This window comes from Pinus tabuliformis, chromosome 6 (genome assembly GCF_031772625.1).
Source record: "Pinus tabuliformis cultivar Carrire ecotype Pingquan chromosome 6, CPIR1, whole genome shotgun sequence".
NCBI lineage: Eukaryota > Viridiplantae > Streptophyta > Pinopsida > Pinales > Pinaceae > Pinus > Pinus tabuliformis.
Genome location: NC_142292.1, coordinates 605,595,621 through 605,667,709, shown reverse-complemented (window position 1 = coordinate 605,667,709; position 72,089 = coordinate 605,595,621). Strand labels below are relative to the sequence as shown.

At 35.0% G+C, this 72,089-nt stretch overlaps 2 protein-coding genes and 1 pseudogene across 3 annotated transcripts; 1 reads left to right on the top strand and 2 right to left on the bottom strand.

Moving 5' to 3' along the window:
• Window positions 1–22,724: 22,724 nt before the first annotated feature.
• On the bottom strand, window positions 22,725–29,621 carry LOC149260021 (purple acid phosphatase 22-like; annotated as a pseudogene).
• A 12,792-nt stretch (window positions 29,622–42,413) lies between these two features.
• Window positions 42,414–45,852, bottom strand: LOC149260020 (LEAF RUST 10 DISEASE-RESISTANCE LOCUS RECEPTOR-LIKE PROTEIN KINASE-like 1.4). 2 transcript variants are annotated; one of them, XM_089378454.1, is made up of 3 exons: window positions 44,948–45,851; window positions 44,080–44,109; window positions 42,414–43,921 (listed from the first exon to the last, which is right to left on the bottom strand). In XM_089378454.1, exons 1-3 carry the CDS (start codon window positions 45,726–45,728, stop codon window positions 42,723–42,725), a joined length of 2,010 nt encoding a protein of 669 aa, XP_089234580.1. In that variant the 5' UTR covers window positions 45,729–45,851; the 3' UTR covers window positions 42,414–42,722. The 2 variants fall into 2 exon arrangements, with proteins under 2 accessions (XP_089234580.1, XP_089234587.1); XM_089378461.1 differs by lacking the exon at window positions 44,080–44,109 and having other exon boundaries at window positions 44,948–45,852.
• Window positions 45,853–56,709: 10,857 nt separating this feature from the next.
• Window positions 56,710–63,090, top strand: LOC149260019 (uncharacterized). The gene is made up of 5 exons (XM_089419595.1): window positions 56,710–56,953; window positions 57,085–57,149; window positions 60,174–60,290; window positions 60,653–60,745; window positions 62,174–63,090. Exons 1-5 carry the CDS (start codon window positions 56,842–56,844, stop codon window positions 62,330–62,332), a joined length of 546 nt encoding a protein of 181 aa, XP_089275721.1. The 5' UTR covers window positions 56,710–56,841; the 3' UTR covers window positions 62,333–63,090.
• Window positions 63,091–72,089: the final 8,999 nt, after the last annotated feature.

Below are 72,089 nucleotides of genomic sequence, written 5' to 3'. Positions count from 1 at the left end.
TTTAGAATTGATTTGCTTTGAATCTCCTTACAATTCAATTCTCGATTTGAATATTTTATTAGATAGATTCTTTTAAAAAAAACATGTGCATATGCTTACCAAAATCTCATAAATAGAATCTAATTTAATTTTGATGTTTTCAATTCAGTTTAGTTATGCATAAATATTGAAAGCTAATCTACCACATACGGTGTAGTGTACTCCACAAGCTCACATACCTGGATTGACATATAAATGCAAGTAATTTAATAGTGAATTAAATTACCCAACATTTTGGCATCGTTGACGGAGAAGGTATACATTGGTGTTAGCTTTTAATTTCATCTCATTTTTAGTTTCATCCATTTAGTTGCATAAGACTAATTTCATTTTAGTACATCCTAGAAGTAGATTTATTAAAAAAAAAGAGAGAAAGACTTCAATCACCTACCACCCCAACTATATCACGTGGTGCAGTAAGAGCCACACATACACATCATGAATTCCTAGTCTTGCAGATAGAAGAAATTGTTGGAGATGATGATAATGAGGAAGATCCTTTTTGTAACAGCCCTAATGAAAATTCCAGGTAATAAAAGTTAAAAACAATAACCACGGTTGCATATGGGACACTTATTCCAAGCTGAATGTTGGGAAAGACATCCTAAGGGGTGTTCATTTGGTTGTTTATGGCTAAGGAAATTGGAAAAGGCAAAGGCTAAGGCTTTGGAAAGGAAAAATGAAAATTTTGACACATTTATTTATGCAACTAATTGAAATTAGGAGAAAAGTAAGGTGAAAGGTAACATGTTGCATGTGAGGAGGAAAATGAAGGAAAATAATGGAAAATGAAGAAAATATAGGCCTCATTCTTAAGAAGGCTTATGAGGATCAGTTGGTAACGTTTTTTCAGTTGAATTTTTTAGCTCTCTCATTATTCTCTCTCTCCCTCATAATCTTGGACACTGAGTTTTCTTGGAGCAATTTTGGCATTGGAGCAAGAAAGGCAAACAAGGCAAGAGGAAGCAAAGATCAAGCAAGGAAAGGTAGGATCAATTAGCTACAACAAGCTTCAATGCAGGTACCGACTTGCATGTGTATTTTACTTACTAGATTTGGCATGCATGGCATTACATGTGGTTATTTTCTATCATGGCATGTGTTTTTCCAGGTGTAATAGTGTTTTCGTCCTATCCTTTCCATTTCCGAATAGCCATGGTGTGATGGGGTTCTCATGTTTTAGTTGAGATGGATTTCTGCATGGATTCAAAGCTAAGTGGAGTGGATCTCTAAATGATAGAGCACATGGCCTAGTGGTCACTAAACCAGAATGTGGATCACGGTAAAACCACTGGCTTAGTGACCTCTGAGCCAGATTGTGGGCTACGGTAAGGTCATGATTGCGTCGCCTCAGTCTTAGGTCCCTATAATACTAGTGATTCCCCCATTACAATTGTCATTATAGCCCCTTATTGTTATTGTTGTGCCCCAGTTGTCCCCATATTAATAGACTCTATGAATGGGGATGACATCTCTAAAGACTTCCATTGCATGATAGCAAGAAGCTAAGGAAGAAAAGATTACATTGAATCTTGGTTCAAGGCAGTCATAGGATCCCAGTACTCCATTCTTCATTATCTTCTGACATCATCTCAATCAAGGAAGTTGGTCTCTCATATATGGGTACATATCAAAGCATATATGAGTTTATTGTCTTGTTACACACATGGTTCCATTGGAAGTATTCATATACTTGAATGAAATTTATTTTTCAAGTATAGGAGGACATCAAAAATAAAAAATAAAAATAAAGTAAAGATAAAATTAAGTCCTATTGTGAAAACCATTTTGTTGGTGCAATTGGACATGAGACTTGCTTGAAAACTAGGCAACTAGCGAGAAAAGTTCACAATAAGTTCTGCAATTTTATGATGGTTTCAATCTTTTATTATGGTTCTTGAAATCACTTTTAGTTATACGCTCGAGTTGGTTGATGTGGGATTCCTTAAGTCCCACCTTCCAACAGATCTTGTCCCATCAACCTCAACACCTTATTTGGGATCAATATCAGAGATTATGTGGAGTTCCTTGGAACTTGCATACATCAATGGAAAGCCTCCTCATTGACAACAATTGGAATACAACAATATCTCTTGATTGCTAGATCTTGCAGGTGACTCGACTTAAACACATTCATTTGTCCCTGTCAAGATGCACCCAAGTACCTTGAAACTCATTTACATTATCGGTGAGTTGTCTCACATTGGATAACGATTTTCATCATTGTTCGGTAATCCAGTGATTTCTTTCCATGCTCGACTTCGACAAATTCATTTGATGGTAAGAATTGTACAATGAATTTTGGTTTTGATGAAGACTATATGGTTTTATGTAATCAAAAGCAGATTGCAACAATATATCTTATTGGTTTCTTGTAGCAACATGTTCATCTTTTTGTCATTCAACAACAGCATGATGACACCACTACCACTCTTTTTCATTCTTTCATTTTCAAGAAAAGCAATAAAATTGGGTCTATTTTAGTCATTATGCATTATATTTCATATTTTCTACTTCATCATGCAGTACACAATCCAAATCAACAGTTCAAACTCAGAGAAAACAACTTTCTGCAAAAATTGACATTTTCTACAACAACTTTGGAAAGTTGTAGTTTCTACAACTATTGTTGTAACAACCTATTTTGTTTGTCATAGCAGCCTGTTCCAGAGGCAGTTTTGGCACAAATATTGCAAGAGATTGTAGCAAAAATAAAAAAAAATTATGAGCTACTGGGTTTTCTCAAAATATGGTAAATTGAGTAAGGCACGAGCAGAACTCCAAAAAAGTGTAATTTTCCAAGACTTTTTAGTGGGTTTTTAAGGCGGATTTTCATTTTTCACCAATGTGCACATAATGGGCCACATTTCGGTATTTTTTCACAACAACATCTTTTATTCATCAAAATGGGATTATGAAGGCATGTGGCAGTAAAAAAGGTAAAAATACACCATTTCCCTTTTGAAGCACTCAATTTGGCCTTAAAACGAGTTCGTGGCATATGTTTTTGTTGCAACATTGGGTAGCGTGAAAGGTGAAACAGGGTAGAAATTGACTTGACCATATCTTACAAACCGTGCATCCATTGGTCCTAAATTTTTTATGGTAAATGAATTGAGGTAGGCTAAATAAATACACAAAATTTCAAGAAATTCTAGAGTGTATTTTTCAAGAAATTGGTCACTTTCATCTACAACCTTTTCTCAATTTTATCAAGATCCATGCACCCCTTGGTTGAGATCTTTTGTGGGAAGATGCATATAACTAATGGTAACAACCTCAGAAAAAATTAAGGAGAATCTGATTTTTAATTTGAGATATATTTGAAAAAAATATATTCTATAGGAAGGGGATAAAATCTATGGAACAAGGTCAAAGTGATGGTCAATGCATCATGCAACAATAGAGTATCTGAGCCAAATCAACACCTACAGCCCCTACTTCAGCATTTCAAAATTCTCAAAAGGTAAACTTGAGGTAAAACTAGCATTAGACTTTTTAATCTGTTAAATTCTTTGGAAATTGTAATAAAAAAGCTATTGAAAACATGTGATCTTTGTATTTCACCCTATCATATTCACATTCTTCAAACCATTTTTTTTCAATCCTTCATCCTTATTCTACTATTTTCAGCCCTCATACCTTATTGGATGATCTACCAATGTTATTATGACTGATCCCCATATTATGGTTGCATAATCTTTTCATGAGATCTTATGTTTACCTTTTTCTCTTATTTTTTCCACATAAATTAATTCATGCTTCTTCTATAAACAATCTGACCTTTTGGCCTTCATTCATGCTTTCCTTAACAGTCCATAAATATCAAATTCTTTAGAAAAAGAATTATGTTACAGATATAGCAAGCTTGAATTCATGGTACATGTTTGTAACACATGATCAAAAGGTGGTGGTCTACTTACATACAACATTCATCATGCACATGGATAACATTCATTATTTCGGTTGGAAAGCACATGGATGTAGTAAGAGTCTTATTGATGCCTTCCTCATAATATGGCATGTTGGATATTCTACCAAGGATTAAACCATTTGTGCACAATCGAGTAAGTGCAAAAACTTCATAAATTGTTCCTAGGATTGAATTCGCAAAGGCTTTAACAACAATGACAAGAACTTGGATATGATACTTTATGGACACCCTTGTATTTCACACAAGTTGTACATGATAATGTGTAGGGGATTAATAAGTAATGAAGATATGTTTTTTTTATTAAATAAGAACAAATCAGCAGGCATCATATCATTCATGAGTAGCATACTATGGAAAAAATTTCAACAAGAGGGTGGATAGCTCTTCTTTTTTATTTTGCAACTATCAAGAAACAAGTGTGGAAACAAAGAGTTGTGATACCAGATGTGTAATTTTGGAGAATGAATTCATTGGTTCACTAAACAATAGAGGAAAACAAACCTTACCAAGATAGATTGTCTATATGATTCCCTTACAGCGTTGGTCAAGGATTCCGTTGAAATGACAAAACAAACGATTACCGAGAACTAGTTGAATTGTGAAATTTTGCAAACCTTTGTTTGCATGAGGACATGAAAAAGCTTAGGTGTGGGGGAATGTTGGGTCTCCAATTTGTCACGATTTTTCTAATCAAACCATCCGTTTTTGCACCATTCCACTCACCCATTGTCATCATCCTTAACCATATCTCTTCATAAACGCACCAATTTTCTAGCATACATGTTTACATGGTTTATTATTATTATTTCCATTATTTTAATGAGTTAAGAAGAAGTTTTCTTGGTTTTACTAATGATATTTTTTCCAGTGCAATTTTCTACACCTTAGTCAAGTTTCTGTAGCTATATCCATGCTTGAGGCAGTAGCACCACTCTAGAAGGAACTACGACACATGGAAATTGTTTATAAAGGTTCCAATATGGATTTTATTGGTTAAATTGCACCCAACTCACACGTGTTGACCTCCAACATCAAATCAAAGGAAATATGCAACAGTTTTGACCAGCCAACTTCAACCACATTTTTTAAGAAAATGAAAGCAAAATTTGGAAAACGAAAACATGGGTTTTGTTCAGAACAGGCCCAATTAGGCTCCTTATGAGAATGTTTCTCAAATTCATTACCATTTGAGATATTTTTGAGGTTATTTGGAGCCTTATTTTGCATATTACATGGATAAACAATTTTTTAATATATCATTTAATGCACAATCAACAAAGAAGCCAGAATGAGTTGTTCTTTAGCAAATTCGTGCCAAGAAGATCATTATGACCATATCTGGGCTCATATTTTATCCTAAAATCCTTCAAAACATATTTGATTTTATTCTCAAATCGATTTGTTGAGATCTCATGGCCATAATTCATGCAATGAAATTCTGAGTTTGTAGTTACATAAAAAATCTACAAAACATTGTAGTCTATTTGATAAAGGAGGAGATTTTCAATGTACTAAGCTCAAGTCTGAAGTTGTAATTATTTTTGAAATTTATAATTGTGAAAACTCTATTTACAGGCTGTAAATAATACAAATTTTGTACATGGCGTTCATGTAATTATTAATTGGCAATTCTCTTCTCTTGATCTGAATATTCAACACCTCATAGTCCTTAGGAGGCCCCCCTAGAGATATGTGAGAATAGTGTAGATGTTTTCCATTTATTTTATTTAATTTATTTATGCTCTACGCTTAAATAAAAACTCTATTCCATTTTAATTCTTGTTGCTTTAGATTGAATTCATTTCATTATGTTTACTTGTTTTCCTTTGTTTTTCCCACATGAAAAACACTTGTTAAAAGACAAAAAACAAACAAAAAGACTTCGACTTTCGTTTTCTATCTTAGTCTCAGATTTATGTTTAATAGATTATGATTTTCTCTAGTTCAAGTTTATTCATCATAACATCCGTTATTCATGCTTTCTAGATCTATTTCCATAATAATGATAATCTAGGTTTATATTCAAGTCTCGTAGATTAGTGTTGCCTTTAATTCATAGACTAAAATTTCTTTTTGAATTTGTTAATTTAGCGTTCCCTTTGAATTTAAAAGATTAGTTTCTATTTCAAGCATAATAAACTAGATTTGATTTTAGTTAAAATAAACTAGCATTTTCTTTTATGATTGATAACATAGAATTTCAAGAGCTTTCATAGTTTAGAATCAATTTTCTTTGAATCTCCTTACAATTCAATTCTCAATTTGAATTTTTTATTAGATAAAGTCTTTGAAAAAAAGACGTGTGCATGTGCTTACCAATATCTCATAAATAGAATATAATTTCTTTTTGAAGTTTCAAATTCATTTCAGTTATGCATTAATATTGAAAGCTAATCTCCAACATATACGTTGTAGTGTACTTTGCAAGTTCATGTACCTGGATTGACATATAAAAGCAAGTAATTTAATAGTCAATTAAATTACCCAACAATCCTCATCTATTGTCAGTTTACCTAATGGTCCTCGCTCATTGTCATTTTCTCCCTTGATGGGAAGTGTTCATGAATATAACTTGGTCTTCTATTAAATGTACCAATAACACATCGTTCTCCAACCTAAAACCTCCATCCCCAACTTCAAAATCCTTATGGAAGTGATGCAAAAGGGATCTAAGAAGGCCAAATTCAAAGTCATTAGATTCAAGCAAAACTAGTGCCATTGCCTAGAGCTCAAAAAAATGAATCCAATGGAATTGGAACAGGAAAAATATGACTATGTGTGGATAAGTTATTCAAGGTCAAAGCTCTAGTAAAAAATGGTCAAAAAGTCAAAGTCAAACTGGCAAAAAAATTGATGCTCAAGGTTCCAACAAGCAAGGTTCTGGATCAAGGTTTCATTGTCATGGTTCCAGTGCCATATGGACCAATGAAATCATGACAAGTTACAGCTTGTGATTTGGGCATATAGTCCAGTGACAAAGTGACACGTGGCCCTATTAGACGGCAACACATGTCCTTGTATGATTGGTTAAAAAATTGTTAAAACACCATATATGAACGTGGAGAGATTTGATCCCAAGACATGCACTTTACAAACTCTATTGTTTACCAAATGGGCTACAAATAGGTCTCGTTATACAAAGACGTTGATTTATGTTTATGGTGATACGGTTTGGTTTTCGACCAAAAGAAACGGTAGAGCCCACCATGGATGGCGGCTCCGCCATACTTATCAACGTCAACAAACTCCCATAACTCTGACATATTCCATGCCAAATCATATACGCTAAATCATATGTTATATAAAATTCCACCAATGGTTACGGTAGGAATGGTGGCATATTAAGGTTGAAAATTAATAATGTGGCACATATTATATAATATGAGTGGGTGAATATTTAATATGGTTAGTTTTTAAAGGCCACATGTAACATATTTGATATGGTATATTTTAAACCCAATTATATGGTGAGATTTTAATTCCATGTATGACATGGCATTAGAATAATATGTGGGTTTGTTTAAATAAGTGAGATATGGTTTGTTTTGAAACCATATAATATGGTGGAATTTTTCATATGGTGGTATATTTTGAATTAGACCACAATTTATTAAGTGGTTATTTTTTTTGTTTAGCCCAGACATTATATATGTGTAATTCCAAGAGAGGAAATACATACGAGGCAAGTGAAAAATTAGTAGTGTGAGGCTTGGCATTTGAAGAATAGTCAGAGATTTGTAAGGAGAGTTTAGTCCATGATATTATGTTGGAGCAAAGTTATAATGGTTGTAAGGAGGGTTGAAGATCTTTTTTGGGTAAGCTCTCGGAGTAATTTTTTAAAGGATTTATTGGAATGTTGTTGCAAATATGACATGTTTATTTTTATGCTGTATAAAGTGCCTTTATGCAAAGAAGGATAGCAAGATAACAAAATTTTGAAGGTTTGTTGTGGGAGTTCTAGGAGGCCTTTTTTAGTGCAGTTAGTTATGTTGGATTTCTGAGGTCAAGTAGAACATAACAGGACTAGTGAGGTGTTGTTTTGATGTACATTGATGGGTTTAAAAGTTTAATAAAGAGGCATCCCCACTGAAGACTGTTGGAAATACTTAGAGGGGGATGAACCAACATTCCTTAGCAATTAGCACTTTTAAATATTTTTAGAGCATTAGTTAATCTTCAATTATTATTAATGTTTATGCAATAATAATAGTAAATAAAATAACACAATAGGCATAAGAATTTTAGGTGGAAGACCTCCTTCAAGTCAAAAAGCACTAAACCCTTTTCTAATAAATTCTTTAATCTCTAGCCCCAATTGAAATGAAAGCAACAAATTCCTAGAATTCTTGAAAACCATTATTCTCTAGCTCCCACTGGAAGGACACCCCAATGCCCTGGTTTCTTCACTAATCAACTAAATGGATGCCCCAGCACCCTAGTGAGCCACAATTTGCCCTAGCACCACCCTACCACCCTAAATTGTTCACATGCCCCAACCTGTAGGTGACTTCATACATCAGCCTAACACCTCCCTACTTCCTATAATGACTGAAATAAGACAAGATTGTGGATTCTTAAACCAGGGACAACAATCTACGATACAATAAGATGTATAATGATTTTCGTGTACTTGACCAAATACCCAATCACTCTATGACCTGCAACCCAACCATGACATCATCCCAATAGTGACTCCTATACCTCCCAACACTGCCTCTTTGACTCTAGGCATAATGACTCTTTCACAAATTACTCTTTTACAATATTTAGAATGATGACTCTTTTACAAATCATTACAATGATGACTCTTTTATAAATGACTCTTTTACAGCTTTACAATTATGACTCTTGGCCTTAACAATACTTCACGATATCTGGAAGTATCATGTCTTCAAGGATGTCCCGCTGCAATGCTTTCTTTGATTTGATACTTATGCTCTTGAATTTTTGCTTGACGTTCACTTTAATCTTCTTGTACCTGCATGCAAAATTTGCCCGATGAAACCAATCCCAAAACAAAATAAAATTCCCTTCAATTTACCTCTGCGTGCAAAACACATGTAGGTGCATAATAATGAGTACACACAAATTAAAATTAAAATGTGTACCTGAAGTGTGCTTTTCACTTTTTTGTTGACATTTTGTAGTAGTAGACAAAGACTCCCACTCTTGATATAGGCCTGGAATCAATGCAAGACTATATCCAAACTGACCTACAGATATATACAATAAAAATTGATGACAAACCCTAGACTTGTGATGGACCAAGTTCTAAGTACAACAACAGAGACCATTCTATCAACTATGACAAGACAAGTAACATGAACTTACAACATCATATAGATTTAGCAGAATTTGTGTAGCATCAAATGTGTAGTATCAAGAATAGGAGACCCAAAATGTGGTATCAAAACTAACTGTGACATATAGAGACATAAAGATATAACTAAGACCCTGTATATACTTATGTTGTCCCGCAAAAACATATGTCAGAGATGATACTCAAAATTAAAATGTAAACACTAATCATACATACCTCGATGTCAGAGACTTACCCTTGACTGTTGATGTGTGGTCCTTATTGCAGTGATCCTTGAATGCATGTTTTTCTTGCCTTCTAGGAGCGCGATATTGAATCTGTTGTATCTATGTAATTTTGGATCTCTAGAGTCTGAAATTTTGTCCTGTGGTATCCCTTTGAGTCCTCTTTCCAACCCCACAAGTCTGATCAAGATTGGATTCATCAAGAAAGAGTTATACCCAATCTCCCACGACAACTTGATTATAGACTCGTTCATTAGAGCGTATCTGTACGAGGTTCCACGTGTCACCGTTGTGACCTTCCGCCCTAAAAATGATAAATGACAATCTACAATCCATCCTCTTTATGTCACTATTTATGAAATTTGAATCCAATTCATATAGAGAAAGTTATGATGATTTTCCCAATGTTGCATGTTTGACATGGAATTCGGGAGCCTGCAAAAACCCTACCTTCCTCAAATCATATATTCGAAAATATAGTGAACCAAGATCTCAAATTCGGTTACGTGGTTCATCAAGATTTTAGATCAAATGGATTTTATTTTCAACATTTGAAGCTTCACAGAAAAAAACGTTATAGAGAAAATTCCACGATGACCTATTTGAACCCACAAAATCCTTACTATAGGAGGATATGAGGGTCACTATTTATATGAATGTCTTAAGTTGAGGGGGTCCTCAACAAGTCAACGTTGGAGGGATTTTAGGAGCAAGAAAAACATTATTAATTATTGACTATTCAATGACCACAACCAATTATGAGTGCCATGCCACAACCCCATAGGGTTTTAGCCCACTCACTGGGGTTACTAATTTCAAACATGAATATCTCTCAAACCGTGAAGAATTACATGGCGTCTCATATGTCAAATGAAACATCTCGACGAGTAGAATCCACTTAGAAGATCCTTGATTCAGAATAGAGTAATTTGTTAAGCCAAAATGTCCATGCAAGATCGGGGTAGCCCCTAGTGCTGGTTGGGTTGACATCAATGAAAACCACTAATCAACAAAGACCTGGCCTGGAGATGTCGGCTTTGAGATAACCGAACTTTGTTATTGATTTCTGGTGTCATTTTTCTTTGTTTTTTTTTATTGCTATTTATTTGCTGCAAATTTCTCTACAAGTTTCACATTTGATTAATTTTGATATTTTAAAGGTGATTTTAAAACATGCAAAAACATCTTTAAAATTTTGATAAACCAAGTATCAATTTAACTTTTGGGATTCAGATCAAGTGGTATCAAAGCGATTTTTGATAATCTTGGTTTAAGTATGCATCATCACCAGGTGAAGAAATATTTGTGAAATTAGATATGGCTAAAGGACTGAAACGAGGAAGGTTGCAGGAGTTGGAGGATGATAACTACAATATTAGATTGGAAAATGCAAAGCTCAAGAAATTGCTCAAAGCCTCAAATGATGAGAATCGAACATTGCGTTTCAAGTTGTAGAAGGCCAAGAAAGAGCATGTTGGAGAAAGTTATGTTATACCCAGTTATCCTGTAATCATAAATGATGATATGTGTGTACATTCAGAGGATACGTCATTTGTACCAGCTACTCAGGATGAAATTGGCGATACTTTTTATGTGCCAACCACTCAAGGAGATCGGTAGGAATCTTTGTTTAGGACTAAGGCATCCAAGATTTCCAGTGAAAGAATGAACACAAAATCTTCATGAGATGAATACGTCATGGAAAATATCCAAGGTAGAATAAAGTTAGTTGTTCCAACATTTCTTTTGATTTTAGGAATAATGGCGATGTGAACAATTTATGGCATAGAAAACCATGTACTTTTTGTGGGTTATATAACCATTTCATTGCCAAGTGATGGAAAAGAAGAGCTTTCTACAAGAAGATGATGGCCATTAGGAAGGAGGTGAAGTATGAAGAAATTATTCCAAGTTTTCATAGCAAGAAGAAAGATGTAAAATAATCTTTCTCACACTACAAGAAGAAAGGCCATAATGATGAACATTGTTGGAAGCTACACCCTCAATTGAAGTCTAAGAAATTCCAAGATTAGAAAAGAAAGTAGAAGTGAAGTAGGAAGTGAGCAGAATAACAACAAAATCATGGATCTGAGTCTAAACATGAGAGTAAAATCTTAGCAGTGTGAATGAGAAGTGAAATCTTCTTACTCATGTCTGCGAAAGTGAGCAAAGTGACTGATCTAAAAATATAAAGTGAAATGGTTGCAATAAGTAGATCCGAAAATGTTATGCGTCAAGAGACAACAACACCACGTCATGAGGTGTTGTCATGCAGACCTGTTAAGAAGGGTAAACATATTGGTTTGTTTACATTAGCATCATTGTTTTTATTATGGTTAATGATGGGTTGTGGAAAAATAAATGGAAACAAAAAGATATGGGAACATGTAGACAACTAACAATGTGCTTTTAGTTCTCATGGTTTTTATACAATTGATTACAAAAATACAGGCGCACAAAACAAATTGGCTCAATGACATTGGACAAGAAGATAGACACCAACATTATCTCCACGTTAGAATAGTGCAAACAACCTTTAGGCCGTTCAAAAGGTCTTAGTGGAGAGGAATGATAAAGAAAATTCTAAAAAGGCCAAAAATTCAAAGTCATTCGATTTGAACAGAACCATTTCCATCATGTAGAGCTTGAAAAAATAAATCCAACACAACTTGAACCAAAAAAATCTGGCTTCGTATGCAGTAGTTATTCAAGGTCAAAGTTCTGTTTAAAAATGGTCAAAAGTCAAAGTCAAACTGGTAAAAAAAATCAACACTCAAGTTTCTAATAAGAAAGGCCCCAAATTGAGGTTCCTTGGTCATGGTTCCAGCACCATATGGACCAATGAAATCATGCCATGTGGCAGCTTGTGAGTTAAGCACATGGTCCAATGACAAGGTGACATGTGCCCTAAAAGGGTGACATGTGGCGTTGTATGATTGGTTAAAAACTTGTGAAAGGAATGACTGAACTCGCAGGGATCCCAAGCACTGTGCTTTACAAACTCTATGACTTATCGAATGGGCTACGAATGGTCCTTTTTATTCATAGATGTTGTTTTATATTTATGGCGATATGGCTTGATTTTCGGCCAAAACAAATGGCGGAGCCCGCCATGGTTGGCATCTTTTCCATACTTATCAACGTCAATGAACTCCCATACCTCTGACATATTTTCATGCCAAATTGTATACACCAAAAAATATGTTATATAAAACTCCGCTAATGGTTACGGTAGGAATGTTGACATATTATGGTTTAAAATAATAATGTGGCACATATTATATAATATGAGCGGGTGAATATTTAATATGGTGCTTTTTTAAAGGCCACATATAGCATATTTGATATGGTTTGTTTTAAACAATATTATATGGTGAGATTTGAATGTCGTATGTAGTATGGCATAAGAATAAAATGTGGGTTTGTTTAAATAAATGAGATATGGTTTGTTTTGAAACCACATAATATGGTGGTATTTTTTATATGGTGGTCTAATTTGAATTAAACCAAAATATATTAAGTGGTTACTTCTTGTTTAGTCTAAACATTATATATGTGTAATGCCGAGCGAGGACATACAAGTGAAAAACTTGGCATTTTGAAGAATAGTCAAAGATTTGTAACGAGAGTTTAGTCCAAGAGTTTATGCCCTAGAAATGTTATAATTGTTGTAAAAAGGAAATGTTATAATTGTTGTAAAAAGGATGGTTGAAGACCTCTTGTCAACTTGTTTTGGGAGTTGTTATTTAAATGATTTCTTGGAATTTTATTGCAAATTTGACATGTTAATTTTTATGCAGTAAAAGGTGACTTTATGTAGAGAAGGGAAATAAGATAACAAAACTCTGAAAGCTTACTGTGGGAGTTCTAGGAAGGCTTTTTGAGTGCAGTCAATTGTGTTGGATTCATGAGGTCGAGCAGAACACATCAAGACCAATCAAGATTTATTTTGATGTAATTTGATGTAATTTGATGACTTTAAAGGTTTAATAAAGAGGTCTCCCCACTAAAGATTGGGCTTGGAGATGTAGGCTTTGACATAGCCGAACTTCATTATCAATTTTCGATGTCATTTTTCTTTGTATGTTTTGTTGTCGATATTTATTTGCTACAAATTTCTCTACAAGTTTCACATTTTATTAAATTTGTCCTATTTAATAGTGATTTTAAAACATGTAAAAACACATTTAAATGTTTGATAAACCAAGTATCAATTTGATGATTGGGATTTATATCAGGAAGTAATTTGTAGCCTCACAAAGTTATGCGTACAATAATATTGACAAATTTCCTATTCGATAAGCTCACTGACTCCACTTTCTTCCATGTTTTATTTCTTGTGTTTTCTGAAACCACCAGTAAAATCCATGATAAGGGTTTCTTTATTTTTCATATAAAACATCATGAATAGTAGAATTAGTGTTACTACCGTCAGAAGAGCCCCCGCAATGGAGAAACCTACAATCGAATGAAGAGATTGATAAAAATACCCAAAGAAAATATTAATGGAAACAAAATGAAAGTCCAAAATGATCGAAAGAAGAGATTGATAGTAATCCCCAAAGAGAATATTAATGAAAACAAAAGACAAATTCTGCTCTACTGAATTGGAAGAAATCATATATTTACCTATTATAATTGTTGTTTTGTTTAGACCTCATGCATCGAGGGTCCACATTTTTTTGTGTGATACTTGACAATGGAGATATCATGAAACACATATACACAACATAATTTAAAAATCGATTGACCCAAACCCTTCATCCCCAACTTCGGTATCCTCATCCAAGTAATTCATAGCTTGAAAAAGTTCTTCATAAGATAATATTGGCAAATTTCTTATCTTAACTGCATCCAACATATTGCTACTGCTAATGCGGCCAACATACCCCCTCCAATCAACCAACCTGCCATCCAATGAAGTGATGGATAACTATCCTTGAAGAAAATATTAATGAGAAAAAAATTGCAAATTCACCTTGACTAAATTGGAAGAAATCATATTCACCTAATATAATTGCAATTTTGTTTCGACCTCCTCCTCCTGTATTAAGGATCCACAATTTTTGGTAAGAGATTGCATAGTAAAAGAGTTAATCCACAATTTCCTTTTCTAAGAGAGTGAAAAAATTGCAAATTCACTTTGATTGAATTGGAGAAATCATATTTACGTGTTATAATTGTTGACTTGTTTGGACCTCCTATAATTGTTGATTTGTTTGGTATCAAGGGTCCACAATTTTTAGTAAGAGAATGCATACTTCACATATCATGAAAATCATAAAATAACATACTCTCAAAATATTATCTTAGCATTATTTTTGCACAAAGGGAAACACGTATATGTAACCTCATTAAGAATCATATTTAATCATCAACAAAAATGAAATGTGTTGTTCGGCGAATATTTCTATGTTTTAAATTGGTTACATGTAAGATAATAATAATAATATGGAATTAGAATATATATATATATATATATATATATATATATATATATATATATATATATCAAATATTTATGAAATTGTTTTGTTAGGAATTAAACACAAAAATATATTTGTTACATATTTATAATTACAAGTAAGAGAAATTTGCTACATTGAAATATATAATATTTATAAATGTCTATTTTTTAATAAGGCTTTTTAGACCATCCAACATACTCTCCTCTCATTTTTCATGATATGGGCCCCTTTTTTCAGTTTATTGTTTGTTTTTTGTTTTTATACGTTGCTTTGAACTAAAACAATGATTACGATTCAAAAGAAGAGATTTTATTCTAGATCTTGAAATGGTTTTCTCTTTATTAATATGGGGTTTAATGAGGCACAATTTAGATCCTATTGATAGTGTGAATGGTTGCTTTTGTTGTATTAATAATTATTCTTCATTTGCTTGAAGTTATAAACATATCATATCTTTTGGTCAACCTTGTAACACTATAGGTTTGTTCAATTGAACCTTTTAACACTATTTGACTATTATGTTTAATTGTATACTCATACATTCCTTTACCTTGATTGTTGGTTAAAGTTTCACTCAAGGTGTATATATTTTTATATAAGTTCATGGATCATGGGTGTTTTCGACTACTATCAAACCTTGTTATAACATATAACATTGTTGTTCATATTCCTAATGATTCATGCCCATTATGTGCACAATGTTATGATTTCGTGACCTTATAATATGGTTTGAAATGATTAAACTTTATGATCTATGTCATGGTGTTATAATGGTTCAACACATCAAAATTTAATACTATAGCTTATGATTTTGTACATAATCCAAATCTAGTAAGGAAGGATCTCGATGCATTGTGTGAGGAGTTAATTCCAGACATCAATGGGATTTGATACCAATAAATTATTCATTTTTATGATGAGTTGGATTAATCTATCATTAACACCCTCCTCCCACATTTACCCATGTTAACTGGTCTGCTGGGGTAAAAATGTGATGAGAGGATACTATGATGTGATTCAACTCCCCATGTATAATTAATGAAGTGGAACCGATAAAACCAAACCAACTTGACCTTTTACACATGCTACAAAACCTTCAGGAGCCAACCAACCCTTCTAGGTGACCAACCCCTGAGGAAACTTGACATTTCACTGATCTAGACTCCCAACCGCTCCCATGACAATTTATGCATGTGACTGAGGCCTTCTAGTCACTCCCACAATAAGGGCATGCCAACAACTATGGATTGTTTTAGCTAGTTCTAAGCTAGGGACCTCAGATTATGTGCCACTTTTTCGGGGCCGTGACTCAGGCCACTACCCTGAACTTCATGTAACTTTTAGAAATGATAAATAACATTGGAACAAAGGTACTAACGAAAATATTTGATCAATGAATTAACTGGACCCCTACTAGCCATGACATGCATTTCTTAAAACATGTCACAAATATGTATTCTACAGGTTATAACAATAGACCTGAGCATAACGGTCTCATACTTATCTTGGAATTTTAAAGAAGAATTGTTGCCATATCACAATATTTGCATTATCATCTATTAGGTCATATATTCATTGTAATTTCAATTACTAATCAAAACATGATGATATTCACACATCAAGTTTGTCATAATACATACTCATAACCAACATATAACCAATAGAAATAAAAAGGGATGTAACAACCATATAATCCACATACAAGCCAATGAATTTATAGATAAAATACTGGGGAGAAGAAACTGTTATTAATGAATCAAAAATCCAACTAGGTTTGGGACTTCCACAAACCAACCAACCATGGATTGACTAAACCAAGTCTTTCTTTTAGCCAATCACCCCCATGCAATATTCCAAGCATGAATGTGGGATTGAAAACCAAACAAAACTAGGTTCCTCAATATTTACGGCAATCTCCACTAGATCACTAGGCCCTAAACAAGCATGGAAGCCACCAAATTTCTAAACCTACACCATGAGGAATTTTCTTGTCTCCTAGTCTCTAGGATTTACCATAAATCTTGCCATACAATAGTCGAGGATTCTTAGAAGATTCCACCCTCCATGATTTACCATAGATCCCACCATTCATCAGTGAAGGATTCCCAGGCCTAGTTGTGGGCAAACACCTCTACAATCTACTATATATCCCGTCATTCACTGGTTAGGGATTCCTAGGTCCACTGAGGGAAAAAAAATTTGTCTTTACCGCAATCCCAATCTAGTCCAGGGATTCCTAGGCCTTGTGTTTTTTCTTTCATAGACGACCACACTCAGTTTCGAAAGCATCCGACAATCTAGCTCAACCAAATAGAAGAGAACCCATCACACCATGGCTATCTAGAAATGGTAAGGCAAAGCTGAAGAACATTGTCACACCTGGAAAAACCAATGCTAATTATATAAAGAGAACCAAATACACATATTCATGTACCATGCATGCAAAACTAGATGTTTCTCTTCCTTGCTTGATCTTTTCCTTCTTTGTCCTTCCTTTGTTTTCTTGATCCAATGCTAGAGTGCTCCAAGAAAACTCTAAGTGTCCAAGAGTGAGAGAGAGAGAATAGAGAGAGAGCTCCGAAATTGAATTGACAAAAGGTACCAACTGATCCTTGGAATAATTTATATTAATGAGACCTCTATTTTCTTCAATTTTTTATTATTTTCCTTCATTTTCTCTTCACATGAAACTTGTGACATTTCACCTCCCTTCTCTCCTAATTTCAATTATTTCCATAAATAAAATTCCAATTAATGCCTCATACCTTTCCAAACCCTTTTCCTTTTCCTTTTCCAATTTCCCTTAGCCATAACAAACCAAATGAACACTGACACTAGAATTTTGATCAGGGTTGTTACACCATCAAAACTAGCGAAGGTAATTATTAACACTTGGTTATAGCCTTCATTATTGTCAAGTCTAGAGATTTGAGACTACATGATTGTTCTAACTATTATCATTACTGCTAGGTACACTAGGTAATCCACACTAGTTATCCAATTCACAACCTAGGGTTTTTATTCTGGTATTCTTCCCATTCTTGTTTTGAGTCTTCACTTGTGGATGCTACTCTATAATGCTTAGGGTTTATCTACAAAAATTTCCCCAACTTGTTTGGGTAAAACCACCTCGTATTCCTCATATGTTCCATTGTAATGCTTAGAGTTTGGGACTCCCATATGCTTCAAATTACCTCACCTACAAACCATATCAGAGTTGAATCTTAATCGATGTGAAATGCCTCCAATTATTTGAACCAAGTTGGTTGGAGGTGATGTGATTGAGTTTATTGAAGAGTACCTGACTCTCTTTCAGGAGGTTGGTTGGTGGACTTTATACAATTTTTTTATGGTTTTAATGAAGCGGTGGTTAAGGCTTTCACCTCAAACTTCTGTTAGGTCCCTATAATACTATTGATTCACCATTACTATTGTCATTGTAGCCCTTATTGTTATTGTTGTGCCCCTATTGTCCCCATATTATTATTATTATGCCCCATGAAGCCCACTATTGTTATTGTTGTGCCTTTATATTATTATTGTCATGTCGTCTTTTATTATATTGTGACCCCTTAGACTCCTATATACAAAAAGGAGGTTTTGTCATTTGTATCATCCAATAATTTTTCATTTGTGTAATGTAAAGTAGGTTTCCCCCTTGAAGAGGTTGATTTTGAAGGAGTTGATCTATCTTTTCTTTCATTTTGTAAGTTGGTTGCATAGCATTTGGTATCAAAGCTTTGGATTCTAGGGTGTTGCTCCAAATAGGTCATCGTGGTTCGCTATAACTTTTTTTCTGTCACGTTTCAGAAGAGAAAAAAAAACCCCATTTGAGCCAAACTTTATCTGAACCTAGGGTCTGAATTTTAGATCTAGTCCCGCTATATTTTCAAAGATATGATCGAAGGAAGTTAGGATTTTTGCAGGATCCTGAATTATTTCTCAAACAAGTGACCTGGGGAAAATTGTTGTAACTTTTTTTTTGAACATGAGATTAAAATTTCGTAAGAAGATAGAAAGCGGACAGCCTATAGTTTTACGTGTATAAGTTTTAGGTGCTAAGGTAGAAACAACGACACATGGTACTTCGTATAACTTCGCTCTATTGAACGAGTCTATAATCAGGTCATTATGGGAGATTTGGCATAAATTTTCCTTGGAGAATCCAATATTGATCAGAATTGCGGGGTTGGAAAGAGGACTCAAAGGGCTACTGTAAGACACAATTTCAGACCTTGGAGATCCGAAATTACAGAGATACAAGAGATTCAATATCAAGCTCCTACAAAGTAAAAATCGGTATGTAGTTTTTTAAAATTTTGCATAAGTTTGGTTTGAAAAATTAGTTTGAAGGAATTCAAAGGGCATGGTGAAGCCTTATTATCATTAATTGATGCCTTGAAGAAAGAAAATGGAAAAAACTAGTAAGCAACCTAAAATATCTAGCATGACTCATGAAGAAGAGGAAGAAATTCAACATGATATATCAAAATTACGAGACCAAGTGCAACAAAATTCACTCTTACAAAAGGTAACAAAAGTTAAGATAGATAGTTTAAAGAAAGCATGGAAGCTAAGATGGATGGGGTGGAAGATAATATGGATGGTTTAAAGAAATGTGTGGAAACTAAGATGGATGGTATAGAAGAAAAACTTAAAGGCAACATGGAAGATTTAAAGATAGGCATGGAAGCTAATATGGATGGAATAGAAGAAAAACTTAAAGGCAACATGGAAGATTTAAAAATTTTGCTACAAGAAATGTTTATTAACGGTGAAAGGGTAGTAAAGGAAACTCATGAGGAGAACAAAAGAAATGTTAATCATGATTTCTTTGACTCTAATGGTGGATTGAAGACCCACCATGTTTCAAAGATCGATATGAGAAAGTTTGATGGCAAGGATCCTGTAACATGGATACTACAGATGGAACAATATTTTGATCTCCAGAAGGTGAAAAACACACAAAAGGTATGCATTGCAACTTTATATTTGGAACCAAATCAGTTTGTATGGTATCGATAGCTTTTCTCTCATAAAAAAATTGTTACTTGGGCAATTTTTATGGAAGAAATGACAACACATTATGAGGATACAAAAAGAAACACTTTTTTAATCCAATTGATAAATATAAAACAAAAGTGTTCAATGATGAAGCATATTGAGGACTTCAAAAATTGAAGATAAGGGTAAAAGATATTCTAGAGGAGCATAGGATTGATGTGTTCATAGGGACTCTAAAGGATAACATCCAACATGAGGTTCAAATTTGGGAACCTCATTCATTAGAGAAGGAATTCAAGTTGGCAAGAAAAATGGAAAGAAAAATTATGGCCACAAGGAATCCTACCACTCACAACTATAAATATGGAATTGTTGCTTCCCCTAGCCTTCCACAACCTATAAGGTTGACACCACAACAATTGGAAGAAGAAAGAGAAAATGGGCTTTGTTATAGTTGTGATAGAAAATACACTAAATGTCATAACTATGCTGAGAAGAAATTGTTTTCCATAGATTGTGAATTGGGGGGGGAAGGTATATATATATATATATATATATATATAGATAGATAGATAGATAAATGAGTTTTTATCATTTGTATCATCCAAGAATTGTTTATTTGTGTAATGTAAAGGAGGTTTCCCCCTCGAAGAGGATAATTTTGGAGGCATTGATCTATCTTTTCTTCCATTTGTGAGCTGGTTGCGTAACAACTTCAATGGAAGGGCTTATACATAACTTTTTTAAGAATCCTATTTAAGCATCAACAGAAATGAAATGTGTTGTACAATTTAGTGGGATTTGAATGTGTAATTTCTGGATTTCAAAATAGTTATATATATATATATATATATATATATAATTTTATGCGATTGTTGTAATAGAAATGAGTTCTAGAAATTTTATATAATATTGAATTTAATTTTTCAATATTTTTGTGAGATTGTTGTAATAGAAATGAAATCTGAAAATTTTATTACTATATAGTTATAGATTACTACTAGTAAGAAAAATAAAAATAAATTAATTTAGTTATATAAATTTAATAGTTGATTAATATAAATAAGCTCAATATTATTAAAATTAAATTGTATCTTAAATGACTTTTATTATTTTTATTTTTTTCTACAATTATCATTAGTTACTATCCTATATAAAAAAACTTATATTTTATTAAAATAATTAAATAATAATAATAATAATAATAATAAATTAATTTACTATCAAAATTACACTAAGGATAATTACAATAAGGAAAAAATCTATTGTTTTTCTTAAATCTAACATATTTATATTTGGAAAACATATATTCTTAAAAAAACTAAATTATTTTCTTAACTAAATTATGATAAGGCTCATCATGGAAATATTGAAAATATTGAACTTTTTATTTCAATTATTAGAAGCTAGGGAAGACCTACCATAACCCTGATCGTCACATTTGTGAGGCCTCGATGTACCATTGGGACAATAGAAAAGAAATTTTGTTGATTCGTTGAAACCGCAAAACCCTTGACTCGACAAACAAGCCCCACAGTTTTGATCTCTCTACGGGTCGACGCACCATGTTATACAAAAACCCTGCCTCATGAATGTCTGGTTACTAATGGACTCATTGAACTCCACAACTTCCTTCTTAATGGGTAGATGAAGATGCGTTTCACATAGAAGTGTCCGATTTATATCAGTTTCTGCTTTGAAACTGTAGTACCAAATTTTTCCACATAACTCAAGCATCTTTAATGTACAATTCTTATCAAAGCGATCAATTTGGCGGAAATCCGTCCAGAACACCAAATCTGTGTTTCTTGGGGCCATTTGGAAAAGCTTGGGATGATACCACCACGAATGAGTGTAATTACCAAAAATTTTGGCTCCACTCCCGCAGAAATCGTTGATAGTGATTCTGATGCTCTCATTAGCTCTAGTATTCCCCAATATATAGTGCTCCAATATCTGAAATTAAATTTCACTAATATTTATGAAAGGGTGGTGAGCACCTGGATCACAATCAATCAGAAAATAACGGTCGCCACAACTGCTGTATTTCTGTCCAGATGGATAGCTGAAACTGAAGTTGCCACACCTATTAACAGAAGTGCAATTGTTCAGGAAACATGATATTGACGACGAGCTGAAGAAGAGGATGAGCAGAGTGCATATATGAAGGCGAAGGAGAGAAGTTCCAGACATTGCATTGAACTGGGAACACCAAAACTACTTGTGCTTTCTCTCGATTTATTTTTCAATAAATATCAGTGACTTAGAAAACAAGAGGACAATATTGGCGACCAACTTGATAGGTTGTGCAAAGAAACTGGGAGAGCGCCTTGGGGTAGGCGACATTCACTTAGTTCTGCTTAAGTATTTGATTTGGTTTTTTTCTACAAGAAATATTGCTCACTAGACTTGATTACATCTGTAAATTTTATTAATTGCTGAATTTTGTGACAAACATTTCGGTGAACTTTTTTCCGAAAATCCGTGGTACTCGAACTTTCTCTTGAATCTTATAACATTCAGGTTAACCTTTCCCTAACATCCGTGATACTTCGAGCTTTCTAACTAAAGTTTTGCATTTGGCGAATAAATCTTGACACCTGAGCTTTTTGAATCGTATCGTATCTAATGTATTTTTAGCCGTAGTCTACCCAGTGTTCAAATTGGTCTCGAAAGTAAGATTTTTTGAAATATTATTTTGCCGTATTCCAACTAACAAAGGTCACTACAATTTTTTATAATAAATCATTGGACAGCTGGTTACAGTGCCATGTCCAGTGTGCATGCATTGCATTGTATATCAGAAATTCACTGTGTCGAAAGCTTGCTTCACAAAACACTGACAAACTAGATTGTAGATCTTCATATCTGTGTTGGAAATATTAATCTAAACCATCGCCTTAAACACAGTGACAACCACCATATTTGTCGAGTCAACTTTTGCAGGCTGCGATTTTGTTTCCAAGTGAAAGGATTGAAGTCAGAGCAGAAGTTTTGTTTCTAGGTGAAAGAACTGAAGTCAGAGCAGAAGTATAGCGCTGACCATTCAGTAACACAACAAAGAATTTAAAGCACTTAATACATAGTTGATAAAATGTATATGTAAGTTTTAGTTGCATTCCGCAACCTCTACAAGTTCATAAAAACCCTCATTTTGTATAATGGTCTATCTCGTGCCTTAGTGTCTAAATGATTGGCTCTGTCATGTGTATTAATGTCAAATTTGTATGTTGAGATAAATATGAAAGTAAAAGTCATTTACAAGAGAGGGTGAATGTCTGTGAGATACTGAGGAGAAAATTATGGAGCAATTTGTGGTAGGCACGTGGTTTTACGAAGTTTTACAAACAGTTACTTCGCGAACACCAGTTTTACGGTTCAGTTTTACGGTTTTATAGAGTTTCAGTGAAGCATAAATCGTGGTAAGTTTTTTTGTTTTTACTTGGAGCTATAGCCTCCATTTATCACGCGAATGTATTTTCCTATGTTTTGAAATATAAGCTAAAGCATGGTTTGTTGTGATATGGTTTTAAATCTTCATGATTCTAATCCTCAGATGCCTCAATTTAGCGGAAAAAATTATGATTATTGGGCTATTACAATGAAGACCTTGTTTCTTCTCAAGACATTTGGGATTTGGTGGAGAATGGCTTTCAAAAACCAGCAGATGCAGCAACATACAATGCCTTGTCTCAAGAAGAAAGGGATTTGTTAAGGGACAACAGGAAGAAGGATGCAAAATCCCTCTTCTACATTTTCAAGCAGTTCATGAAAGTATTTTCCCAAGGGTTGCAGCAGAAACAAATTCCAAGAAAGCATGGGACAACCTCCAGACAGCCTGCCAAGGCTTGGCAAAAGTGAAGACAACAAAGCTACAAATGCTAAGAAGAGGTTTTGGAACACTTCGTATGAAAGAGTCTGAGAATGTAGTCTCATTTTTTACACATGTAATTGGGATGGTTACTCAGATTAGGTCTCATGGTGAGACACTTGAGGAAAGGAGAATAGTTGAGAAAGTTTTGAGAAGTTTTCCAGCAAGGTTTGATTCCATTATTATGGCCATAAAAGAGAGAAAGGATATCTCACAGGTCTTAGTGGATGAGCTTCATGCATCACTGATTTCTCATGAACATAGACTGAATAGAGAAACAAACTCTTCATTTGAGAATGCCTTCAAGACACAAGTTTCATTTGGTCAAGGTCGAGGAAGAGAAAGATCATATGCTATAGGAAGAGGAAGAAGCCCACATAGAGATGAGGGAAGTAGCCCTTCAAGCTCAAGTGGAATGGGCAGCAATCAAAATCCAACTCAAGGCCCAAGCCAAAATTAAGCACAAGGTCAGAGGTATGATAAATCTCAAGTTCAATGTCATTATTGTAAGAAGTATGGTCATTATGCAAATGAATGTAAAAGGAAGTAATATGACATTAGTAACAAAACAAATGTAAATTTCACAAAAGAAAATAAGAACCATGATGGCATGTTTTTAGCTTGTAATGTAGCACAAGAAAAACAAAGTGATATATGATATCTAGATTTAGGATATAGGAACCACATGTCAGGGAACATAGATATGTTTTCCAATCTAGACGAAAGTGTGAAATCTGAAGTGTCATTAGGGACTGATAGCAAAGTCTCTGTCATTGGAAAATGAAGAGTTAATATCCTAACAAAGGAGGGGGAGAAGAAATATATTTCAGATGTTTATTTTGTCCCTAGTTTGAAGCGTAACCTCATAAGCATTAGACAACTCATGCAAAATGGCTACAATGTCTGTTTACAAAATGACGAGTGCACAATTTTGGATAGGCCTCCAAGAAGGCAACTGATTGTAAAGGTTCAAATGACAAACAATAGAATGTTTCCCCTAAAGATAACATCAAATTTGAAGGAAGAAGGTGCACAAGCACAACTATTAATGAACTGACAAGAGGATGGGAGAAAATTTGCACATGTCACACAAGTAAACTATCAAGCATAGGTCAAAGATGAAAATTGGTTATGGAATTTGAGATTTGGACATCTCAATTTTGGAGGTTTCAATTTGCTGCATAGAAAAGACATGGTGAAGGGGTTGTCGCTTATAGAAAAAACAGACAGCCTATGTAAAGGATGCATATTAGGCAAGAAACATACATAGACATTTCTAGTAGGAAAGTCATTAAGGGAAAAGGAACCTTTGGAGTCTATCCATTCAGATTTACGTGGACCCATGCAGACACCATCAATTGGTGGCAACCATTATTTATTGACCTTCATAGATGACCACACAAGGAAGGCATGGGTTTATCTCCTAAAACAGAAAAGTGAACTGTTTGAGCACTTTCGCCAATACAAAGCTCTTGTTGAGAAGCAAAGTGAACACTACATCAAAGTCCTTAAGACAGATAGAGATGGTGAATACATCTCAAATGACTTCCTTCAATTTTGCAGGGAGCATGGAATTCACAAGCAATTTAGAACAAGGTATACACCTCAGCAAAATGGTGTTGCGGAAAGGAAGAATAGGACCATTATGGAAATGGCAAGGTGTATGTTGCAGACAAAGCATTTTCCAAATGATTATTGGGTTGAAGTTGTCGCTTGTGCAACATATATCTTGAATAGATGTCCAACCAAAAGCGTCAAGAATGTAGTTCTTGAAGAGGCATGGAGTGGAAGAAAGCATAGTGTCACTCACATGAGAGTATTTGTATGTGTGGCATATGCACATGTCACAGATGAGTTGAGGAAGAAGTTGGACAGTAAGGGGGAGAGATGCATATTTGTTGGATATAGTGATGAATCCAAGGCATACAAGCTCTACAATCCATCAATCAAGAAATTCATAATCAACAGAGATGTGCAGTTTATAGAAGAGGAAGCATGGGATGGAATTTTATATAAGACAGTTAATGTCAAAGCATGTATACCACATGAGGAAAAAATTGACAACAACAAGAAATTCCTCAATAGTGACTCCCTCTACTCCTATTCAAGTGCAACAAAATAGGTAGCAAGCAACACCATCAACAAATAAGAGGGCAGCGTCACCTAGTCAAGCAAGTTCTTCTTCAAGCATGCCACAAAGTGAAACACTGAGTGACATGTCAAGCCCATCTTCAACAAGCACAAGAAGACCAAAATTTCGAAATTTAAATGAGATTTATGAGAAAGATGAAGTGGATAGTAGCACTAGTCTAAATTCCTTATTTGCATTATTTTGTCATGTAGATGACCCAATCCATTTTTAGGATGCACTCAAAGAAGAAAAATGGGTTGCGGCAATGGAGGAAGAAATAGAAGCAATAAAAAAGAATGACACATGGGAGTTAGTGAACCTTCCGAAAGGAAAAAATGTCATTGGAGTGAAGTGGGTCTATAAGACCAAGAGTAATCTCAACAGAAAGATTGAAAGGAAAAAAGCAAGGCTAGTTGTCAAAGGATACAACCAACAACACATAAGAGATTATGCGGAGATGTTTGTGCCAGTCACGAGGATGGAGACGATGTGTACAATGGTGGTGATTGTTGCTCAACATAATGGAAAGTGTATCAAATAGACATAAAATCAGTGTTCTTGAATGGAGTGTTGAAAGAGGAAGTGTATGTTGCGAAACCACCTGGTTATGAGGTTGAAGGCCAAGAAGACAAGGTGTATTGGTTGAGGAAATCTCTTTATGGGTTGAAGCAAGCACCGCGTGCATGGTATAGTAGGATATATGCTTACTTGTTGGACAATGGTTTCGAAAAATGTGACGGTGAGCCTACTCTCTACATCAAAGAGAGTGACAGTAAGATTCTTATCGTTGTCTTATATACATTAGATGATTTGATTTTTATATGTAGTGATGATTTCCTCATCGCTGATTTCAAAGAAGTCATGAAGAGTGAATTTGAAATGACTGACTTGGGGTTGTTAAGGTATTTTTTGGGCATAGAAGTGAAGTAAACAAAAAATGGCATTTTTATTTCTAAAGAAAAGTATGTAGCAGACATTTTGGAGAGGTTTAAAATGCAGAACAACAAGCCTGCACCAACTCCAACTGTCATGGGGTTGAAGTTGAGAAAAGAATATTGCAAAAACAATGTCAATCCGACATTATACAAAATTATGATAGGAATATTGATGTATTTGACCGCCACTAGGTCGGATATAATGTATGTAGTGAGTTTTGGTGTCGTGGTTCTTGTAGACACCCAAGGAAACACATTGACAAGCAACGAAAAGGATTCTAAGATATGCCAATAGGAAAAAACAATATGGTATTTTGTACGCCACAACAGATGATTTATGGCTCGTTGGTTACATTGACAGTGATTGGGCAGGAAGTGTCGATGACAGAAATAACACATCAGGATATGTTTTTTATTTGGGATTCAGAGCCATTTCACGGGCCTCCAAGAAGTAGCCAATAGTGTCACTATCAATAGCAGAAGCTGAATATGTTGCTGCAACAACAACAAGGTGTCAGAAAATTTGGATGAGAAGGATGTTGAGGGATCTTCACCATGACCAAGAAGGAATGACAATTATTTTCTGTGACAACACTTCCGCAATTGCATTGTCAAAGAATTTTGTCTTTCACATGAGGACCAAGCACATTGATGTTAAATATCATTTTATTAGAGAGTTGATTAACAATGATGAAATTGTGTTGCAACGCTGCAAGTCACAAGAACAATTTGTTGATATTTTCGCAAAGCCATTGGCACATGAAAGTTTTTTTTATCTCAGAGACTGTTTGGGAATTGTCAATGGAGGTAGTTATGATTAAGGGGGAGCGTTGGAAATATTAATCCCAACCACCGCCTTAAACACACTGACAACCACCATACTTGCCCAATCAACTTTTGGAGGTTGTGATTTTTTTTGCAGGTGAAAGGACTAAAGTCAGAGCAGAAGTATAGTGCTGACCATTCCTCAAAACAACAAAGAATTTAAAGCACTTAATACATAGTTGGTAAAATGTATATTCAAGCATTTACTACACAACTCTTCGTTGTAGTCCGCAACCTTTGCAAGTTTAGAAAAACCCTCATTTTGTATAATCGCCCATCCTATGTCTTAATGATTGGCTTTGTCATGTATTAATATCAAATTTGTATGTTGAGATAAATATGAAAGTAAAATTCATTTGTAGGTTGAGTGAGAGAGAGAGTGAAAGTCTGTGAAGTAGTGAGGAGAAAATCGTGGAGTAATTTTTGGTGGGCGCGTGAAAACCAATTTTATCAAGTTTTACAGACAGTTACTCCACAACCCAAGTGAATCATAAATCACAATAAGTTCTTTTGTTTTTACTTGGAGTTGTATCCTCCATTTATCATGCGAATGTATTTTCCTATGTTTTGAAATATAATATAAATCATGGTTTGTTGTGATATGGTTTTAAACCTTCATGAGTAAATTTATCGCAACCTTTTTGGTTTTACTCTATTTTGATATGCGTTAAAATTCAATTTCAATTAAGCCTCTTTGTAGTTGCGATATCCTTGCTACAATTGAAGTTGACTTTTCCGAAATTGATTTCTGAGCAAGACTCCTCCCCTTTGCCCTTGTGAAATTTTCTAACAATCTGTTCTCATTTCACAATAATAATTAATTAGTTTATTTCCTAAACAATATATGTTTTCAATTCAATTGAAAAACTGAAGCAAACCATGATTGATTAAATTTTTAGGCCATTTCTACTTCGAACTCAATATTAATCTAAATCGAAATGATCATCACTTTGAAGCAAGGCCTTCTCGATTCCCTCTGTATCCTATAGTAATATGCACAGATCCACATAGATTGGCTTGGTTATCAAATACCCGTGTCTAAAACATTCATTGCATAGTCAGCGTATGATCAAGAAATTAGGTAATGTAAAACTGAATACTTGTGAAGGAACTTGTGATGGGAACTTACAAAGCGTTCATAAGCATGAACATGGCCAACAAAAACAATGTCCACTTTTTCATCATGAAGCACTTGTTCCATGGATTCCTTCATAGAATTGCCGTCACCTTGATGAGCGGTATTTCTATTATACCAAGGTGCATGGATCAGAGCAATAAGCCAAAGATTCTGCCGCCTATTTACTTGGGATAGGTCGTCCTGATTTCACAAAAACCGAATCTTTATTCCTGTAGGAGTATTTAATGAAAAGGGTTCATCAACTAGTATGAATGAGATGTGTGATATTTATGAGCATGTAGGGTATAAAAAATTGCAACCTGGAATTTTGTTAGGCCATTAAGTTTTTATAATGACTAGCGAGTAGCGATTAACCCATAAAAGTTATTAAAATAACTAAGAAATTAGGTGAAATCAGCTCCCTACCTAAAGCCATTTGTATTGGTTGGAATCCGTTCCAAAGTTTGTGTAGGCGCCCATTATCAATATATGTGCTCCTACAACTTCAAAGGAGTAATAGAGTTTTGAAGGTGAACCACTTTCTTAATATGGAATTTTCCAGCGTGCATTGTAGGCTTTGAATGGTGTGCTAACGAGTAAGGGGATATTCTCGATCTCATGATTTCCATGGGTGACCATCCATGGTTTGGAGCTGTCCAATGGTTCTACAAGCCTTCCGAAAGAGTCACATAGAGGTTGATTTTCATCAGCATATGAAAGACCCCTCGAAAAAAGCAGCACATCGTAATTCATGTTGTAGGGTGTAATTCATTTCATTGTTTTCACAGAAATGAAATATGGAATTTTATCACTAGAAAAAATAAAAATAAATTAGTTCAATTATATAATTTTAATAGTTTATTATTATAAAAAACTTAATATTATTGAAATTAAATTTTATGAATCTTATAATTAAGTGAATTTTTTTGATCTTATTGACCTTGATCACAGTTAAGCTGAAAAAGGTCAACATAGTTGTTGTGTTTCTGTCCAAACAGATAGACGAAATTGAAATTTCCACACCTATCAATAAAGTGAAATTGTTCCAATCATTACTAAGACATGAAATTTAGGAGGAGCAGAAGAGGATGATCAGAGTGCATATATCAAGGCGAAGGAGAGGAGTTCGAGACATTGCATTGAACCAGGAACAACGAAATGTGCTCTGCTCTCTCTTTATTTATTTTTAAATAAATATCACTGACATTGGCGACAAATTTAATAAACAAAAATCCTTGTTGGATAAGTAACCACTCACAAGCTTGAATAGATAGATGAACCAATATTTGAACCTGTGGGAGGCCAATACATTAGTGGGAGGGTATATTATTGAGGCATTCCTAGCACAACCGCCCAAAATCATCGCTAGATAAGTAACTGCTCATAATCTTAACTATATAGATAAACCAATATTTGAACCTGTGGGAGGCCAATACATTAGTGGGAGCGTATATTATTGAGACATTCCGTGTGACATTGCTAGTTCAAACCCCCAACTAGTTCTGTGTGCCATTCCATCTCCTATTAGATGAGTACAAGCAATCCTATCACTACAAAAGCACAAACATAATAGAAAATAAAACCATGGTGACACCTACTACAATTTTGAATAATTTTGAACAAAGAATTAGTGGTACATGATCTAATGTTTCCTCCATTTATTTTATCGTATCCTCTTCTCAAGAGTAGCTAAAGCAACAATGAATCTCAATAAGAATTCAAATTTAATAATTTGACATCATTAATAACAGCTAAAACAACAATAAATTTCAATAAAAATTGAATTTTAATAGTTTGAAATCACTAATCAACAATGTTCCTTTGCCGAAAATTTGTATACATACCTTACGAAACCACAATTGACAAAAAAAGACTCACAAAACTAATGTCATTATAAAAAATGCATATGCAGTGATGTTTCAAAAGAGTATATAAAGTAGATACTTGGAAACAATGCTAAATATTAGACAGAGATTCCCTAAACACCAAACTAGAATATTCCAACAAAGTTTCTCACTAATGTAAATAACCTTAGAAAATGTTAGCCAACTAAAATTGAACCTAAGCTCAACAAGATCTTGCAAATGAACATTCCCATAAAATATGCTTCATTGTCTCTAATATTGAGCAGTAATTATGGCACAATTGATCAGTAAAGTTACATTTGGCCAACCAAGCTTTGGAAGGGATGTTAGAATAATAATCATGAGTCATTTGTCTTGTTTATATGACGACAAGTCATCAATGTCAGTCAGCGGGAGTTGGTGAGTGTTGGTGAAAAATAAATGATAGTCGACAGATATCACTATAGAAACTCTGACTAATTCTATGTTTGTGAATGCAATGATCAAACTATTTGTGAGTTTCATTTTCTATCATGGTATCAGAGCTCAGGTGAGATGTGGGAGAGGCAACCTTGTTTTTTGAGACTAACTATCGTTGTGTTTGGTCTAACATTGTTAGGTAGAGAGTTGTATCCTTGTTTAGGAGGAGAGAAACTCTGTGAGGAAGAACTGAGTTGTGCTTTTGGTGAACGATCACACAGGGAGCTTGAGACATTGTGAAGTTGATAGTCGTGTTGAGTGTGCAGAGAGTGTGAGCTCTTACTGCTGTTGGAAAGCGACATAGTCAACCTGAACTGTGTGGAGCCTTGAGAGCTAGTTGAGAGGGAGTTGTGCGTTGGAGCTGTATGTTTGTTGAAAAAAGTCTATAACCATTCTCTTTTGATTGCTCGAGCGTTGAGGTGTGTGCCAAGAGGAATGCGTTGAGCTTGTAGGACTTTGATATTGTGAAGAGAGGAGACATGTGTTTGTCTTGCGTTGTTTCATTTTGTGAATTGAAGGAGCCAATCGTGGCTTTAGAAGTTGTTGTGGGGAACATTAGTGTGACTGCATTAGTGAAGGGCCATATTTTTATGGTTGTTGTGAGCTGTATGGGAATTGGAAGAATCAAAGTGTAGGAGTGTGTGAACACTCGCATGGTGATCTTGGTGTGTTGAGTAATCTGCTAGCTTGGTGTAGTGGTGTTGGAACTTGGTGGACACTAAGAATTTTGAAATTGTTGTGAGTTCTATTCTCTGATAAGAGAATGACAGAATAGGTAGTGAGCCTGGAGGTGGTGCAGTCATGTTGAATAAATTTGAAGGGTTGCAGATCTCAGTGTTTGTTGAAAGTGATCTACTGCTTGTGGAGTCACAAAGTGTAATTTGAAATCGTGCCTTGCGTGTTGTATTGTGCCTTGTGATATGTGGTCGGATGCCAATGTTGTCTTTGGTAAAATTTACAGTCAGAAGATAAGAATTGTGTTTGGTCCTTGAAGCATGGTTGGTCTAGCCTATTGTGCAGACCCGGTTCGTGTTGACTATGGGGTTGAGTTGTGCGGTGATTAGTGAACTCAACATTCATCATTTTGGTGTTGCATTGAATGTAAAGAAATATATATTTCTAGCAATTGGAGCCGTAGTTTAAGGCCATCGCGAGGCTGAGTTATGTTGAATGTTTTGTTAATGTGAGAGTAGGTCATTGTTCTTGCACGACCAATTTATGTATTTGTGATTTATAGTGTGTGTGGTGCCGCATGTGGAGCTCCGAGACTAGCATTGGAGTGGGAGCTAAATGGATTATGGTGCTCGTTGTGGTTGTTGTGAATCCTGGAACTGAGGTTGTGTTGTTTTTTAGTTCACTATGTCATTAATAAATGCTAGGAAGTGCACTTGAGGAGGTCGAGCCATGGGAGAAGTGGAAGCTTTCCTTGTGTATTGGATCATGTGCTCATAAACTGAGAGACATGCACTGTCATTCTGAGGTTCTTTAAATTGAAGCTTGGTGACTGAGCAGTGTTAAAAGGGGATGCAGTGCGATGATGCCTAGATGATGTTCTTGAGTGTGGTCATGTGGATGGTATGAGATTGTGTGAACATTTCTCTATTTGATAGTCTCTACGATGCAAGGTAGTGGTATTCTTGTTGGGATGACTTTGTTGGGACGTTGCATTTGACCTATGCAGAGAAGTTGGAAGCCGTCTGTAAGAACTTGTGGATACATGAAGAGTTGTGAAGATTCTCATTTAAGAGCTACCAATTTGTGTGTGGAGTAAACATAAAGGGTGTTGTAAGTTTCATTGAATTGATTGGATATTGAACACATATGAAGCTTGGAGGAGAATTACTGTATTTTGGGGCAGTGAACTTAACCCTATTAGAGTGTTATTCTCTGATAAGTGTTTGTTTATTTAGCTATAGATCATAAGGGTCAAATTCGTGTCTGGACGGATCTTCATTCTAGTGAAAAGGAGTTGCGTAAAGAAGCTGCCAATGTTGAGTGCAAGTATGTTCAGTTGTTGGAGTTCTCCAGCCGAAGTTGTGAGTCTGTGGTGATGCGAGAGAGTTATCTTTGGGAATCTGACTGTTGTACACCGTGACCTGGACTGTGTAAAGCCATGGATCATGACCTTGTTGTGTTGTGGGTGTTTGTACTGTGGAGATTTATAAGGAGTCACTGAGGGTTTGAGCAATGTTGTGGGGTTGTGAAGATTGGAGCCTTTTTTTGAAGCCTCTAGTGATGAAGTCTCTCTATTGGCCTATGTGTTGAAGTTTGTGCCAAACTATTAGGCACTAATTAGGGATGATTTATTTTACTTTGTTTCTAGGTGGTTGTTTATCACTGTGTGGAGAAGTGACTGTGATGGCAAGGTGTTGTGAATTGTAGCAGCTGCAAGGTAGAGTCAAAGTCCAATGTTTTCTGTAGATTTGGTTATGTGATAGAGTGATGGGTAAAAAAAGGAGACTCAAAGAGTTTCAAAGAAAATTGAAATAGTTGAGGAGAAATAATGAAAGTGCAATCGCTGCAGAAGAGTATGAAATTCTTCCGCCAAATATAAATCTGAGTCAACCTAAAGAATTTGAAGACACTGATGTAACATTGAAGTAGTTAATGCCACTTCTGCCAATTTTATTAGGTAAACGTTAAAATTTAGGCTATCAAAATGGAGGGACTGCTTGGTTTAGTAGATTTATGGGAATTTATCCAAGAAACTTCTATAAATATAAAATATAAGAGAATAGGTGTAGTAGCATTGCTTCTCATTATTTCAACTTTAGATGAAAACATTTTGTCTAGTATTTCGTATGAATTTGGTGAAATATGTGATTCATTTTTTTTGGGATATTCTTGAAATGAAGTACAGTATGGAGGGGAGTGAGAAAGATAAAGATGATGAAAGTAGTTCTGTTGAAAATGATGATTGTGCTTTCAATCTCATAATTGATTGTGAAACTGAAGATGGTAACATTGAGGTTGCAATGATGGATGATGAATGTGTGCTTGTAATTGACATTGAAATGTGTGTGGATGAAGAAACAACATTGATGTAGAATCCAAATATTTTTATGAAGAAAGTCTCTCTGATGCGGAGATGAAGTCAAATTTGATGAGAATTATGTATCTCATGAAGAGTGGTTCAATCTAATGCAAGAAAAACATCTTATTGATGAGTTGTTGTTTGGTGAGAAGAGTTGCCTACCTCCATATGCAAATCAAATGCAGGACAACATGTTTGCGGCAACAAATTTTATTAAAGAGGTTGAAGACATGAAACAACCAACTATGTCAACAAAGAAAGATGAAGGAAGCAAAGCTCTCTTAAAATAGAAGGATGACAATGGTTCTTTTTATGATCTTTTATATAAATCTGACATTGCTTTTAAGTGTGCAGATATTGATAGTCAGGAAGAAGCAATAAAACTTGAAGAAATCGAAAGCATTAAGGAAAAGTATAAGTCCCAAGAACCCATGGAAATGTTGAATACAAAGAATGTTAGCCCAAAATCAAGATCAAGAAAGAGGATGTCAAAAGTTCAAGTGTTCCACTATCTTATGGAAAGAAAGGTGAAGATGAAATTCCACCAGCAAATGAACAAGCATTTTCCTTTTAGCAAGAAGGCAAAAATGAAATGTTTTATTGTAAGCCTAGCTGAGACTTAACCTTGATATGTCACCAAACAACAAAAGACTAATATTTTATAAGAGACTCTAATCAAATAGACACCATGAAGTTGATGAATCTAACAATTTTCTTCATTCATAAAAAATACCTAACATTGCAAACTAGTCATAACTCATGACATTGATTCTAAATAAAATAGAGCTTATGAGAATCGTACTAAGTCAAAGGGAAACCAAAACTCCATTCCCAATATCTCTAGAAAGGACCATCCATATCAATATTCATCTCAAAAAGGTCTTCTTAAGGGATAATCTTGATAGTATCCATAAAGGTATCCAAATTTGGAGAGGGTAGAGAAAAATCCTGATCCACTGAACACCAGTTTTTCTAAGAATGGGAATTGAAATTCCAAAGATCCCTGAAAAGAAAAATGTTTTTTTTTTTATAAACTTATTTTTTGAAAACGAGAAGTATTAGAATACAAGTTACTTATTGTTTCTAACTCTTGATTAGTATTTTGGAAAAAGCCCAACCTAATCTACTATCTGACCTCTTCCAACACACCAAGTTTTGCACCTTCCTCCAAGTTGGCCAAATACTCTTAAAAATGATCAACCCATAAATTTGAAAATTATGAGTAGAAATTATGTCACGTAAGCCAACTAACCCATAGTTTTTCCAACATGTTTGCCTAACAATGATTTTTTGTCGCATCAACACTTTCTAAGGGGATGAACCCTACAATCATTTGATCACCTATCTAGTAGGCGAAATGTTTCCTTGGATCACCACATTGATCACACTAAGACATCCTTCATCCTTAGGCATAATCCAAGCATTCAAAGGAACAAATTAAGACCTATGTATCCACCATATGAGGCCCATGGATAAGAATATAGAATCTACTCCAGTTAACTTGAACAAAGTCCTACTCAGGTTCCAACATGACACATAGTTAATATGAGAGGTCTAAAGATTTTTTCTCACCATTGTTGGCTTACAAACAAAAGAAAGATCTTTATCTTGACATACAAAAAGCTTATGTTGCAATCAATTCAAGCACCAAAAATACATAGAAATGGGGAAAGGTCAACCTCAAAAGGAATGCCAATATGTCCCACAATAACCCCTCGTTGAACAAACATCCAAGTAATTGGAATCCATGTTATAAAATTTTCAAGACCAACAAGCCAAATTTTTTTCTTATGTTCACTCATGATAGAGCTTGAAACCTCACAGAATATAGAAAGATGTTCCTCAGAAATGGAAACTTACTCCTAATCAGTGACAAATAAATAAGGTAGAGTCACTTGTAAAGTGATTGTTAACCGTCTACTTCCCCTTCGATAGGGAGATACCTTTAAGCCAACCTTGAAAAAGGGCCTCCAAAAAATATCGGAGAGCATCTATTTTCAAGACATAAATGATGCAGTGGAATGCCCCCAATGACCTCTTTATTCTTTTATTTCCTTTTGATTTCTATTTACTCCCCTTTAGCCCTCTAACTAAACTCCAAATTCTTATGTTCCTGAGGTTAGAATCAAGGTTTAGCACCCAGGGCTCTTAAACCCAAAATATTTGTTCCTCTCTTTTCCATTTATAATTTATTTCCCCGAAAGTTTCCCTTTTGTGTGGTCCGTGGTTGGAAGACTGCGTAAAATAGAGTTAGAATTTCTTCAAACTATTGTATTTGGGTTCTAGTACCGTAGGTCACTTTCTTCATTATTTCGAGTTTCTAATCTGAATATCCCCTCAAGCTCGCACCAACAACATCGCTATGGAACCAGTGTAGATGTATCTACATGGGCTTCACAATATAATCCTACCATGAGCTCGGATTTTGTCAACCCTCATATATTTGACTTATTTCGTGGTTTGGATGATTTTTAACAAATGCCTCTGCTAAATGCCCGAAAGAGTAGTCTAATGAGGCCAAAACATTTCTCGAAAAATGGTGAAAATTTCGGCAATATTTTAATTAAAACTTGGCAAAAATTTTCGGAAATTGGGTTACAACTATCAAGATTTAGGATTTTAGGTGCCCCGGTGGTTTTTGATAGTGTTGAATCTATTTCCACCATCGAAAAAATGATTTAAGCACTCATATTTTGATTATGTTGAATCTATTTCCACCATCCAAAAGACAATTTAAACACTCATATTTTGATGGTGCTGAATCTATATCCACCATCCAAAAAACAATTTAAACACTCATATTTTAATGGTGCTGAATCTATTTCCACCATCCAAAAAATGATTTAAACACTCATATGGCTGGATATTTTGAAAACAAATGGCTAGAAGAGCCCCACTTGTTATTGAGGAGACATAAGATGAGATTGTCACTATACTCTTAAGCTTAGCACAACTATTGACAAGCTTCACTACACAGGTAAATCGAGTTTCAAACCTGGGAAGGGCCCCTATATTGATTGGAAAAATCTTTCCTGTGTAGAACGTCCACCGTTCGACCTAGCCCAATGGGCAAAAATTTTATTAACTTAATAATCAAACATCAATTAGTGGTAGGGTACATTATTAAGGCATTCCTTGTGACATCACTAGTTGAAGACCCTAATTAGTTATGTGTGACATTCCACCCAATGTTAGATAAGTACAATCAAACCTCTTAGTTCACTAGACGAGCACAAACACATTGATAATTTAGAGTTTTTGGATTAAAATGAAAAAAATCCATGGTGAGACATACTACAATTTTGAATAACTTTGGCCAAAGCATTAGTGATACATGAATTAATGTTTCTTCCATCTATTTTTTTATCCATATCCTCTGTTGGGGCAAAGAAGAGATGAGGGGAATTTTTTTGAAATTTTGTCTAATTATGGAGGTATTGCACTTGAGGGTGTTGACATCACACACTATAGACACCATAGAGATGTGATAGATAACACAAATGTGCGACAATGGCTTAAGAGTATTACACGGTAACCGAAATATTTCCCAAGTGACAGGTTATTCGCCAACAGTGTAAGTTGGTTGGATACGAGATAAGGTGGAAATTCGGCTTAGTGTAGTGTGACTGGCAGTTGAGGCTTTTCACATACGAGGACAACTCCTCTAGGTGACATGCCAAATGATTCCCCAAGTTAAAGGGTTTTCTGGTTGGTTGGTTCCATTATTCAACTATTCGAATGATTAGGTGTTGCTTAGTTGGTTTCTTAGTGGTCAGAAATTTTGTTCTATTTTGTTATGCTCACTCTTTTATATTGTCTAATACCATCTAGTTATATTGATGGATTCTATGGAATTAATGATATCGAGGCTCTGATGTGGTACCATTATGTGGATGTTGTGTTTTTTGTATTGTATGGCATCAATGAGCGGTATAATATGAACACCCACTTCTTGAGTCTTTGTTGTTGAACACATGAAACTGATGCACATTTTGTATTTACTGGTTAATATAAATATGACCTCTCAATGAGCTTTGTTCCAAATATATGATCTTGATGTTTAAAGACTTTGTGTTGATGATGAATGTTATGAATGGATTATGAGTTTGCACAAAGTTTTTTATTCTTTTCTATGTAATTACCTTGTATGTTGTAGTTAAGTGTCATTGTATAATGAATCAACCTTGTTTTTTGTTGTATGTTCATGTCGAAGTTAATTTTGCATGTATATTATAAAGTTTTATGAAGGAACAACTTCTATGTCTAAACCACATATGAGGGGTTAACCATGATATCCCTTTCTTCATACTTCATATGCATGGAATAGCTCAAACACTTATGAATACCTTTCTCTATGGCTAGCATCTCAAAAAATATCTCACCATAGGTTGTGGCTAGGGGAATATGGCTAGAAAGAAACCATGGCACCTCTGAAGACAAGGCCACTTCTAAAATCAAGATTATTATTCAAAGCCTAGCCACTGCACAACATCTTCCTAATAAGGAACATGCTCTACATTCTCATCATCTCCTTGAACCGAAATTCATAAAAACACTCCATGGACATTCTTTGATGGGGTAGCTCAATGGACCCCCTCTTTGGGTGGGGGAAGAGGAATACTCCATTTCTCTCAAACAACATTCATATTCTTTTATGTAAATATTGGGCATGCTTCAAACAATTATGTTGAACTTTTGGCTCTCAAATTATTATGTCAAATTGCTATTTCACAAGGAATCATATTTATCCATGTCTATAAAGATTCTCAAAATGTCATAAATTAAGTAAAAAGAGCAATTAAAATATGTAATTATACTCTCCATCCAATTTTTGAGAAATTACAACAACAAATTCTCACCTCTATCCATGTCTATGTTGAATCTCAAAACATTATATATTAGATAAAAGAAATAACTATAATTCATAGTTATACTCTTAATCTAATTTTTGTGAAAATACAACAACAACAAAAATAAATTCATGAATTTTCTCAAATCTATTTTGCATATTTAAAGTCACAAAATTTGAAAAAAGGCAACAACAAAAATATTTTTGTGACCTAAGTAAATTCTACAGTATGTAAATGTTTAACAATCCCGAGGAGGTATATAAAAATGTGGTTAATATATTACTTTTGTCCCATAGATGTTTAACTATCCATAAGAGGTATATAAAAAGGAGTCGTCTAAGAGGCGAAGGAATTGCTCGGATGGCCAAAAGTGATCGGAATCTGGCAAAAAAAATTCAAAAAATCTTGTAGAGTCAGTATTTGAATCGTGTTTTTGATGGTGGAAATGGATTCAGCATCATCAAAAACATCTAGGACACCTAAAATTTTGAAGTTTAACAACTATAACTTGGACTTACAAAAATCCTTGCCGGATTTTTTCTAAATATGACCAGAATTTCTATAACTTTTCGAGAAACTCCTCCACCTCGTTAGACTACGCGATATAAAAATGTTGTTAATATATTACTTTTGTAAAAAGTGGACATTTACCATCTTCCCGTCACAAGGAGAAAGAATTTTTATCAGACATTAAATTTTTTATGAGGCTTAAAAGCCAATGGAATGCTTTGAAGCATCTATTGTGTGTAACTTTGTTATATTTTTGTTTTTTGGATAAAATAATTTATAATCTTACTAGAAATTATATCATCAAATTAAGGTAAAAAAAAAAAACTAAAATCTTAAAACATTTAAATTACATCTATATAAAATAATATATAATTAGTCATTTCATATAAATTTATCAATTACAAAATAGAAAATACATTTTAAATATTATTTGGAGTCATTTCATATAAATTTATCAATTACACAATAGAAAATACATTTTAAATATTATTTGTTTCCAAATTGTAAAATTTAAATATAAAATTTTTATTATTAATGAAAAATTTAAATCAACCAAAAAAATATTTAAAAATAAAATAAATTCAAATATAATTTATTACAATATATTTTTCCAAAAAAAATGAGAAAAATATATGATAATCTACGTATTTTATTACTTAAAAAATAACTTTTCCAATTTAATTTTCAGATAAAATTAAAAACCTCCTTCGAAGAAAAAAACCAAAACAAAACTAACTATCAGTGTAGAACACGAAATAGAAATAATAATGTAGATTTTTTCATAACTTACACATCTATACTAATATCAGAAATAGAAAAACACAATTGGAAATGGTAAAACACGGTTGGAAATGGAAAGTTGTACTTCAAAATATAGCAGTGTATTGGATGTATCTTTTTCTACTTCTTAAGGAAGTTATTAAAAGGATACAATTGATCATGAGACGCTTTATCTCGGGACATTATATTGGATGCATCTTTTTCTATTTCTTAAGGAAGTCATTAAAAGGATACAATTAATCATGAGATGCTTTATCTTGTACGGGACATTACTAGAAAGTTTCATTTGGTAAAATGGTCCCTCATCACAAGATCCATTGAGGAAGGTGGATGGGGTATCATAGATCCCACAAATTTTAACAGGGCATTGATTGTTAAAAACATGTGGAGGGAAGTAACTCGTTCGAGAATATGGTCTCAAATTATCAAGGAAAAATATATGTTTGGGAAAACTTTCACACCATGGATTATTGGAGGGGCCAAGATAAAATCTACTACATCATACATCTAGAGAAGTATGATGAAAAACATCCACTGGCTCTTAGGGTTGGTACGGTGGGAGGCAGACGATGGCTCAAAGATCATGATCGGAATGGATGCAATCAAAGATATGGTGGGAAACCACTCTCTATCATTTCAGATCCTAAGAAAGATTGGTTTCCTTAAACAAATTTTCAGCCATAATGTACTCTACATTGATCGACAATCGTGGACAAGAGCTAGGGATATACAAATGCCTCAAGAGTATATTGGTGAATGGGAAGCATATATTGCAAATCTCATAAATGCAGGTATATCACTTAACGATCAGGACGATCAAATGACATCGGGGGGTAACTTAAAAAATGGGCTTCCGATGGTAAAGGAAATAATATATGTAATTGCAAAAGAAAGAGAAAGGAAATCAGGCACCAACATGGGTTCAGGTCATCTCGAAAGAGAATCTACCTAACAAGATCAAATGTTTCTGTCGGCTACCTATCATGGACATAACCTTGACATGGGATAATTAAGTGTGGAGGGTACTCAGGCCTAGGGATATGTCTAGTTTGTAGGAACAACACTGAGAATAATGCTCATCTATTTCTTCATTTCTCTTACATGAAAGCTCTTTGGGAAGGGGTCTTAGACTTCTTTGGCATTGTGTCTCCTCTACATCAAACAATACTAAGGCACTATCTAAGGTATTGGTTCAAAACACATGATAGGTATAATTTTTTCCATTATATCTTTTATGGTCCATTTGGCAAAGTCCGAATGCACTTATTCTTTATAATAAGAATATGGTTGTAAGGGAGGACATTATCAAAACTGTGGCATATTTCAATGAATATGGTCCATATAAGAATAGCAGGAAACTCAGAATTACCAAGCACAAAGATATCTAGAAAACATATCTGGTGGGATTTTTCAATGGTGCTTGCTCGAGAAGAAGATGTGGATGTGGGGCCTATATAGTCATAGAACCGTAGGAATTCTTTCATTTCTGATGGGAAGGAAGATAAAGCACACACAGTAAAGCAGAGGTTATTGCACTATGGGGAGTGTTGATCATGGCAAAATCGCTAGGAATAGAACACATACAGATCTACGGTGATACAAAAGGAATAATAGATTGGGTGAAATGTTATACCAATTTCAATCCTCACATATTAATCAATTGAATGAAACTTATGAGGACTTTGGTGAACATATAGGGAACAAAACTGGACTGGGGACTTGCTATCAAAGAAAGAAATTGATAAAAAAGACGGTAAGCTTTTCTTTTCAACATGTAAACAAGGAACCATGATAAATGCTAGAAACATAATTTCTTCATAAACATCGGAGGTATGATGGACCGTACAGTTTTTTTGTATAATACTAATATTTACAAGGCAATGTAAAGATGGGAAGACTCCAGACATATTGTAAGTTAAAAAATAGTTTTTATTGCATTTGAATTTTAGATAGACACAAGTAAAAAGTGTTTGAATACAGACAGAATAGAAAACCAAACAAGATGTACTATCTGTTTTTATTAATATAAATTCAAAAGCGTCTTTTTCCCAGGAAAAAAGAAGAAGAAGTAATGGCCTAAAATTTGAAGTGCTCTCAGTCCGAGCTAAATATGTTAGTGGACGTATTTAGATATTTCCTTTGGAAAAAACCATACATAGACGTATGTTCCATAAACCGACCAGTGAAACAACTATAATGACACAAACAAACTCCTTTGCAAAGATTCTACTGATACTGGTAAACAAAAACCGTGAAGATGCATAGGTCCAAAGCTGTACAATCTGGATATCATCACATAATGGATGGAAAGTATGGTCCTCCTTGGTGTACTGCTTCTCAGATATAAAGCATAAATTTATACACTACTGTTGGGAGTGGAGCTTATGCTAGGCAACTTGTACTGCACAGATATGGGAGATACTCCCTCTGTCGGTTGCTGTTTGATGTCGGAAAATGATTCCGACTGTTCACCTGGAGGTATTGAGGTGAGCCACGAATATTGTCTGATTTGCTCCAGCTGAGCAACAACTTCATTCATGACTGGTCTGTCATCCCTCTCTGACACCAGACATCTGAAGGCCAATTCTGCAACTGCAGTTACCCCGACCTTCAAGTTTGGATTCATTTCAATCTCCAACTGCTCATCCACTATTTCATGCAAAGCCCCTTCCTGGATCTTTGTTACCGCCATGTTTGCAAGGTTGATTTCTCCTTTCTTCCGATTTATGTCCACTGCTATTTTGCCAGAGATGATCTCCATCAAAACAACCCCGAAGCTGTAGACATCAGATTTCTCCGTCAGTTGATAACACTGATGGTACTGTGGGTCAACATAGCCGGGTGTGCCTTGTGGAGCAGTGGTGATATGTGTGGCATCATGAGGCATAAGCTTGGAAAGCCCAAAATCTGCTACTTTCACATTGAAATCCTCGTCCAAGAGAATATTAGAGGATTTCACATCTCTGTGGAATAAAGGTGGATCATGACTGTGAAGGAAAGCCAGAGCCTGAGCCGTTTGTATAGCAATGTTCAAACGAGTGTCCCATGCTAATCCCTTGGGGCCTCTGCGCTCGCCATGAAGATCATCTGCCAAGGTTCCATTTGAGACAAATTCGTATACGAGCAAAAGCTCTGGACTGTCTTCATAGGCACAGCCATAGAGACGAACCACACGTGGATGATTCAAGCTGGAAAATGTCGTCACCTCGTTGATGAATTGTTCGACTCTTCTAGCATTATCTTGATAGAGTCTCTTTACGGCCACACTTCGTCCGTCCCCGAGCTTTCCAAAATATACGAACCCGAACCCTCCATCCCCAACTTCGTTCTCCCTGTGGAAACAATTTGTAGCCTGACAAAGTTCTTGGTAAGAGAATATAGGAAAATTACGTATCTTAAGCTCACTGAGTCCAGTTTCTTCCATGTCTTTCTTCTTGTGTTTGCTGAAACCACTTGTAAAATCCATCCCAACACTTTTTATCCTCTTCAAATAAAACATCGTGAACAGTAGTATTACTGCTACAGCTGTGAGCAGAGCCCCTCCAATGGAACAACCTGCAACGAATAAAGAGATTGATAGCAATCCCCAAAGAAAATATTAACGGAAAAACAATGCAAATCCACGGCGATCGAAAGAAGAGATTGATAGGAATATTAATGGAACTAAAATACAAATTCTCCTCTGGTACCGAACTGCAAGGAAATATATTTACCTGTTATAATGGCTGACAGGTTTGATCCCACTGTATCAAGGGTACACCGTTTTTTGGTAAGACAATGCATACTTCACAGGAAAAATATATAGTAACAATTTTAAAATATTATCTAAACATTATTTTTGCACTAATAGAAAAAAATATTATCTCAGTGCATTATTTTTGGACTAATAGAAGGGCTTATACATAACTTTTTTAAGAATCCTATTTAGGTATCAACAGAAATGAAATGTGTTTCAATTTGAAACCAAGAAATTACACACTCAAGTCCCACTTATATATATAATATTCAATTTAAAAAAAAAATTATGCGATTGCTGTAATAGAAATTAATTCCGGAAATTTTATATAATATTAAATTTAATTTTTCATTTTTTTTTGTGAGATTGTAGTAATAAAAATGAAATTTGAAAATTTTATTACCATATAGTTACAGATTATTACTAGTAAGAAAAAACACATTAGTTTGGTTATATAAGTTTAATAGTTGGTTAATATGAAAAAGCTCAATACTATTGATTATATATTAAGTAAATTTGTTATTTTATTTTTTATACCAATATTAAAGACAAGTATTATTAATGGTTATTTTATATATATATATATATATATATATATATATTAAAATTATTAAAACAAAATAATAATAATAAAATAATTGACTATCAAAATTACAATAAGGAAGAATTTAATCTAATCTTATATAATAAGTAAGAAAAAATATACAGTCTTTCTTAAATCTAACCTATTTATATTTGGAAAACAAAAATTCTTAGAAAAAACTAAATTATGATCAGGCTCATCATGTAAATATTAAAAATATTGAACTTTGTATTTCAATGATTAGAAGGAAGGGAAGACCTACCCTGACCCTGACCATGACATTTGTCAGACCTCGGTGTACCATCGGGACAATAGCAAAGAAATTCTGTGGATACGTTAAAACCGCAAAACCCTTGACTCGACAAACAAGTCCGACAGTTTTGATCTCTGTAGGGGTCGACACGCCATGTTATCCAAAAACCCTGCTTCATGAATGTCTGGTTACTAATGGACTGATTGAACTCCACAACTTCCTTCTTAACTGGTAGATGAAGATGCGTTTCACATAGAAGTGTCCGATTCATATCGGTTTCTGCGTTGAAACTGTAGTACCAAATTTTGCCACATAACTCAAGCATCTTTAATGTATAATTCTTCTCAGAGGGATTAATTTGATGACAGTCCGTCCAAAACGGCAAATCTGTGTATCCTGGGTCCATTTGGAAAAGCTTGGGACGATACCACCACGAACGAGAGTAATTACCAAAAAGTTTGCCTCCTGTCCCGCAGAAATCGTTGATGAGGATTCTGATGCTCTGATTAGTTCTATTATTCCCCAAGATATAGGGCTCCAATATCTGAAATTCAATTTCACTAATATTTATAAAAGGGCGGTGAATACCTGGATCACAGTTAATCTGAAAATAACGGTCACCACAGCTGCTGTGTTTCTGTCCAAATGGATAGCTGAAACTGAAGTTGCCGCACCTATTCGGGAAACATGATATTGACGAGGAGAAGAAGAAGAGGATGAGCAGAGTGCATATATCAAGGCGAAGGAGAGGAGTTCCAGACATTGCACTGAACTGGGAACAGAAAAACATGTTCTGCTTTCTCTTGATTTATTTTTCAATAAATATCAGCGGCTTAGAAAACATGAAGACAATATTGGCGACCAACTTGATAGGTTGTGCAAATCAGCTGGGAGAGCGCCGTGAGATAGGCGGCATTCACTTAGTCCTGCTGAAATATTTGATTTGGTTTTTTTCTCCTATAATTTTCGTCGGAATTTCGGAAATATTGCTCACTAGAACACGGGTGGTGGGACTATGCAAATCGATTCCAAACATTGGTTTCACATTGGCGAGATTACTGAAAATATTGCTCACTAGACTTGATTCCACCCGTAAATTTTATTAATTGCTAAATTTTGTGACAAACTTTTCGGTAAAAATTGCTCACAATACTTGATTCCACCCGTAAATTTTATTAATGGCTGAATTTTGTGACAAACTTTTCGGTGAACCTTTTTCCGAAAATCCGTGATACTCGAACTTTCTCCTGAATCTTATAACATTCATGTGAACTTTGCCCTAAAATCCGTGATACTTCGAACTTTCTAACTAAAGTTTCTACGTTTGGCAAATAAATCGTGACACCTGAGCTTTCTGAGTCGTATCGTGTCTAATGTATTTTTAACCGTAGTGTACCCTCCGTTCAAATTTCTTCAAAATTATAGAAATTTTGGCAAGTTTTTGATAAAGTTGGGTAGGAAATTTTGTAAATCCATGTTATAACTGTCAAACTTCAATATTTTCGCTGCTTTAGGGGTTTCTGATGGTGCTGGCTTCATTTCCACCATTAAAAACTCGTATCAATCATTTCTATTATAAGAATTTTTGAAATATTTTTTACTGGATTCCAACTTACTAAATCCACTCAAAATTTTTATAATAAATTCCATTATCTTAAAAAAATATTTACTTTTTGTTTTAAAATCAAGAGAAATACTAAACTTGTCACTTGTCATTAAGAGACCTAAGATAGAACTGTCACTATATTCTTAAGCCTAGAGCAATTGCTCACAAATGACTTCCATGGTCAGATGTCCACCTTTAGGCTTTGCCCTATGGGAAATTTTTTTATTAGCTTAATATTCAAGGATAGTTAGTGGCAGGATACATTATTAAAGCATTCTTTGTGATATCTATAGATCAAACCCTCAAATAGTTTTGTGTGCCATTCCACTCCATGTTAGATGAGTAGAAGCTAACCTATCATTACACAAGCACACGTATTAAAAATTTAAATCTTCTGGTAAAAGATAAAAACCCATGGTGTGAAAGAAATTACAGGAGGCAGAGGAGAGGAGTCACCATCCACAAATTAGTTGTGGGGATCAAATCTTCAATTGTGGTGAACAAATCGCAACTAGACAGGGGCTTCACCCTCCACAAATTAGTTGTGGAGATCAATATTCAGGGGCTTCACCCTCCACAAATTAGTTGTGGAGATCAATATTCAATTGTGGCGAACAAATGGCAATTGGACAGGAGCTTAAAAAACACATAAATTTGATGCACAACAAAACAGAGTAAAACAAAGTAAAAAAATGGAGCAACACAATAAAAAATTTGGCTTATATTTCTTAATGCATGAAATACATTACACACATAAATTTTATGCACAACAAACAAAGTAAAACAAAGTAAAAGAATGGAGCACATGCATGTTTGAAAAATTAATACATGATTAAACAAAGCATTAAGGCACATGATGTGCGATTGTACAAGGTAAGTGACTTTCTAAACTTGTCGGACTACATTTGACAATACATATTTACCAACCCTTTATTAAATAAACATTAATTCTTAAATTCTTGATGTATGTTGCGGAATGGAGAACTCCTACTACTACTCAGAACTTTTGTCCTTCAATGTGCAAACAAAATCTGCAACATGCATAATCCGCAACTACGGTAGTTGAGATTAATATTTCCAACACTTCCCATAATCACAACTACCACCATTGACAATTCCGAAACAATCTCTGAGATAAACAAAATTTTCATGTGCAATGGCTTTGTGAAAATATCAGCAAAATGTTCTTGTGACCTGCAGTGCTACAACACAATTTCACCATTGTTAATTGACTCTCTAATAAAATGATATTTAGCATCAACGTGCTTAGTCCTCTTGTGAAAAATAGAGTTCTTTGATAGTGCAATTGCAGAACTGTTGTTGCAAAAAATAGTTGTTGTCCCCTCTTGGTCATGGCATAAATCTCTCAACATTCTTCTCATCCAAACTGCTTGACATGTTGTTACTATTGCAACGACATATTTGGCTTATGTTGTGGACAATTACACTATCGGATGCTTCTTGGAGGCCCATGAAATGGCTTTAGAACCCAAATGAAAAACATATCCTAACTTGCTCTTTATGTCATTGACACTTCCTACCGAGTCACTGTCAATGTAACCAACCAACCTAAAATCATTTGTATCAGTGTACAAAATACCATACTCCTTTGTCCCATTGACATACCTTAGAATCCTTTTGACTGTTTGCCAATGTGTCTTTTTGGGTGTCTCCATGAACCTCGACACCATGCTTACTACACAAATTATATTTGACTTAGTTGCAGTCAAATACATCAAGTTGCCCACCTTACTTTTGTATAATGTCAGATTGACATTGTTGCTGCAATCTTCTTGGCTCAGCTTCAACCCCATGATAGTTGGAGTTGGTGTGAGATTGTTGTTTTTCATATTAAACCTCTCCAAAATATTTGCTACATACTTTACGTGGGAAATAAAGATACCGTTTTCTGTTTGCTTCACTTCTATGCCAAAAAAATATCTTAATAGCCCCAAGTCAATGCTTTCAAACTCACTTTTCATGACTTCTTTGAAATCAGTGATGATGAAATCATCACTCCCTGTAAAAATCAAATCATCTAATTTAAAACAACAATAAGAAGCTTACCATCACTCTCTTTGATGTACAGAGTAGGTTCACCGTCACATTTGTCGAAGCCATTGTCCAACGAGTAAGCATCTATCCTACTATACCATGCACGTGGTGCTTGGTTCAACCCATAAAGAGCTTTCCTCAACCTATACACCTTGTCTTCTTGGCCTTCTACCTCATAGTCAGGTGGTTGTGCAACATACACTTCCTCTTTCAACACTCCATTCAAGAACGTTGATTTTATGTCCATTTGATACACTTTACATTTATGTTGTGCGACAATCAACATCACTGTACGCATTGTCTCCATCCTCGCGACTGCCTCAAATGTCTCCACATAGTAAATTGCATGCTCCTACTTATATCCTTTGACAATTAGCCTTGCTTTATGCCTTTCAATCTTTCCTTCATTGTTACTCTTGGTCTTATAGACCCACTTCAATCCAATGACTTCTTTTCCTTGTAGAAGGTCCACTAACTCCCATGTGTCATCCTTTTCTATCACTTCTATTTCTTCCTCCATTACCGCAATCCATTTTTCTTCTTTGACTGCATCCTCAAAATGGATTAGGTCATCTATATGAAAAAACAATGCAAATAAGGAATTCATACCAGTGCTACTATCAACTTCATCTTGCTCATAAATTTCATTTAAATTCCTGAATTTTGGTCTTCTTATGCTTGCGGAATATGGGCATGACATGTCATTTGTTGTTGCACTTTAAGTAGATGACACTACAAGTCTTTGCAGTGTGCTTGGAGAAGCACTTGTTTGACTGCGCAACGTTGTCCTATTATTTGTTGATGGTGTTACTTGCTACCTACTTTGTTGCACTTGAATAGGAGTAGAGGGATTCACTGTTGAGGAATTCATTGCTGTTATCAATTCCTCTATGTCCTCATGTGGTATACATGTTTTCACATTGATTGTCTTCTCTAAACTTCCATCCCATGCTTCCTCTTCTATGAACTACACATCTTTGTTGACTATGACCTTCTTGGTTGATGGATTATAGAGCTTATATGCCTTGGATTCATCACTATATCCAAACAATATGCATTTATCCCCCTTGCTGTCTAACTTCTTCCTCAAATCATTCGGGACATGTGCATATGCCACACATCCAAACACTCATGTGAGTGACACCATGCTTTCTTCCACTCCATGCCTCTTTAGGAACCACATTCCTGACACTTTTGGTTGGAGACCTATTCATGATATATGTTGCACAAGTGACAACTTCAACCCAATAATCATTTGGAAAAATTTTTTCCTTCAACATACTCTTTGCCATTTCCATAATGGTCATATTCCTCCTTTCTACGACACAATTTTGTTGAGGTGTATACCTTGTTGTAAATTTCTTTTGAATTCCATGCTCCCTACCAAAACGAAGAAAGTCATTTGAGATGTATTTACCACCTCTGCCAGTCTTCAAGACTTTGATGTAGTGTCCACATTGATTCTCAACAAGAGCTTTAAATTGACAGAAGCGCTCAAACACTTCACTTTTTTGTTTTAGGAAGTAGATCCATGTATTCCTTATATAATCATCTATGAAGGTCAAGAAATAGTAGTTGCCACTAATTGATGGTGTCTGCACTGGTCCACACAAATATGAATGGACAATCTCCAAAGGTGCCTTTTCCCTTATTGAATTTAATGCTGGATATGTTTCTCTATGTTGTTTTCCCAAGTTGCATCCTTCACATAGGTTGTTTGGTTTTTCTATGAGTTGTAATCCCTTCACCATGCTTTTCCTATGTAGCAAACTCAAACCTCCAAAGCTGAGATGACCAAATCTCAAATGCCATAACCAATTTTCATCTTTAACCTTTGCCTGAAATTTTACTTGTCTGACAACTACAACTTTTCTTTCATCCTCTTGTGAGTTCATTGATAGTTGTGCTTTTGCACCTTCTTCCTTCAAATATGATTTTATCTTTAGGGGAAACATTCTATTGCTTGTCATTTGAACTTTTGCAAAAGTTTGTCTACTTGGAGGTTTATCCAAAATTGTGCACTCGTCACTTTTGAAAAAGACATTGTATCCCTTTTGCATGAGTTGCCCAATGTTGTCGAGGATATGATTCAAACCAAGGACAAAATAAACATTTGAAATATACTCCTTCTCCCCCTTCTTTGTTAGAATATTGAATCTTCCTTTGCCCATGACAAAGAATTTTTTATCAGTCCCTAATGTCACTTTAGATTTCACACTTCCATCTAAATTAGAAAACATTTCAATGTTCCTTGTCATGTGGTTGCAACACCCTGAATCTTGAAACCATATATCACTTCTTTTTCTTGTGCTACATTACAAGCTAAAAACATGCTATCTTGGTTCTGATTTTCCTTTGTGAAATTTACACTTGGTTTGTTACTTATGTCGTATTTCTTCTTTCTACATTCATTTTCATAATGACCAAACTTCTTACAATAATGACATTGAACTTGATATTTACCATACCTCTAACCTTGTGCTTGATTTTGGCTTGGGTCTTGACTTGAATTTTGGTTGTTGCCCCTTCTACTTGAGATTGAAGGGCAACCTCTTCCACCTTTGTATGGGCCTCTTCCTCTAGCATTTGATCTTCCTCTGCCTCTACCTTGACCAAATGAAACTTGTGTCTTGAAGACATGCTCCAATGAGGAGCTTGTTGCTCTATTCAGTCTATGTTCATGATAAATCAATGATACATGCGGTTCATCCACTAAAAACTGTGAGAGATACTTTATCTTTTTTATGGCCACAACAATGGCACCAAACCTTGTTGGGAGACTTCTCAAATATTTCTCAACTATTCTCCTTTCCTCAAATGTCTCACCATGAGACTTGATTTGAGTAACCAGTCCAATTACATGTGGAAAAAATGAGTCTACAGTCTTAGACTCTTTCATAAAAATTGTCTCAAAATCTCTCCTCAACATTTTTAGTTTTTTTGTCTTCACTTTTTCCATGCCTTGGTAGGTTGTCTGGAGGGTGTCCCATGTGGACTTTGTTCTTGCCGCAATCCTTGGGAAAATACTTTCATAATTGCTTGAAAGATGTAGAAGAGATCTTTTGCATCCTTCTTCCTATTATCCCTCAACAAATCCCTTTCTTCTTGTGTCAATGCATTATATGTTGTTGCATCTGCTGGTTCTTGAAAACCATTCTCCATAAAATCCCAAATATCTTGGGAAGAAAACAAAGCCTTCATTGTTATATCCGAATAGTTATAATTTTTGTCATTAAACTGAGGCAAATCCCAAATATCTTGGGAAGAAAACAGAGCCTTCATTGTTATAGCCCCATAGTCATAATTTTTGTCATTAAACCGAGTTATTTAAAGATTATTCAAGCTTGTGCTTGATGCTACCATTTTTTACTGTAAAATAAACTTTCTCCCTCCTAGAAAATACACTCAAAAGAAAAATATGCCCTTAAAACAAATTTTTAAGTAAAAACACTTATTTTTACACTAAGAGATTTTAACCTCTGATACCACGTGAAAGAAATTACAGGGAGATAGAGGAGAGGAGTCACCCACCACAAATCATTTTCGAATATGCTCAAAAGAAAAATATTCCCTCAAAACAAATTTTTAACTGTGAGTAAAAATACTTATTTTTACACTAAAAGAGTTTGATAGGCTCTGAGACCATGTGAAAGAAATTACATGGAGGTAGAGGATAGGAGTCACCGTCCAAAAACCATTTTTCAAGATCAAATCGCAACTGAATAGGAGCTTAAAAAACATAGAAATTTGATAGACAACAAAACAGAAAGTAAAACAGCATAACACTTGGAGCAACACAATAAAAACTTTGGCTTATATTTCTTAATGCATTAAATACATTCATATGAGACTACAACTCTTACACTGATTTACACTTCACAAGGGGTTGAGTACTAACAATAAAACCTAGTAACTTCTTTTTTCACACACCCACCAATATTTTCTCCACAATTTTCTCCTCTCTACCTCTGAGACTTACACCCTCAACTCTCTCTACTACACAAAAGACTTTTACATTCTTATATATTTTGCATTTTTGAGACATTAATACATGACTGGACAAAACATTAAGACACAGGATGGGAAATTGTACAAGTAAGTGATTTTAACTTGCAGAGGTTGCGGACTACAAGTAAGAGTTGTGCAGTAAATGTTTGACCATACATATTTACGAACCCTTTATTAAATACACATTCCTTCTTAAATGCTTGATGTGTGTTGCGGAATAGAAAACTCTTGCGGAGTAAATGTTTGACCATACATATTTAACAACCCCTTATTAAATACACATTCCTTCTTAAATGCTTGAAGTGTGTTGAGAAATGGAGAACTCGTACTCCTACTTAGAACTCAAACAAAATCCGTACCCTGCTTAGAACTCAAATGAAATCCGCAACCTGCAAAAAGATATATTTGGTAAGTATGGTTGTTGTTAGTTTATTAACTGCGGTAGTTGAAATTAATATTTCCAACATGCTGAGACTTATTATAATTTTGAATAAATTTGTAAAAATCATTAGTGATACATGAGATAATGTTTCTTCCATCTTTTTTTTTTATTCATATCCTCCATTGGGGCAAAGAAGAGACAAGGGGAAAATTTTCAAAATTTTTCATGACTATGGAAGTACTGTGCACTGTAGACTGCACAGAGGCCTAACAGACCATCCAAATTTGCAACAAAGGCCAAACACTACTGCATGATAACCAAATTTTTCTGCATGAGGGTATTGACATTGCGCACTGTAGACTGCACAGAGGCCTAACAGACCGTGCAAATGTGCAACAAAGGGAAAACACTACTACATGATCACCAATTTTTTGTTTCTCAGCCCGACATCGTATCTTCCCGATGTGTAGGTTGGTTGGATATGGGCTAAGGTGGCTATTCGGCAAAGTGTAGTGCAACTGATGGTTGAAGGTTTACACATATGAGGACAACTCATCTAGGTGAGCCGATAAAAGATTCCCTCTATACAAAGGATGGTTGTTGATGATCAAGGGTTTTGCTAGTTGGTTCTATTGTTCGACTGTTCAACTAATTAGATGTTTCTATGTGGTAAGAAATTATGTTCTATTATGCTTTCTTATCTTTTTTATTTTCTAATATCACCTTGTTAGTCCTTGCCATCTGGCATTCGGCAGGGACTATAGTAATCGAACAGGGTGGAGTTAGCATTAGTTCTTGTTAGATGCGCGGTGTTATTCGCCGTTTATTATAATGTTTCCAAATTCCCTCTGCGACGATGTGCCGAGATAACCTAACTTCCAGTTCCACCTGACGCTTCGCCATCTTATTTGGCCTCTTCCCGAGGCGGAAGAGGCTTGATCATAGCTTAAATTGCCTTTATGTCGAGTGCATTCTCCCTAACCGTCAACGGTCTGGTTTTAATGTTAACATTAATTCCATTAATTTGTATTATCTGCAGGGGTATGCTAAGGGTTCGTAAGGTTTGGTGTTAAGCTACAGGTGTCCATGGATACGGGCAGGTGTCATGAACCTGCTCTGCCTCTGTACCGGCTCGTTATGCTCTGCACCGACTCGTTACGCTCAGCAGAGTCCAGTAGTAAGGTAGGCGGGAGGGGGCTCTCAAACAAGCAGGGTTTAACTGCTCCGCAACTAATCAGGGGGGCAGTACAGGGAGGACGAAGGCAAGAGCTCGATATTCGGCCTCAGCACTGGAACGAGAAAGAGTCGGCTGTTTGCGAGAGCACCAAGAGAGAAGATTGGGGCCAAGGAATATGCAGCCACCAGAAGTGGAGCGGCGATCATCAGGGCACAATGTTCCGACCCAGGCTTTGTGGAGTAGGCGCCGAAAACGTCGGTTGCGGTAAGTTCTCCTTATCTAGATAGCAGATTCTAGAAATATCTTTCGATCCCTCCTTATCCCTCTCTTCACGTCCCGTCCCTGAACACCAACTGCTCAAATCCCCATTCCCTGCACAACAGAATTATCACATTGAATTTCAAATCCAAAAACCATAATCGAATCTTTACTACTAATTAATTGAAAATATAATGGGTCTTACCTGGAATAAGTACTGTTGGCCGAGCTGCTGTCCAGTTTATTCTGCAAGCAAAGCTTATTGGACATGGAATATTGCTCAATAGTGAACTGAGTATAACCAGAGAGCTCCTTCAAAACATATTTCAGTGTTTTCCTACGGGGAATATACAAATACTCATCTACATCGAAGAAGAAAGTCCAATTCGCCATGAATTTGTACCTGTGCAAACAATCGTTCACAATAAGGAACTGATTATGGTAATACCCATCATATTGTTCCTGCTCTGTTACATCCTGCAATGTCACTCGACCTGCCCTGATCCATGGCTCCAACACCTTTCTAACCTGGGGATGCACTCCACCTGCATCGTGAAAAACAAAATGCGACCTAGGCCCAAATAATTTGGCATGATAAGCCATCCACTCCCTCATTCTCTGAGCACTCAGGTCACCATACAGGGAGGAACCACAGTAGAGATAATCATAGGGAGGAGCCTGGCTATAAACAGAGCCATTGTAGCTACCTTTTTCTTCCTCGAGAGCAACGATCCTCTCTGGTTTTCCAAACTCGTCGCCATGGATTGCGTGAAGAATGAGCTCTCGACCATTGTCATCGTTGCCCATGCTCTAGCATTTTGTAGGCCTTGCCCTTTATTAATCTTCCAGAAGACGAATTCTTGGGGATGCATTCACATTCAAATCGGGGCTTTCCATAAACATGGAGAGGCTTGGAAGCGAGCCCAACTACAGCAAACGTGGCTGGACCTCCTCTGTAAGCGCCCATTTGGATAAACAAGTATGCAGCGCTCCCATAAGGACGAAACACCCTCTTGTTCGGATCTTCTTTCACATGAATTAACTCAGTGATTCTGCTGGTGTTGTTCATGACAATACCAGTATTATGCATTTTACTTGCCATGATCATATCCTTCAGCTCTGTTTTTCTGATTTCGACACTGTATGCACCAGGGTTCGAATCTCCCTGGAGAAATGCTTGTGCCAGAGATTTACAGGAGGAGAAATCTTGTCTTCCAAATAGAAAATAGTGGCCTTCTATAAGCAAAAAACCCATAATTATAATCGTCTTCATGAAAAATTTAGCTCCCTTGCAGCTTGAAATAAATCCAGGGCCTGGATATTCCTTCTCTGTCTCTTTCTGTTTCTCCATTGCCATCGCAAAATCGAACACAGGGCACCCCTAAAATCTAGAATTCTCTGTCACATCTAAGCCCAGAAGAAGACGATTAAATTAAACATGGCAAGGCCTTTCTGAGTGGGAGCCGACAGTCTGAGATACCAATTATCTCTGGAAAATGAAGGCAGAAAGACGCGCAGGAAAGTTCTCTGGCTTTTCTGTACCATCAGGATCAACACACAGGCTGAAACATCCCAGGTATTCCTATACGGCATATACTGGATGGTTCTTTGATTTCTTATCTTTACTTACAACGTATTCCAGCTTCGTCGCTCGATCATGGCGATCTTAGGGTGCAGGTAACGCGACACTTGGTATCCATGCGGTAGCATGAAGTCCAGCGGTCCAGCTGTGGCGACTTTTATATATTTATATATTCTAATTGTCATATTATTTTATTTAATAATTTTTTATATAACTTTTAATTATTCGTTTTTTCTTTTTATTACTAGCCTGTTTATTACTACGTCCAGTCTCTTTGCTAATCTAATTGAAATTCATAGGCTTCATTCAGGCCTACTGACTTCTTGCATGGCTAGTTTTTCAGGGTTATCTGGTTGGAAATGGAATTACAATGGAATTACAGATGAAGCATTTGACAGCACACAGGTGCCTTGCCCTGCTGTGGTTCTTAATGCGTTTCGACGATTTCTTTCGTATTTATGGTTGAACTGGCTATAATTTGTATTGAATCGTGAATCTTTGACATCATCTGATCCAGGACTCCTGTGCTAAAAGTCTGACTTTGGCGGCAATTGTATGAAGACTGCCTTTTGACAGCAGAATGGTGCGAACTCCGGCCTCCTTTCCCGTTTCTTTAGATGCCAATTCAAGTTTTACCGTTTTTCTGTTTTGTGGAGCTCAAACCATTGCTGGCTCCTAATGCCTTTTTTGTTTACAGAGTTGAAATGCAAACCGACAAGAAAACGGGCTTAGGCTTAGGCTTAGGCTCGTTGGCAGGGGAAAGTTTGGAGTGCTCCTCTGCGTTGGCAGGGGAAAGTTTGGAGTGCTCCTCTGCGTTGCGAGTTTCTGCATCGGTATGCTCTTTACTAACAGAATGTGGAGCAATCCTGAGACGTACGATGACGTTGATCCCACGCACAAACGGGAATTGCAAGTTCTTTCTCAAGATTGTGAAGACAAGCATGCAAGTATTAAAGCAGGAAGATCTGTAAGTATTTAAGCAGGAATATTTGTAGGTTAAGATGTTGAAAGTGTTAAGAATTTAAGGTATACTTCATACGACTTATTATAATAAGTTATATTGTGTGCATTTCATTAGAAATTCGAAAATGGCGAAAGCAGAGATATAATGGGGGAAGTTGCCAAGACACATCAAGGCATTCAGTAAGTAGTAGCAATTACTTTTTTCGACCTGTTTATATTTTTGTCATATCACCTTCAATCTGAACAAAGTCCTTGCAGTTAGAAACTTGACTTTCTCCTGTGTTCCACCTGTGCTTCTGAAATTCTGTATATTCTTCTGTAAAATGGCTTTGCTGGCCCTCTTCCATGTTAGGATCCACAGTTCTTCCAATGTCTGTCATCGCAAGTGCCGTGTTCGCTCCCTATGTTATCTATGCCATTGAGTGAGCAGTTTTTAAGACCTTGTTCTACCTGTTTATGTGACTATTCTAGCACCCTTAATTTGAATGAAGTCATTCATTGATGCCTATGATGATTGTGTTGTTTCGAGGTAACAGGCAGCGGCTTTCATTGTTCTCTTTCGATTTATGGCTTAACTTATGTCAGCTGTCATTCATGATCACTACCCTGAATATTGCCTATTTCAGCTACATTGCCTAGTATTTTGCTAATTCATCATACGTATTTAGCAGTTCATAGGGTAGTCAGTTGTAGTTATCAAATGCCCTTGACACTAAGGTGGCTTTATCTTTCTATGGTTTAGGCATCGATGGCACATGATTTCTTGTTATTGTATAAAATTTGGATTTGGTCTTTGTTTGTGTGCACTTTTTTGACAACAAAATTGAAACCCTTCATTTGAGCTTGCAAATTCTTGTCTCCAGATTTTCATAAGATCCGTGTTCATGGGAGAGTGTGGGGTGAGATGGCTATCTTGTTTTGGTCTTTGATTGATATGTCTTCCTCTCATAGAGTGAGACCTATGTCTACTGTTTTGTCTACTTTCATGTTGAGGTGCCTCTTTACCTTGAATGACAATGGTTGAATCCGTTAGGAGTGTTGCCTTTAGCCTGCTTTGATCCTTCACAGCACACAAAGCCCTTGGAAATCTGCAAGAGCCCCCACTCACTTAGTAGCTGTGGCGCCTAATCCTCCTGTTTCCATTACCTTTTGTCCTCCGGGATTAAGTAATATCCCTTCTGCGCACGCCTCCATTTTGTTTTGGAAATAAATATTATGGAAAGCACCTGGCATGAAATTTATTTTATTTGTGAGATCTAATTGCAGTATGATTCAGGTATTTTGAAGCACACTAAAGGGCACTGACCTAGGTATGCATAGTACTGTACTTAGTCCTCGTTGGTTATCTTGTTTTGGTCTCCAATTGATATTTGTTTTGATTACTTTTCGTCCTTTGGGATTAAATGAGATCCCCTCAATGCCTGCCTTCCTGTTGTTTTGGAAAGAAATGTTATGGAAAGCACCCGGCATGAAATTTGTTTTATTTGTGAGATCTAATTGCAATATGATTCAGGAATTCTGAAGCATACTAAATTGCACTGACCTGGGAATGTATTGTACTGTACTTCTCTTTGGTGGGTTATTTGTGGTATGGGTTAGCAGTATGGTTTTTGATCCATGCTATTCTGATTCTTTCAATGTGGTTTGCCTATTCTGATTTTGATTCATCAATTTTGGGACACTTGTGTCTTTGGTGTGTAAATTTATACTTTGATGATCAAATATCACCATTATCACTATTGCTTCTGCTTCATTATAGTCATCTGTGTTATTTGTTTAATTGCTTGATGTAATTCTGAATTTGTTTTGTGGCTTCTAATTTTATAGCTTCATGGTCATCTCCTGCTCTTGTGCCTGTGGATTCTGTGTTCATATTTTGTGTCCTGCAAAAGCAGCAAGAAAATTTCAGATATGTACTTGTCTGTTCCAATTTTTTGCCCTCAGTGATGTCTGTAGCTTTTGTAGAGTTCAGATCCAGGGATATATCCTCCAATAACTTTCTACTTACAAAGTAACTTTGGGCAACATTCTAATAAACGGTGTCAAATTGGTGGAAACAAAAGGAGTATTTGCTGCTGGAATATCTAATTCAAAGTGTAAGTGAAGGACAGTATATGATACACCAACAGATAAATTCAATGTCCCATTGTTCATGTTCATTTTTGCATTTGGTGACAATGAAATTTGTATAAATTTGACTTTTTGAAATGGAATTTGTATTAGATTTTACTTTAAGATTACCCATATACAGAGAGGTCATCCATATTATTGTTGTTAGTCCCAGCTGTTGACTGATCATGAGCCAGGCTTGTCATCTGATGTTCTGTTAGTTCTGTGTCTTATGTGCGAGTGGTTGGTCCCTGGTAGTGGAATGTCTCAGCACCCACCTTATTGTTCCAGTTATGCCAGACGCAAATGGATTTTCAGTAATAACAGCTCACTGACTGCTTCATGCCAGGTAGATACAAGAAGGTCATGGAGTGTAAAGACGTACACGTTAGCATTGTGCACCTACATAAAAACTTAGTTTATGATTTAATGATTTACTAGCAAACATCATTCTTATCTTAAAATGTCACATGATTGTATTTTTAGCAGAGCAAATATATATTATCTTATTTCAAGTTGGGAATTATGTGAATATATATGATATCTAATGGCTAGAAGATGTGGAACTATGACAAGATTATGAGTCAAGTTCTAGATGATTAGTCAAGTTCTCTTTATGCTTTACATTTGATGAGATGAAAGATTTCTGTAGTATGCTACATGTAAACAGTCTGACAGCAACGACTCAAACTTGTGACAGATATTTCACAAATATGTGTGGATATTCAATCCATCTTTTTTGTTTGTTAATACTCTATAGTGTTATAGCTATGCTTTTATCCTTAAATTGTGAGATTTCAGATGGTGATTTATACTTATGGCTAAGGCACTGTGTTCCCTGAATGTAATCCTTGAAATTCAAAATTTAGCCTGAATTTAATCACGGTGTTTTGTTCTGACATTATTTGAGCATGAACATGAACCAGGTGACTTCTCTTATAGGTACAGTGATATGCGTATAATGTTATATGTGGTTGTCACTTGTACAATTGGAGTAGGCAAATAAAGAAAACGAATGGTTCTTGCTTTTAATATCTTTTATATTGTCACGGTAGTCTGCCACTATATTTTACTGTCTGTGCTGTTATGCTGCAGAGAGCAGCAGCAGAGCGGATATTGCGGGATTTACAGGCTCATCCGGATACATGGCTGCAAGTTGTTAGCATTCTGCAGAACTCGCAGAATCTGAATACAAAGTTCTTTTCACTTCAGGTACTGTTGTGCTTTCTTCTTTTTAGCCACATATACACTTGCTGAAATTGATATCTCATCTTTGATGCAATGCTCTTAGACTTGATATCTCATCTTTTGATGCAATGCCAAGATGACTATATTGGATAACAATTGAAAATGCATAGGATTGTTGCTTTGAAGACTCTGTAAAACCTTTTCACATGGTTTCGAGGTGTACTGTCTATGGTTTTTAGCTTACACTAGTAAAACTTCTAGTTGTTAGTTTAAATTTCATTTTGTTTCTTGTGACTTTAGGTGATTGAAAGTATATATGGCTTTTAGTTACATTTGTAAAACTTCTAGTTGCTAGCTTAAGTTCATCTTCTTTCTTGTGACTTTAGGTGATTGAAGGTGTAATCAAATATCAATGGAATGCTTTGCCGGTTGAACAACGGGATGGGATAAAGAATTACATATCAGATCTCATTGTTCAGGTCAATCTAATGCACGTGTATTAAGTTATTTGGTAAACATTGATTATTGTTTTTATTCTACACATCTTGTTTAGGTTTGTATTTCATTTTTTTCCCATGGATATATTAACTTCTATATGTATTGTTATCCAGCTTTCAAGTAACGAAGCTTCTTTTCGCAGTGAGAGGCTTTATGTAAACAAGCTTAATGTAATCTTGGTTAAGGCAAGTAATAGAATCATCTTGACGTGTCTTTTGCTCTGCCTTTTTGTTTATGAATTCTCAAAGCTACACTCTACTCACTGAGGTTTTGTGTGCTTTGATCAATGTGTTATTTCCCATGTGTCTTATCTTCATTTGATTGCATCTTAAGGGAGTTAGGTGTATTCTAGAAAGGCAAAAATAAATATGGCATTGTGTATGGTTTATTTGGTTTGTTAGTTAAACCATTGTGCATGTTCGTTTGGTGTGTTTGCTTCTTAAATATTTATCCTTTGCACTTTTTATTTTTGTTTTGTAACTTTATTAGCTTGTCCATGCTCTATGAGAGGGTGTCAGTTTGTAACTTATTTATAGATATTGGCAACTTTTCTTCCTATGTTTTTAACATGTATCCCATTTTCCAGGGTGTAGGTGATTGAAAGGCTAATAGTATATTACTAGGATGCTTATTCTTTTCTTGATTAAATAGATAATGCTAAAACAGTGCTGCCAATTTTGTGGGTGTAGTTTTGAATGATTTCTCTTATGCTCTGTTTTGTTTCTTTTCATCATCTTTGATACTTAAATTTTTCTTGATATGTGGCAGTACTCGATCACCTAATTGCACCGATCGCTCACTTAACGTAAGGTCTTCGTTTTATGCCCATCATTAAATACTGGCCTGCTCCAATCTGATATTCAAGATTTCTGCACCTAGATATTGACATAGATCTCCTGTCGGACCCAATCTACCACCAAGATTGCCCGATGTCAGATACATCACCTAATTTCGCATTTACTTCTGCCGCCACATACATCATTCCATATGCCATTTGCTCCCCATGTCATATCGACCACTTAATTGCACCAATTGCTCACTTAACGTAAGCTTTTCGTTTTATGCCGACCATTAAATACTGCCCTGCTCCATCCGAGCTTCAAGTATTTTAGCTCCATTCACACTTAAAACCAGCTTACAAACACGTTGAACTTTTTTATAAATTGCCCTCTTCTGCACCTGGATATTCACATACATCTCCCCGCTTCACATAACATGGAATCCATTAGCATAAGCCAACTTACTCAACTCGCGACATTGTTTCTCTTAGCACTTGTTCTCATGACTCTTCTGATTATTGACATCGTAAAAGTCGAAAGACAAAGAAAAAAGAAACAAAAAAAACAATAACATCTCTTTTGCATTATCTTACGCATTGTCTTATTTCCCCGCTTCCTTCTCTGTTACAGGTGTACGACGGATGCTTCAAATATGCATTTGGGTCCGCCATGGTGGTGCAACTCGCATTTTTTATGCTTCTATTGTCTCTGCTCGGATGCCGGACTAATGTCCTAATTGTTAGCATTCGTGCTTGTCTTGTATTCTTCACATGTTACAGTCTGTCATAAGAAATGCTTATTTTCAAGGTCAAATGTAAGCTTCACGGCGGTTTTCATGTTACTCGTGTCTTGAATTGATGATGATTCTCTGCAAGTTAGTTATTCAATAATGTTCAGATCTTTGGTATATAGTGCTCATGTGACTATTTCTATTGCAGTTGTGTGATTTTGGGCTAGCAACATAAACTGGTGTATCTTGAATTGATGATGATTCTCTGCAAGTTAGTTATTCAATAATGTTCAGATCTTTGGTATATAGTGCTCATGTGACTATTTCTATTGCAGTTGTGTGATTTTGGGCTAGCAACATAAACTGGTGCATTGTTTTGAAATAACTGGTGCATATTATATTATTCGACAGCCCTCGATTTATGTATTACTGAAACTTGCTCATGTGACTATTTCTATTGCAATTGTGTGATTTATGTATTACTGAAACTGGTGCAGTTGTTGTCTGAGTTTCAGAAGAAGTGATGCCCAATGTACGTTATGTCTGTCGTTCCTAGATACAGGAGGAGGAGCTGCTGTAGGTCCGTTGCTATTGCTCACTGCAGGAGATTCTATAGAAATTCACCATAGTATGTGAGTTGCCCAGGTCAACCCTGGGAGAGTATCGCTCTTGCCACCTCAGCCACTCGACCCAACTAATTCCTCTGCCTTCCGTAACTGCTACTGCTGGATCTCGGTAAACTAGATGATCTGCATGATGGGGGATATTTGCAACTGCAATCGAAGCATATATATATGGCCTTGGCATAGAAAGGTTATCCGTCAATCAATGAAGCGTCAATCTTTGACTCTGCCATACTCCTGCACAGGGAGTCACTAATACGCTTGTGGGCTAAGGCTTTACCTTAATAACCAAAAATTGCCCCCGCGGGCATGGGATTTGGATCTGATGGCTGGTATGCTTACTTGAATGCTGCTCCTGATGCCCTGTAACCGGAGAATCTGAAATTGGCTCTACCTCTGATGCCCTTTATTTCTATGCAATTGGTGTTGATGATGCCCCTGCTTTTGTCTCTATGGCCTCTGTTCCTAGTGCTACTTGCTTGAATGCTAACTAGAATCCTTCGGAGTAAACAAGCTAAACTGCTGCTACTTAAATGGTTATTGATGCTATCTATTTTCATAAGCGCTTTGTCGATGATTCATCGACTGGTATTCGAACTGGCTTAGACCTTAAATGTTAACTTCATGCAGGGACTCGCTGCCTCGCAGCTTCCCTTGTTCTATTGATAGATTCTATGGAATTAATTGTATTAAGGCTCTAACATAGTGTTATTATACGGATATTGTGGATTTTCTATTGTACAATATTAGATAGCAGTATAATATGAACATCCACTTCCTAAGCCTTTGTTGTTGGACACATGAAACTAGTGCACATTTGTCTATTTGCTTGTTAATAAAATATGATCTCTCCATGAGATTTGTTTCAGATCTATGATCTTGTTGTTTAAATACTTTATGTAGATGGTGAATATTATGAATGGATTATGAGATTGCGCAAAGTTCTTGGTTCATGTATGTGTAATTACTTTGTATGTTGTAGTTAATTGTTAGTGTATAATGAATTGACCTTATAGAAACTTTGTATGTTGTAGTTAATTGTTAGTGTATAATGAATTGACCTTATTTTCTATTGTATTTTCATGTTGAAGTTAATTCTACATGTATACTATGAAGGTCTATCATGCAATGACTTGTATGTTTAAACCAAATATCAATGGTTAACCACGATATTTCTTTTTTCATACTTAGTATGCATGTAACAACTCAAGCACTGAAAAATGTCTTTCTTGTTGGAAGTAATGTTTTGATGTCATGTGTGGTTGTCATTATGAGTTTCTAGACATCAGTCTAGAAGGTGTTGATTACCATTATCTAGATGTGTCAAAGTCTATAAATTATGTCTTAGATATTTGTACATTGGTGATCAATACAAGTATTAAGTGTCATTTGTATTGTGTGCAATGACTCTATCTTATCTCTGTTAATTTTCTATTATGATATAAAAGCAGGTATTGAATTGCCTCTCATGGAAGGGCCAGGAGGATGGGACCTTGAGCGTCCTTACTTCTGTACATAAATTAGTATAAGAGTGTGCCAATTTCTGATGTGGCCAATTTTTTTTTTTTATACTGTGTGTAGATATATAGTTCTATTTTAGTTTATTTATTTTTTATAAATGGTGTGGCAATTAGATCGTCCACTATATATGAAAAGCCCAAAATCTAGCGGTTTTGTGCCTTTTCCCAGGTACAATTCTGACGAGCTGGACAAAATGGGTTGATGTTCGAATTGGATTTATTGTCGGTCGTCTGCATAGATCTGGATGAGAGTTGACCAGGGTATAAGATCCATTTATTCTCGTGCAGTCCCCGAGAATTTTCGGTTGCTTGTTATAGATTTGGCCAGGACGTGTCCCTACAAAAGATTTGTGAATTCACAGATATTTTGCAAGATCAGGGCCATGCATGTAGAGTATTGAGCAGTCCTACTGAGCATTCACCGAGCCGAAGGATGGTGTGCAAGTCGTGGAAGTGACCACTGCTCAGGACGTTTTTGTGTGATTCGTCGAAGAAGGAGATTTCGCTAGCAGGAATTCGCTGGAATCACAGTGAGCAAGTTCAACTTGTTGAGTGACAGGCATCGCTGACTACACATTCAGATTTGATAGAATCAAGGTTGTTGCGCTCGAGCTCTTTCTCGAAATCTGTAATTCTGTCGAGCGTGGGATGTGAAACCGCTTAAGGATCATCCAATCCAGCGAATTAAGGTAAGATCCGGGCCAAATCTGTTGAGAAGAGACGAATTCTGAAACTTTGTCTTGATGTTTTCTCTCAGTTAGACCGAAAGTTGCATGATAGGGGTTTAGATTTAGGCTCGACACCTTCAATACAACAGAGAGGCATAAAAGGATATCACCCAAGCATTTAAGAAAAGTTGCAGGGTCAACATGTGATGGCAAGATGATATCGGTAAATGCAAGAAGCATTGCCTTGAAGAAGACTTATAAGCCTGTGAATACAGTAGATCTAAATCTCATAAGCTGGATCAAGGATGCCTATGTGGAGCAAAGTTGTTACTCGATAAATCTTTCACCCATGAATATTATTCATTTCACCAATGATGCAGTGAACGCTTGGGAAGTAGCGAAGCGACCAGGCTGCATTCTATTTCCATTATTTTAAAGTAGCCATTGTCGTAGAGGTCCTATTGGCGAGGTTCATATTTCGCTTGGCAAGTGGGAAGAGCTTTTGTTTGAACCGGTTATCGATTGGCGGTGTTTATGTGTATCCAAATTCAGTTGTTCACTTTATTGAATTAACTGATAAGGATAGTGCTCGAGAAACTCTCGTTGGCAGGGTTGGAATTTGGATTTCTCTTTACCCATCATATAATTTTTTTTTGACGTTTTGGGTTCTTATGCTCCCCATCAAGAAACGTTATGTTTAAAATTTTGCCCTTCAAGAGTAATGTTCTTACAATAAATTAACCCTTCACCAATAAATGTTTGATTATAAAATTACTTTTCAATAACATAATTATGTTAAATTTTCACATATTTATCATAAGGAAAAAAACAAAATGACCATAACACACAAATGACTTATTAAATCTTGAATCTTGGTTTGAAATTGCATGGAACCTTCACAATAAAGTCTTTGGAACTTGAAATCAATTGTCCTTGCCCCAGACATGCCATAGCGTTTGCATATATGAGATATAACTAAGGATATCTTATAGGACATATAAGATGACCAACATAGTAAAACTATTGAATGTTATCAATAACTCAAAAGTAGATTAATTAATATGGTTTATGTTATTATTTAGCATTTTTTTGGATAATGAGATATACACTAATGTTAACAACAATGAATGTATAGTATTTGAACCTTTTAAAAATTAGAAGACAAAAATTATAATAAATGGACATTGTAGATCTCTTAACATCATGTTATAGGATTATGTTATGATTTCCTCCACTATTACATTCTTAAAGAACAAACACTTATAATATTAAATGTGGTAAAAGCATGCTCTCATCAAATCCTTCCTTCTATTTATCATCAAATTGTAGTAAAATCAATATATATAAACAAAAAACCATTGTGTATTAAAGTAACATTAAATAAAATCATAAAAAACTCACTTTAACTAACTAGTTAGTTTACTTTTTAGACAAAATAATTTATTTGAAAATTCAAAATAATTTTCATCTTGGTGTATTATTTAGAGACTATACTCTTTAATATAACTTATAGACATATCAACTAAAAATTAAATATATTTAAATTATAATACTTTGACAACTACAATTATGGAGATTTCAACAAAAAAATATTGAACATTTGAAACATGTTTATTTTTCTTATTGAAAGTATATAATAAATCCTAGGTAGAGTACTTGATCGTTATCCATTGCATATATTTCAAGTGTCATTTAAAGACAACAATTTATATTATACCACCAAAAAGTTTTGATTCCCAATAAGACTAAGTTCCATGCAAATTAGGAGATAATTTTTTACATTATCTAATATAAGATTTGATACAAAACATAAATATATGACACCCTAAAAGGGCACAAGAACATACCACCAACGTCCAGTTTTCATATCCATCTAATAAGAGAAATTCATTTTACAAAAAATTATTAGTTGTTTCAAAGTGATGTTACAACTTACAAGTTTCCAAATTTCATTGCTCCAATGATAATGTAAGCAAAGAAATGAGTCAAGTTGCATGGAAGCTATTCATTAAATCCAAATATAGATGGAGATTGGATATATGTGCAAAAGAATCTCCTCATATTTAAATGCATCTTGAGAAACATAAAGGGAAAGATGCTATGCCATAGTAGAATAATGCTCCAATCTAAATGTCTCACATCTTTTACTGCATTTTTAAAAATGTTGGTAAGATGTGGGACACCTAGGTATATGAAATGCAAATAGACAAAAAATATAATAAACATCTCATTCTCCAATATGTAGTGTAGTGGGGCCTTCAATATTATAGAACTTTATTCTTTTAAGATTAATTTGACATACAAATGCAATACTTTGACCTTAATTATACTAGATAGAAATATATCATGTTGGAGTTCAATTTTGTTTTTTCATAAACATGTTTATGCTTTGGATTCTTTATATTTTTAATTCTTATCTATGTTTAATAGGTTTGGGATTAAAATAAATATTTACTTTAAAAATAAATATATCGAAATAATAAGTAATTATTGTTTTTATAATTGAATGATCTTCCTTTCAAATATTTTAGTAAGGGATTTTTAAGATTTGATCTTTCTAGCCACTTGGTAGATCCACATTTAAGATGGATCTAAGTTGGTTTAATTATTAATTATAATTATCATTATAATTATTAACTTTGTTTTTTGATTTTTAATTTAATTTATTTATTTTTCTAATTTTATTTTGACTGAGTCAAATGTTATAAAAGAAATTACAACATCTCTACCATATTGGAGAGCAGTTTGCTCACAAATATTTTAGAAAAGAAAGAAATCCTCATTGTCTTAAAATATACATTGTAACAAAAAAATAGTATTTACATCAAAACAAATTTATTAAATGAAAAAATCATTACTCAAATACAATATTAAAAAAATATCCCATTTCATTGATGTATGTTTTTTTATTGATTATTTAATTTAGGGAAGTATATCTAAATATGTTAGGATGATTATGATTACTAATTGAATTATTTCTTATCCATGAAATGACTTTTTTTAATGGTTTTTTGGGTTAATTTTAATCAAAATATGGCAGAGATTTTTAATTTTTAGAGTGTTAAATCTACTAATGCATTCAAAATTTATTTTAAATAACAAAAAATCATAATCTTGCTTGATATTGTATGACATGGTGAAAAACACTATTTTGTATATAAATTAAAATGCTCTTTTTTTATCTACAGTTTAAAAAAATTAATTCTCTTATATTAAATTCAATTAAAATCATAATTTTTTTAATATAAATATTAAAATTTTCAAATTAAAACAAATAACCCTTATAATATTAATTAAAAAACACTAATTCTCATCATTATTTGTATAAATATTTTAGTTTAAATGTATTAAAAATTGACTTTATGCTCCAAATTTTTCCTAACAACACAAGCATGAAAATCTTGCTTCAAATGCATCTCCATACAATCAATTATTCATTACTACTCGCAAATACCAATGTTCAAATAAATCGCATTCATCTTAAACCCAGTACACCATTTAAAAAAAAAACCAATTAATTTTTTCTTTCAATGAATTGCTCAGGTGAATTGTTTACATGGGCCAGTGTAAAGTTGTATTTATCTGGTGAATATATATATACATATATATAAATAATATGTGAGTCTTCCGGTTTAGGCACGACATTTTTTTTAAGCCACTAAAACTTATTGTAATTAATCACAGGGATGTTAACTCCGACCGTAACCTTCTTTATCTAGTCAGAGTTACTCTTACTTTTTTCCCTCGAGTTTTTGTCGTTGGCCTTCCAATGGATGTAACAGGTTCTATTCCCACGACTTGAAAAAGTCTGACCACTCTAGTAAAGGCCAACATGCCTGAGATGTAACGACTTTGGCATTACTCTCCTTCCTCCTCTGAACCTCAATGCATTTTGCAATGACCTCTTGAAAGACTTTGGCATTACTCTCCTTCCTCCTCTGAACCTCAATGCATTTTGCAATGACCTCTTGAAAATTATCCCCGGGTCTCCTGAAGCAGTGCTCCTCGGAAGCCCCCATTCATTACAACAGAGGAAAGATTTCTTCAAACCCGTCACTGGTGCTATTGTTGGTAGTGCATTGCCTCTTGGAATTCACTTCCCATAAAGTTGAAGATGAATCCAAAGGGTGGTTACTTCCGGCTATCTCCACAAAACAGACCAATATAATCCCTTTAAATTTGCAAGTGATCCACTAAATTAACCGACGGCGGCAAATCATTTATTTGGTTCAACTCGGACTTTACACCCTCAAAAATGGCAGAGAATCTGCAACCAAACATCCACCAAAAGTCCGTTCTGCGATTTGGCTAACAAAATAATGCGCAGAATCAAAGATAAAAGCAAGGCTGGATTTACTTTAGGTTTTCCTCAATGCCTTTCCCAGGAGTTCAAAATTTCATTGTTGTGAACTTAATTTGAAGCATGGGGTGGATGTAAAATTATCCACACATAAGAATTATCACTTACAACAGTACTATGACAAAAACATACCAACGTTCCTAGAGACAGGATGGCTTGCTGGAGGCCGGACAAGTGGCCATATCGTGGAGAACAAGCGCCTGGCAACTTAGTCTACTACCTTCGCTTCTACTTTCTTGAACGGGTATTAATGACGTTTTCAGCAAAATATTAACCGTCAAAAATACGTTTTGAACGGTTCCAAACACGTCTTAAGAAACGGTCTTCAAAATTTTCTAACCATCAAATACGTTCAAAAGGCCTTATGACGGGCAAAATGCCCGTCAAATTCCATCCCTGCTCGTTGGTAAGAAATGCTATTGTCGTTGATTATGAGAGTACCTTTTCGCCATTTCATGTGGACAATATGCATAAGGGAATACCTGATCTCATGGAAATCTTGATCTTGTGGCTACGGAAGTTTGTGCTGCCAGGAAATTGGAGAGATTGCTTTGTCAACTTTATAGTTTTGTTAAATGTGTTTTGATATTTTGTTCAATTTGTGGTGTTTGGTAAAGTTGCAGTTTTATTATGTAAAGAAAAAATAAAAAATATTACAGTTTTATTATGTTGTAGTGTGTAATGTGAAAAATCAAATGGAGAATCAATTATAAAACAGTTTAATATTTTTAAATGGGTGGTTTTTGTTGCATATGGTGACACAAGAACATATCGCTAATTTGATTATTTATAATCCGTTATTAGCTAGTGGCGTAGTGTGGAGCCAAGAACATCAGCGTACATGTTAATTTGATTATGTATATAATAGGTCACTTTGTATAATTGACTTCTGAATACATTCAATACTCAGACTGCTTTCCTAGATAACTGGGGAATACAGTGGAAGACCATTTGTAACATATGGAGGTATGTCAATAGGATGGTTCAATATTGACATTGACCCATTGTGCTCTAGGAGGTCGAGAAGCATCAATTCTGCAAAGAACGTGAAAGATGGTCAGAAGTGGTTATATTCTAAATGGAGGTCAAGTTATAGCTCGAATATGTGGTGATGAAGAAATAGAGGTGTTTACGAGATTCCAGAGTGGATGTGAGTGTCGATTAAGACTAGTCAGACAAATATCATATTGTTGTTGTAATATGTGTCTTTAATGTTTTCTATGTAAGCATTAAGGTTGAGTGTTGGAAGTAATGCTTCTAAGTCATGTGTGGTTGTCAATGTGAGTTCCTAGACCTCACTCTAGAAGGTGTTGATTCATATGTAATGAGTTGGAGTCATTATCTAGATGTGTCGAAGTCTGTAATTTATGTCCTATATGTGTACCTCAGGTGATGAATAAAAGTATTAAGTGTCATTTGTGTTGTGTGCAATCAATCTTTCTAATCTCTATCAATTTTCTATCATTTCTATATGGCTATTATGCCAAAAAAACTCACCATAGGCCCCTTCCCTTAATTGTGTCTTGGGAGATATGGCTAAAAATAAACAATGCCATGTCTGAAGACAAGGCCACTTCTACAACCAGGATTGCTTTTCAAACGCTGACTAAGATTGTTTTGCAAAGCCTAGCCATTGCATAAAATGCTTCTAGCAAGGAACTTGCTCTCAAGATTGTTTGTCAAATCCTATCCCTTGAATAAAATGTTCTTAGAAAGGAACCTACTCTCAAATTATTGTTTCAAATTGCTATCTCACAGGGAATTACCTCTGTCCATGTCTATGGACCCATTCTCAAAATGACATAAATTGGGTAAAAGAAATAGTTAGAATTTGCAATTATACTCTCAATCTAAATCTTGAGAAAATACAACAGGAGTTCTCATCGTATATGGGGAATCTCAAAAAATCATAAATTGGGTGAAAGGAGTTGTTGGAATTCACAATTATAGTCTTACTCTAATTCTTGAGAAAATAAAACAATAAATTGGTCACTTTACAGGAACAAGATCTGAACTAAGGCACATATGAAGTCACAAAAATTGAAAAAAACAAAAATCAAAAATATTTTGGAAACCCTTGTATCTAAGTAAATTCTATAATATATGGACGTTTATTGATCTTTATCATGACATTTTTACTTTTTGTAAATGATATATGGAATGAATATGAGACTACTTCTAAGAGATATATAAAAAGACTCTTAATATATAGCTATATAGCTTTTGTAAAAGGTGGATAGTTACGATCTTCCTATCACCGTTCGAAAAAGATTTTTTATCAAACAATACATCGTTTTGAAGAAGCCCAAAGTTACGATCTTCCTATCACCATTCGAAAAAGAATTTTTATCAAACAATACATCGTTTTGAAGAAGCCCAAAGCCAATAAAATGCCATGAAACATATATAGTTTGTAACATTGTTTTAAATAAATAAAATTAGAGAAATACTTTTTATCAAACAAAAATTCCATGAAGCATTTATAGTTTGTAATATTATTTTAAATAAATAAAGTTGGAGAAAGACTCTTTTGTCAAACACTACATTTTTTTACGACGCTCAAAGCCAATGAAATGCCATGAAGCATTTATAGTTTGTAACATTGTTTTAAATAAATAAAATTAGAAATTTGTTTTGTGTGAAAA

Bases quoted from the DNA above. Each gene is read 5' to 3' on its own strand.
- LOC149260020 (XM_089378454.1), bottom strand. From the start codon at position 45,728: ATGTTTTTCTGTTCCCAGTTCAGTGCAATGTCTGGAACTCCTCTCCTT. The intron at 44,110-44,947 runs GTAGGTCTTCCC...CCCTTGATACAG, and splicing joins ATGTCATGGTCAGGGTCAGG to TGGGATCAAACCTGTCAGCC. The intron at 43,922-44,079 runs GTAAATATATTT...TATTCGTTGCAG, and splicing joins CCTGTCAGCCATTATAACAG to GTTGTTCCATTGGAGGGGCT.
- LOC149260019 (XM_089419595.1), top strand. From the start codon at position 56,842: ATGCTCTTTACTAACAGAATGTGGAGCAATCCTGAGACGTACGATGAC. The intron at 56,954-57,084 runs GTATTAAAGCAG...GCATTTCATTAG, and splicing joins TTGTGAAGACAAGCATGCAA to AAATTCGAAAATGGCGAAAG. The intron at 60,746-62,173 runs GTCAATCTAATG...TCTCTGTTACAG, and splicing joins TATCAGATCTCATTGTTCAG to GTGTACGACGGATGCTTCAA.